General features: G+C 50.3%; 2 protein-coding genes across 3 annotated transcripts; one reads left to right on the plus strand and one right to left on the minus strand.

The window, feature by feature from the left end:
* The first annotated feature begins 9,529 nt into the window (after nt 1-9,529).
* GPX3 (glutathione peroxidase 3) lies at nt 9,530-17,569 on the plus strand. The gene is made up of 5 exons (XM_080924387.1): nt 9,530-9,668; nt 14,031-14,184; nt 15,738-15,855; nt 16,205-16,304; nt 16,623-17,569. The coding sequence occupies exons 1-5, from the start codon at nt 9,582-9,584 to the stop codon at nt 16,842-16,844; spliced, it is 681 nt and encodes a 226-aa protein (XP_080780513.1). The 5' UTR covers nt 9,530-9,581; the 3' UTR covers nt 16,845-17,569.
* Nucleotides 17,570-17,958: 389 nt separating this feature from the next.
* TNIP1 (TNFAIP3 interacting protein 1) lies at nt 17,959-57,611 on the minus strand. 2 transcript variants are annotated; one of them, XM_080922209.1, is made up of 18 exons: nt 57,530-57,611; nt 45,165-45,336; nt 44,046-44,183; nt 42,787-42,884; nt 41,320-41,400; nt 38,959-39,150; nt 36,252-36,346; nt 34,477-34,579; nt 32,762-32,851; nt 30,911-30,976; nt 30,650-30,781; nt 27,415-27,543; nt 25,436-25,567; nt 24,792-24,917; nt 24,234-24,299; nt 23,749-23,940; nt 22,486-22,576; nt 17,959-18,662 (listed from the first exon to the last, which is right to left on the minus strand). In XM_080922209.1, exons 2-18 carry the CDS (start codon nt 45,298-45,300, stop codon nt 18,631-18,633), a joined length of 1,899 nt encoding a protein of 632 aa, XP_080778335.1. In that variant the 5' UTR covers nt 45,301-45,336; nt 57,530-57,611; the 3' UTR covers nt 17,959-18,630. The 2 variants fall into 2 exon arrangements, with proteins under 2 accessions (XP_080778335.1, XP_080778334.1); XM_080922208.1 differs by having other exon boundaries at nt 17,959-18,736.
* Between the last annotated feature and the right edge of the window lie 3,337 nt (nt 57,612-60,948).

The following is a 60,948-nucleotide window of genomic DNA, read 5'->3' on the forward strand; positions in this document are numbered from 1 at the left end:
CTGTAGACCAGGCTAGCCTCAAACCCAGAGGTTCACCTGCCTCTGTTTTCCAAGGCACGTGCCACTACCACCTGGTTTGGAAGTTTCTTAAGTAGACTTGCCCAGATCTGGAGTCTGAGCTGGAAAGAGAATAAGATACAGGTGAGGTGGGCCTGACCCAGCCATTTGTTGGCAGCGGCCATGCTAAGGGAAAGGCAAGAGATGGGGCAGGTGGCTCAGCCCCTTGGGTAGTTCTCTGTTTTCACTGTGTTTGCATTCAGGTGCTCTTTCGGTCTGCTTGTGAAGATAGTTGTTGAAAGTTGGGGAAACCTAACCTAGATAACATACAAGAAAGGTGGAGGGTAGCTACGTGAACCATAGGTTTCAGTGACATGAACAATCAGGAGAAGGGAGGGACATCTTGGATATTAGAAGCCTTCTCCAGCGTAGATATAGTGTTGTAAAAATTATTAAACTCCTGGCCCACAGTTTCTACCATGTCCTTGGTTATTGAGTTCCGGGATAAAACTCACACATAGCCTCTATATTTTTAATAAACCTTAAGCAGCACAATAGTTGGGCAGCTGCCTACCCTCCATGCTGTTAGAATCCACTTTCCTATCGATAACCCCGAGTTATTACTTACTATTTATTATGTCCCATCTGGGCTGCTCTGAACTCCAATTGGGCAGCCCTAAGGGGCTTGATCTCTTAACCCTTAACCCATGGGGGTGTCTCCACTCTCCTCTCCTGGATGTTTTTTCTCCTTGTGCGTGGTCCGCCTCTGACCCTAAGCTCGCCAAACCTAAACCCCAGCTACTAGCTGCTGGCATCTTTATTTACTAGTTACTATTAACTGGGGCAGGGCCACTTAGCAGACTCTATGGGCAGACTCTCTCCTTTCTGGGGCAACTACTTTTGGGGGCCCAAATTAGCATTAGAATAGAAGCAGCATCAGGCCAACCCACTACAGTACAGTCATTACAGTACAGTCCACAGATGACTGTACTTACAGTAAGAATCTGAGAAACATCACCTGTATATGAGAGGGTTGAACAGGACCGTCACCTCTCTTGTTCCTTTATTTTTTTATTATTATTGAGTGTGTTTGATGAATGTGGGGGGGTATATATCCCACAGCATGTGTGTGGAGGTCAGAGGACAATTTTTGGTAATTGGTTCTCTGCCCCCACCTTTCTGTAGGTTCCAATGGTTGTACTGTGCTGTTAGGTTTTGAGACAAATGCTTTTACCTTCTGAGCCAAATCTCCGGCCCCTCTCCTTTTTATCACCCCTCCCCCAGCCATGTGAGCTCTGGGGAGGGAGTGACCTCTCTGACTCTTACCTCAGTCTGTTGAAATCCCAACGCCCCATATGATAATAAAGAAGATGCTTTGGGAAGATGCTTCAGTCAGGAGGGTGGGGCCGCCACAGTGCACATATAAAACGGGCTTCATTCATCATCACTGAAGTTACCCTGGGAGGCCAGCCACCTCTGGGAAAGCAGGCATCCTAGACACTGTATCTTTTGTCAGCTTGATCTTTCACATCCCGACCTACAGAAGTAAAGGACAAAGGTGTCTCCAAACTTCAAGTTACTTAGCTCATGCATAGTGCTTTGTTATAAGATGTCTACATAGTCCAAGACAGATGCGTCTCAGAGAAACTCGACAAAGCCCATAGTTGCTGGGCCAGAACCCGGAAGAGCTGACACAGCAGAGCTTAGACTGCTCTCCCTCGAAAGGTCTGCCTTGTTCATCCCTTTCGGCTTTTGGAAACTTCTGTTCCAGAGAATTCTTCATTCTTGGAATGAATTAGTGTGGCTCAGTCGCACAAACAATTAAGCTTATGTGGAACAGCTGACAGTCTAAAATTTGATGCGTATAGTGGAGGATGGTGTGTTTACCGGTCATGATGAGGCCCCAGTGAAAACTCAAGGCAGGCACCAAGTCTTTAAGGAGCTTCCCTGTGAACAGCAGTTCAAACAGCCATCACACTCCCTCGATAGAGGACGGAACCTGTCCTGTGAGACTCAGCTGGGAGAGGACTTTCAGGGCTTATGTCTGGCTTCCTCTGGACCTTACCCCAGGCACCTTCTCTGTCAGCTGATCTTACAGCTTTTCAATGGGCTAAACCATGTGATATGCTAGGCTCTGTGGCTCCTCGGAGTAAATGAATGAACCAAGACAGGGCCTTGGCCTCTGTCAGGAAGGTCAGGCTAGTCTTCCCACCCAAACCCCCATGCCAGACTTTTATGAGCAAATAAACCAGTGCTGGCCAATACAACTCACAATCTTATAATATGCTATAGTCACTCTGAAATAATTTCTTTCTAAAACATGTCTTGCCATATAGCCACGAGCAATTGCTACTTACTATGGTACACTGGCTGGCCTCAAACTTGTGGCAATCCCCCTGTTTCAACTCCCCAGGATTTAGGGTTACAGGTGCGCACCACTACATTTGGCAATATCTATAGTTTCTTTAAAGTCATTTTCTTTTCAGGACTTTGTGCTTACTAGGCAAGTACTCTGCCCCTGAATTCCACCCCTGCCCCTTTATTGTTATTATCTTGAGACAGGGCCTTGATGGGTTGGCCTGGTTAACCCCAAACTTGTAATCCTTCTACCTCCAACACCTTGAGTAAAAGGGATTGATTCTACAGATGGACATAATACTCCTGGCAGGTAAAAGCAAATAATTTATTTAATTAAAAAAATTAAAATTTCTTATGTGTGTATGTTGTGTTTGTGACATGTGTGCGAGAATGTGTGCATATATGAAGTGTGTTTGTGTGTGTGTGTGAGAGAGAGAGAGAGAGAGAGAGAGAGAGAGAGGGAGAGAGAGGGAGAGAGAGGGAGAGAGAGGGAGGGAGAGAGAGGGAGAGAGAGGGAGAGAGAGGGAGAGAGAGATGGGTGAGTACTTCATGGCACCCATGAGGTGTGAAGTCAACTTCATGGAGTCTGTTTTCTCTTTTCATCTTTTAATTTTTTGGTGTTTGGAGACAGAGTTTCTCTGTGTAGCCATGGCTGTCCTAGAGCTCACTTGGTAGACCAGGCTGGCCTCAAACTCAGGGATATCTGCCTGCCTCTGCCTTTCAAGGACTAGGATTAAAGGTATGTGCTGCTGCTGCCTGGCTTTATATAGGTTCTTGGGATCAAACTGGATAAGCAAGCCCTATTATCGCTCTATTGTTATTCTAAAATTGAAAATAATATTTATTTTTATGTTGTGACTGAGTGTTATGTATGTATATTACATATGGGCCCGGTACTCATGGAGATCAGAAGAGGTGCTGGGTGCTCTGGATTCAGAGTTACACACAGATGGTTGTAAGCCTCCATGTTGGTGTTGGGAATCAAACCCAGATCCTCGGGAAGAGCAGCCAATGCTCTTAACCACTGAACTGTCTCTTTAGCACAGAGACAGCCCCGATGTCTTTCTGAGACATGGCAGCTCATACAGTAACTCTAATTACAGGGGATTTGATAGCTCTTCGGTAACCCTCTGCTGTTCTGAGACAGGGTCTCACTTTATAGCCCAGACTGGTTCCAATGTGACAATCCTCTTGCCTTAGCCTCCAAAGTTCTGTGATCGAAAGCCTCGAGTCTCCACACCAGGCAAGATTTTAAACATACACACACACACACACATATGTATGTTTTTATATATATATATATATATATATATATATATATATATATATATCCTTTAACTTGACACATTAAAATATTATTTCCTCTCTAGAGGCAGAGGCATGTGGATCTCTGAATTCAAGGTCAGTCTGGTCTACTGAGTAGTTCCAGGACAGCCAGGGCTACATGAAGAAACCCTATCTCAAAGAGCCAAAAATTAAAAAAAAAATTATTTCAACATGTATAAGGATTTTCGAGACAGAGATTTTTGTAGCCCAAACTGGCCTCAAACCAGATATACACCCAAGGATGAGCATAAACTCCTAATCTTCCTGCATCCATCTCCTGAGAGCTGGGATTGCAGGTATGAGCCACCATATCTGGCTTATATTGAATATTTTGCTTTTCCCCCCTGAACTGGGGAATTCGTACATACTCAGTAAACCACTCACTGCTGAGCTACAATAACCAGACATTTGCCTTTTAGAAAACAACAACAATTCTTCAAAAACAGTGTGTACTTTACACTCTTGGCACTTAACAATTTGGACTGGGCACATTCCAGGGTGCCCAGTAAGCCCACACGGACAGTAACCACCCCATTAGGTGGCACAGGCCCAGAGGTTATTAAGAAGGGCTCTGAAGATGGTGTCTGGTTCAGACATGGTTCTGCCTCTTTATCAGCTCCATGACATGAACAGTTCCTTAACCTCTCTGTGTCTCCAAGTCGTCTATGAAATGGCAATGATGATGCCACCTTTCTCATGAGGTCCCAAGGTCTTTTCGAAAAGTTGAGCTGGGGCCGAGAACAAAGCTCTTGGTTTGTCTAAAAGATAAAAGCCCCACATTTTGTTCCCAGTACCACAAAAGCCAAATTTGGTGATTTCCAGTACAGGGAGGTATTGCCCTTAACTATATATGAAGTTCAAGGCCAGCCTTGGCTACAAAAAAATGTAATAAATCAAAGTCAGTGCCTGTGTATAGGTTATTACTAGCTTAGACATCACCCCTAGACAGACAATTGTCATGTCCAGTTCCTCGTTCCACAGATGAGAAAGGAGAGGCTCAGATCTAGAAGGTGCTCTCTGGAAGGAGCAGGCTCTATCCTCTCTCTTTCTTCCTCTCTCTCCCCCTCTTTCCCTCCCTTTCTCTTTCTCTCCCTCTCCTCTCCCCCTCTCTCTCATTTTTTATTATTTTTAGTTATGTGTATATATTTGTGTGTATGCATGTGTGCCTGAAGACTCAGATGCCCTGGAACTGGAGTTACAGGTGTTTTGAGCTGCCCAACATAGGGAATAGGAAGTTGGGTCTTCTGCAAGGGCAGAACACACTAGCTGCTGAAAATGTCTCTCCATCCCTCACTAGACTCTTGACTGACAGCTTGTGAACAGACTCTAAGATTCCATTTTTCCAATTACTCTGGACACCAGAAGCTCCAATACCCCAACTGAGTTCTGCAAACTCTTCTTGATTGCAAAACAGATCACACAGCTTGGAGTGATGCGGGCTGGGCCTCCCTCCTGCCACCCCATGTCTAGGAACTTAAGTTGGACTGACTGACCCCATCGCTGACCTCCAAACCTGAAGCTCTTACTCAGCAATGGGGAGCTATTCAGTGTTCTGGCTTTTATGGCCCCTCTTTGTTCATTAACTCATGTTCTGTCTTCCTTGAGAACACATTGCATCAGCACTTAGGGAAAAAAAAATCTCTTGTTCTGCTATCTCTAGTCCTTGTTTACCAACCAATCAGAAAGCTAGGCCAGTGAGACGTCTCAGGGAGTAATGGGGCTTGCCGCCATACCTGACCTCATGACTTCCACCCCAGGTATCTGCATGGTAGAAGGAAAGAAGAAATAAGTGTAACTATGTTTTGTTTTATTGCTATTTTCTTCGAGACAGGGTTTTTCTATGTGGCCCTGACTGTCCTGGAACTCCCTCTGTACACCATGGTGGCCTTGAACTCTCTCAGAGAGCTACCTGCTTCTGCCTCTACCGTGCTGGGATAAAAGTGTGCAACACAATTCTTGGCAAGAAAAGAATTTTAAGTTCCCTTCTAGTTTCCTGTATTTATTTATTTTACGCGCATGGCTGTTTGGCCTGCATTTCTGTGTGCAGCTTGCATGCCTGGTATCTGCAGAAACCAGAAGAGGACAGTGGATCCCTTGGAACTGGAGTCATAGGCAGTAATGAGCTGCCATTGTGGGTGCTGAGAATTAACCCCAATTAATTAACCCTGGAAGACCACCCAGTGCTCTTAACCTCTGCAACATCTCTTCAGCCCCCTTAAAATTTGTTTTTGATGAAGAGGACAAGAGGTACTGGTTCCTCAGCTCCCTGGGATGAGACAAAGGAGATTATGTTCTCCGGTAGATGATCAAACCTACTAAGGCTTTCTAGAAAGATCTAGGATCTCTACACCCACCATTCCCACAGCATGTCACCTCTCCCAAACAGGCTTCCTCAGAACAGCCTGCAGGACTCCAGTCTCACCTAGCATCAGACTAGTCTTTTCTCTTTTTCTTTTTGTATAGTATAGAATAGAGCTTATTAAGGACATGGGGAAGGGAGTTGAGAAGGTAGTAGAGGCAGAGAGAGAGAATAGAGGCCAGTCATTAGCATGTGAAGAAAGATGGGGGAGGGGGGTGGGGGGAGGGGCAAGAGGACAACTTAGGAGCAAGAAGGCAAGAGAGCATGAAGGCCTCAGACTCGTCTCATGGGCTCAGATGGTTATTGAAGGCTGCCAGCTCGTTCTGGATGCCACAGCACGTGTCATCTGAGACTATGCAGTAGATATTTGCCAAGCTAACATGTGCCCAGCCTCGTTTGAGCTGCTGCAAACGAGGATTTTTGTAGACCTTATGATTCAGTGCGAACAATAAACAGGACATCATGATGGGAGCTGTTTCAAGATTTTTAACTTTTCCTTAATAAATCTACTACCCTATGCTCAAAAAGAAGTGCACTAGAGTTGAGGTACAGTGTTGAATATACCAGGAACTAATAAAACCAGGGGTCAGGTGTGGGGGCACAAATGTCAGCACTTAGGACACGGAAACAGGAGCATCTTGTGAGTTGGAGTCCAGCCTAGACGACATGGTGGCTTCCAGGACAGTGTCTCAAAAACAAACCCAAAGAACCCCCCCCCCAAAACTCCAAAACCAAAACAAGCCCAGTGGATCTAAACAGCGCTGAGGAAGAGACGTTAAGAGAGTCCTGACCTGGTAGAAGAAAATTAGGTAAAGAGAGGAGAGCAGTACTCAGAGGTACAGGCTGCAGGTGTGTGCTGAGGACAGAAACCGTTCTGTCCAGCTGAGCAAGACAGAATTGGAAGAGAGGCAGGCCAGAAGATGAAGTAGGCAGGCTCTGAGTCACTGAAAAAAAAATTGAACTTTAACCTGAGGGCAAATGGGAGCTGCCTGGTGGAGAACATCTCTCAGGAACAAACTTTCCAAGGTTGGTCTCGATGTCTCTGTCAGTCTCTCTATCTCTCCGCCCCTCTGTCTCTGTCCTCTGGACAGGCTCTTACTGGATACAGGACTGTCCTGGAACTCCCCTGTAGACCAGGTTGGCTTCATGCAGTAATCCCTTTGCTTCAGCCTCCCAGGTGCCATGATTATAGGTGTGAACCATCCCATCTAATCCGGCTGTGTATGCCTCCCTCCTCTTCTTTTTCAGACAGGTCTATGATCCTCCTGCCATTAATGAGGTGCTGGAGCGGGACCCAGGGCAAGCACTCTACAAACTGAGCTATAACTCCCCCCCTTATATTTTTTTCTTAAAACTTGAGACAGACATTTACTAAGTTACCCAGGCTGACCTCGAACTTGTGATCCTCCTCCCCACGGTACCCCAAGTAATGGGTCACAGTTCATGTCACCAGCCTTCAGACTCATCTGTCTGCCTGGTTGGTTTTAGTTTTACTTGGTAATTTGAGGGGGAGTTTCCCCCCATTGTTTCTGAAACAGGGTCTTACTCTTTCTTTCATTTGTTTTGAAGCAGGGTCTTTCTGTGTGGCTGTGGCTATACCAGAATTTGCTTTGTAGACCAGGCTGGCCTTGAACTCACAGAGATCCACTTATGTTTTCTCTGCCTCCCAAGGGCTGGGACTAAAGGCCTGTGCCATTACATCCAGGCAGCAGTTTGTTTTCTTATACACATGAGGACCACCCACAGTGGCCTGGGCCCTTCTGCATCAATTGTCAATCAAGAAGATGCTCCCACAGACTTGCCCAGAGGTCAGTCTGATGCAGGCAATCCTCGACTGTGCCTCCCTTTCCCTAGATGACTTAACCAGCACTGTTAAACACAGTCATTCAAAACCCAAAGCGTGAGTATTGTGGGTCACTCCCAGAGGATAAGGAACAAAGGTCAACAGAACAACATGAACCAGAGACTGGATTCTGGTACATTATCTGCCACAGATTTGCTGCAGGAATTTTCATAAAGGACTCCCATGTCGCTAGGCCTCAAGGACTTAAGGTTTTAGAACAGTGACATCAATTGAGAATTTACTGTGTCAGTCACACTGTCTCTGTGCTAAGGGCTTCCTGGCCTCCCAGTTCTTTCTACTTCAACACAATGAGTTTATTTATCTATTATTGTTGTGTTGGAGGTTTGAGGTCAACTTTCAGAAACTGGTTCCTTCCTTCCCCTCTCGGTTCTGGAGATTACATTCACATCATCAGTATGCGAGCCTTTTGATTGCACAGCCTTGTGAGGACTCTTACCTGTCGAGCTGTTTCTCCAGCTCCACCATGGAGCAAGGCTTTATGTATGCAGAAAATTCCAAATTCCACGGCCCACCTTGACTTCCTGTGAAAGCGTGGTACCTCAAGGCATTTCTGAGTCAGGAACTTTCTAGAAGGCACCTAATCCTAGGGCTCACATGACCAAGACTGGGGTCAGGGGCCTTAGAATCCCTTTGCAATGTGTCTGAAGGCAGAGGCTCAGCAGGTGCCTGAGAAAGTTCAACAGGGTGGTTCTGCTGTGCAGCCTGGGACTGTCCTAACGGTTTCCCAGCCCACTGTGGTAGCAAGGCGGGAAGCACCAATTCTTTATTGCAGACCGGATTAAGTCTAGAAGCCCTCAATCTAGAGATGCCTGGCCTGACCTTATATGAAAGCAGAACCTAATTTAATGATTTAATGATTGATTTGACAGATATTAAACACCTGTTGCATACCCTCAAGAGACTTCTGGACTAGACTTACCACTTAGAAGCTGTTCAGCCAGAGCCTGGAAGAAAGACCTTAGAGCTCATTAACCAATCCCAACATTATAGCTGGGGTAACTGAGTTTCAGAGAGGGAAGATGAGTGTAAGACCACAGAGACACACAGTTTTTATGTGCGAATGAAAAGGGGGGTGGGCTTGAACTGTCACTAAGAACCTAACCAAGGAGGAGGTTGCATTTAGAACCCACCACATTCACAGATTCCTCTTGTGTGCCACTGCTGGGGATAAACCTATGGCCTCATGCGTGCTGGCCAAGTGCTGTACCACTAAGCTACCTTCCCCAGTTGACAGAGGGTCTCGGTCTGTAGCTAAGGCTACAAATCGCACTGAGCCTACGCGATCTTCCTGCTTCGGCATTTTGGATTCTGGAATAACAGGCGTGAGTCTCTACACCTGGGGTTCTATGTTCTTTTAAGTCCTCGGGGACCTAGGTTTTCAGAGCTTGGGGGGCGTGGGGGGGGGGAAGCTGCTGTCCTGGGTGTTGTCTAAAACCCTGGCCGCGCCCATCTGCTCTTCCCAGGCAGCAGACTCCCTTCTCTCCCTCCTAGGCGTGGGTCAAGAGGGAGGGAAAGGGGCGGGAATGCCTTGCCCTTTAAATCCTAACTGCGTTGTCATTGGCTAGGAAGCCCCCGGCCTGGCTGCGGATTGGCCACAGTGGAGGGCTTGAAATGTGGCTGAGCGCTTCGGACACCTCAGACGGACGGTGGCCACCCCAAGACGCGCCCCAGCCCGCCATGGCTCGGATCCTCCGGGCATCCTGCCTTCTGTCCCTGCTCCTGGCCGGGTTTGTTCCGCCGGGCAGGGGACAAGAGAAGTCCAAGGTGAGTGAACCTCCAGGGCTCAAGAGGAGTCCACTACACCCAGGTGTCCACTGCGCGACTGGGAGAGCCACTGCTTTCCCAGAGGCACTGGGGACCCCACTTGTGACCCTCCGTCTCTGCGCCCTTCCAACACAGACCCTCGTGCTCCGAGGGCAGTACGAACCCAGGAGGACAGTCTTTCCTGAGTTCATACATTCTCTTCCATGTCATCTCGGGGTCCCGCTGCCACATCCAGCGGGTTTGGGAGAGGGTGTGTGGTTCCGCTACAATCAGGAGAGTGCAACTGGTTGCGATACTCCTGAAAAATTGCTGGGGGAAGGAGGGGGGCGGGCGGATAGCCTCTTCACTCATCCCAGGGCGTTGGAGGCAGAGATCTGTGACAGGAAAAATTTTGACTTGGAGGTGCATCGCTTTCTGGGACTGTTTCTCCATCAGCGGGGCGTAGCTGGAGAGAATGGGGGAAGCCTATGGAACCCTCCAGTTACCCTCTCGATTCACAGCTTACTGGCCTACCACGCATGGAGCAGACACTGTAGCCAGAGAAGCCAACCCAGGCCAGGAAGTCTTCTAGGGGCTTTGCCTATCCTAGTCTAGCTGGGGCGCCCTGAGCTGGAATAGAAATGGGGAGGCTGAGAGCAGAAGCCCTGCCATGCTTCTCTCCTTGGTCAGGCCTCTGCTGGGGGCTCTGAAGGCCTCTCCTCCTCCGTAGGGTGAGGATGCAGAAAGCAGTAGAGATGGACCGACCCAAAGAAAGATATAGTGGTCTCCAGCTTCACACACACCATGCACCCTTGCATGCACATGCATGAAACTGGGTAGGCTCTAGGTTTGAGTTTCTAAAGTCCTCTGGGTCTTCCTTCTAAGATCCTTCTAGATTCTGCCTACCTCTTAGGGAGCCCCAAGGGTGCCCCCCTTTTAAAGATTTATTTATTGCATGTATGTGGGTACACTGTCACTGTCTTCAGACACACCAGAAGACACCCATTACAGATGGTTGTGAGCCACCATGTGGTTGCTGGGAACTGAACTCAGGACTTCTGGAAGAGCATTCAGTGTTCTTAACCACTGAGCCATCTCTCCAGCCACTGGTACTGTTTTTTTTTAAGCCCCTTTCTCTCCTCAGCTTCTTAGTTTAAACAGAAGGGTACCTGTAAAGCCCTGGTTTTCTCTCCAGCCTGTTCCTAATCACCAGCTCGGTAGGCATCTTCTAGGACAGGGACAGGACAGAGTTCAAGGTTAGGCTGTGGAGTTGGGGTGGGGTCCACGTGGACTGAGGCACTAGCCCTGTGCCTTTAGTATGGGAACTGCCTGGGGTAGGGGTTGAATCCTGTCCTAAGGAGGCTGTGGGAAAGCACACTGACCATGAAATTCATCATACGGCCTTATGCTGTCCACGGAGTGAGGGAGAGATGGGTGAGTTCAGAGGGAAGAGAGCAGTCTAGAAAAGTCTTAGGATGAGGTGTGATCTTGTCTTACAACGGGCTGCGGCTTGTGTCTCTTCACAGTCCAGGCATGCCCTTCTGACTCCCAGGTCCTTGGGTTAACGTGCTGCAGCTCTAGCTTCTGGGACCCAATGGCTTATCTTGATCCAACTTCAGGACAAGGGAACAGGGAGGCGACATGTGCAAACCCAATGTGATACAGCCACTGAAAGATGTCCTCTCGGCTCAAAGGGAGGGGCAACAAGAGGGAAAGCCTCTCTCTGGTCCGTTTACAGCTGCAAAAGGCTTTGCAGAGCTTCGGACTACCAGCTGCTGACGTGTCATCCTAGTAACCGCTGGTTTCTAGGTGACTGCACTAGGCAGAGAGCATCATGGGACCACAGGCTGACGTCAAGGCTGAAAAGCCTTAAGTGGCCCTGAATCCCACTCCATCTTACAGTTGACAGGCTGGAATCCTGAGAAGGGGGAGGAATGGTTACACCCTGCCAGAGGCCTAGCTGGGTCCGTCTGCAGTCTACCTACCTCTCAGACCTGTCATGTTCCCAACATCTCACCGGTGGGTGTAGGAAGATGGAATAAGGGGAAGACATGGGCCAGTAGCCCTAGGTATCCAGGAAGCTCAGTGTATCTCTGCCCCCCTTTGTTCCTCATTCTTTCTCGGTACTCTTCTCTGGAGGAGGGACAGGGCTTTGGGATTCTATGGTGCCAGATGAAGGAAGCAGAGGTTTTGTGGGGACTGAGCTGGTGAGTCTAATCTATGGCTCATTCATCACAGACCACCTTCCAACCCATGCTAGCCTGGGCTCCCGCATGAGCCCCGTCCTTCCCTTCATAGAAAACATGGCAGCTGTCCCTATGAATTTCCTAAGGCAGTTAGCAAACAATTAAGACCTCTCCTTACTATGACCCTTACGGGCCTTTGGCCTTTGCTGCAGGTAATCTCCCTGTCCTCCTGGCCCAAGCCTGTTTTAATTTGTCAGTAGCTTCTCAAACTCATTTTGAGTGTTGCGAAGACAACTCGGTGAGTAAAATCGTTGTGATGGAAGCCAGAGGACCTGAGTTCAAATCCCCAGCATCCATGTAAAAGCCAGGTATGACCACATGTGCCAGCAATGGTGGGGTGGTGGGGCAGAGACAGACGGAGTCAGGAGCTCACTGCCAGCCTAGTCAAACACTGAGCACAACATGGCTCGGGGGTGAGGATGCTTGTAACCAAGATTGATGACCTGAGTTCGATTCCTGGTACCCACATGCAGGAATGCACTGACTCTTCCAAGTCATCCTTTGATGTCCACATGCTATGACATCCTCTCCCAAAAAAGTGAATAAATGTAATGAAATAATAGAGAAGTTCTCACGATTCTCTTCTTTGGCTTCCACGTGTAGCTGCACAGGCCCACAGCCAAACAAAACAACAAAAACGCACATTGAAAGGCAAATGGGATTAACCTCTCAGACCAAAGCCCAAAGAATTAAAATGGTTCACTCAGGGCCACACAGCCAGTAAAGATAACCAAGTCAACCTCTAGGTGCTCATTTCCCCTTCTCTCTGGAGGAGCTGGACCTATTCAAATTCCCGTTATTCAGTCAATCCTGGGATCTCCTCCCCACATCTGAGATTCAGCTTGGTATGAAGGCGAGACAACATGCTGGGAGGCAGCAGGGGTTGTATCCTGCTCTGTTTGTACTGTGTTGTTCTTATTGGGGCAGGCTATCCTTATGTAGTCCAGGCTAGCCCTAAATTCTCCACTTCCTGCTTCAACCTCTGATGCTGGCATTACTGATGTATGTCCCCAAGCCTGATGCTGTTTGACTTTTAGGGTGGAAGTGATCCTGGCTGGAGCTTCGGACGCCTCAGGCAGGGCCGTCCAGCTGAGCCTTCCATCCAACACTCGAAATATTTAGACTCCTGGAAAGCAGGGACTTTGTTTGCACCAGTCAGGAGAGTTGTTAGCCGTTAGGGATGACGCAGCAAAGGCAGCCGGACTCATCAGGTTAGTCAGGCCTGAAGTGACAGAGGCATTCCACTGTGCCCCTCTGGGGCAGCTGCCTGGATGGCTCCTTCACCCAGTTGGGCTGAAGATCTTGCTTTGGCAGTAAGTCTTCTAGAACCAGAGGAAAGAGGGGTGATTTTCCCTTCCCTTGAGGCTCTTCAACTTTCAAGAGTAGCCCAGGAGTTTTGTTGTCCCTGTTGGGGGCAAGGTGGGGCGGGGGTGAGGTGGGAGCTGGCCTCTTCCTCCCCCCTTCTTGTTAAAAATAGCTGGTCCTGGGCGATGGGGCAGCTGGGGAGGAGAAATGACCAAGACAGCACTGAGCTGGTGACAGGTTGGAGTGGGAACCTGGGTGCTCTGACACATCCCACTGTGCCCTATGCGCCTTCCCTCGTTCTCCCAGAGGTAGCCCAGGGTGTGGTGGCTGGACAGACGGGAGGGTGTACGGGTTAATACCCACCTCTGGGTGTCACAGGGAGGCCTTGTGACAAACCGTTCTATACTCTGGGATCCTGTTCCCACAGCCCTGCTTCCTCATGCCTCATCTTTCCAGTCTTCCAGACTGGGAGGCTCTGACTCATCCTTTCTGTCCAGCGCCTCCTTCCCAGTCCCCTAGCCCAGGCTTCCTCATGTTTGTCTTGACTTCTGTAACTGCCACCCGTGATTCCCAGACCCACCCAACCCAACCGCCTATGAAATACGAAAGTGATTATTGATTATTGCTAACTTCAGAGTTCCACTGCACTCAGTGATTAGTGCAAACACAGAGTGCTAACTAGGTCTCTTGACTACGGGAGATGAGGAATTAGGAGACCTCAGTTTTGGTCCGGTTCCAGTTTTTGCTGCCCTGGGTTAGGCACTCCCTGTTGGGAATCATCCATGTCCGGAGGGTGGAGAAATGTCCTAAATGTGTCCACCTTCTCTTTCAGACAGACTGTCATGGCGGCATGAGTGGTACCATCTACGAGTATGGAGCCCTCACCATCGATGGGGAGGAGTACATTCCCTTTAAGCACTATGCAGGCAAATACATCCTCTTTGTCAACGTAGCCAGCTACTGAGGTCTGACAGACCAATACCTGGGTAAGAGCTCCCTCCTGCCTTGCTGCTGAATCTGGAGCCAGTTCCGTCTTTTGGGCATAATTTAATCCCATGAAGTGCAGCGGGGAAAGGGTGGTGCTGACCAAGGTTGTATCCCAACCCCACTGGATTTCATTACTTTTCTGGAGATAATTATGTAAGCCTGAGATCTGATGGTCTTTGGATGAATTCTAGGAAGTTCCCAGCTACCCTTCTTCACCCCAGGGACCTCTGATACCTTGGCTGTGTGCCGACTTGCTTCCCTTGACTGGTAGCTCACTCTGGCTGAGAATGCCTCCTCTCTCCCTAGCCCCCATCTGTTTGGCTCCACTCTGGAGCATGAGTCCTGCTGGCTTGATGCTCTGGAGGGGAAGAGGGATGAGGTCCTGGAGTGGTTCATTCTTTTTTCACGGCAGGGTCTCTGTGTAGCCCTGGCTGTCCTCGATCTTGCTCTATAGAGCAAGCTGACCCCAAACTCAGATCCGCTCAGATCAAAGGCATGTGCCACCTCGGCCCAGCTCAACAGTTCATTCCTAAGCAAACTTTAAAATTCCTCTTAAGTATTCATCCAGGAAAGGGCACCAAGGCTCAGCACTTATGAACAACTGGGACCACAATGCTGGCAATGGCTGAACCCGGTATCTGACTGTAGCCCATATCTCCTTTTCTTTTCTTTCTTTCTTTCTTTTCTTTTCTTTTTCTTTTTCTTTTTTTTTTAGATTTATTTATTATATATCAGTAAACTGTAGCTGTCTTCAGACACACCAGAAGAGGGCATCAGATCCCATTACAGATGGTTGTGAGCCACCATGTGGTTGCTGGGATTTGAATTCAGGACCTCTGGAAAAGCAGCCAGTGCTCTTAACCACTGAGTCATCTCTCCAGCCCAGCTCATGGCTCCTGTCCTCTGTCTTTTCTTCTCAGTGAGGACAGTCAGAAGCCTAAGGGAACAATCAGGCCAAAGCCTCATGGCTCCAGCGGCAAAACACTTTGGGGCCAAGCAGATCCTGGCCACCTGGCTGTCACCTGCAGGAGAGTTCCTGGATTTGCAGACAGGGGGAGTGGCTCCACAGCTCTGTGCCCAGTGCTTTTGTCCAGTCCTCGGGCAGTATAGTATAGTATAGTATAGTATAGTATAGTATAGTATAGGTCTGAAGAAACAGGCTGGGTGACAGTACTGTCCCTAATTTCAGGGGTACCCAGGGGACTGGCAAGCTGGCTAAGGCCTCTCCTGGGTTGCCTAATTCCCAGTAGAAAAATGTAAATATCGCCCTTCAACTGCCCTAAGAAACTCCTCAAGCATCTGCCCAGGGACCCAGGCAGTGGGCGTGTGACTACTGATGTGTGGAAGCATATTTCTGACTTTTCTCCCAAACTTCCACTGCCCCCAGATGGGAGTCAGGAAAGAACCTAAGTCAAGCCTTGCCACTGATTCTCAGGGTCACCCTGGGAAAATCCTCCCTCCTTGGGCCTCACAGGTTCCAGCGATCTGGAGGGTGGATGGGGAACAGGGTGTTGAGTTGTTCACCGTCTGCTTTCTTCTCTCCCTGGACAAGAACTGAATGCACTACAAGAAGAACTTGGCCCATTCGGCTTGGTCATTCTGGGCTTCCCTTGCAACCAATTTGGCAAACAAGAGCCAGGCGAGAACTCAGAGATCCTACCCAGTCTCAAGTGAGTTCTCGTGGTTGGAGATGGGGGCCTCTTTGGGGCAGAGGCTCAGGGGCTGCAGACACTGGTTGGCCACTCTGTTACTGCTCTCCTATCCCACCCCAGTTTGGGGTTTAATGGAATGAGGGGGAGGGAAGGGGATAGGAAACAGGAGGCTATGGCTGGGCAGCGCATGAAGGGGTAGAGAGACGTGTAGGGTGGATGCAGAGAAGGGGCCACACTGGACCTATGTATGTCCATGCAAGTCATGAGCTTGTTAAGAGATTCCCAGCTCCCCCCCCCCCCAGTCCCTTTATCTTAGTTCTGAGCGATGTGCGGCTCCTCAGGACTCACCCAAGTACATTCCTCCCAGGTATGTTCGGCCAGGTGGGGGCTTTGTGCCTAATTTCCAGCTCTTTGAGAAAGGAGACGTGAACGGGGCGAAAGAGCAGAAGTTCTACACTTTCCTGAAGGTGAGAGGGGGTGATCTGGAGGAAGCTCCCCCTGGCCGCCTGGCCCAGCCCATGGGAATGTCCTGGCATTGGTCTAGTAGTCCCATGAGAGGGCTTGGTGACCCATGGACCCATCACCCTACTGGAGAGATAAGATAGGGCCCAAAGGGGTATCTGAGGGACCTACAACCTTCTAGTCACCATAGAGATGGACAGTCAAGTGTTCCTGTTCCCAAACTGGGCCCTTTTCCTCAGTGCCAGACAGTTTTCTCCCTGGAAGGGAGGGGAGGTCAGGAGGAGCCTCAAGTCAGACTGACACCCTTCTCACTCCTGCTCCAGAACTCCTGCCCCCCCACTGCGGAACTCCTGGGCTCACCTGGCCGCCTGTTTTGGGAACCCATGAAGATCCATGACATCCGCTGGAACTTTGAGAAGTTCCTGGTGGGGCCAGATGGCATACCGGTTATGCGCTGGTACCACCGGACCACAGTCAGCAACGTCAAGATGGACATCCTGTCCTACATGAGGCGGCAGGCAGCCCTGGGGGCCAGAGGGAAGTAACTGATGCCTCACCCCTACCTCCACCCCCTGCCCATCATTCAAGGACTGGGGAGGGGCTCTTCAGGAAGGAAGCCACATTCCCAGTCATTCTACACCCACCCCAGATTCCCTTCCTAATTACATAAAAGACAAGCCTGGCACAAGTATGTGTCTGTACCACTGTGCACACGTGACAATTGTCCCAGTATGTGCATGACTATACAGCCATGTATCTGCCTGCTTGAAACCATCTGTGCTCACGGCTCGGTACAACACCCTCATATTTTTTTCAGCTTTCTGTTCCAAATGAGCTCAAAGGAAACACAAGTTCCAAGTCCAATGGTCCTCTTCAAACCTGAACATCATTCTCGGGGCCAGCGTTTTCCACATGCCCGCACTACACATCTGGGTTCACTACATCGCCAGCCTCCTTCATCCTTCCTGAAGGACCCCTCCTCAGTCCCCAATCCCAGCCCGCAGTGCTCCTGAGGACAGCCAAGGCAACTGTGAGCATGATGGTTGTGTACCCCAAGTCAGGGGTGTGTCTCCATGAAGGAGGGGCCCGAAGCCCTTGTGGGCGGGCCTCCCCTGAGCCCGTCTGTGGTGCCAGCCCTTAGTGCATTCAGGCTTAGGCTCCCAGGCAGGGACACTACTCCTGCTCCGTTGGTGGACATGCTATCCTCTCACTCTGTCCATTGGCATCTCTCACACCCCCATGTGTCCAGTAAAGGTCTTTCTGCAGTTCAGCCTACTTGACATTTTTTCAACGGTGGGAAGTGGGGACTGGGAATGGAGACAAGGGAGGGTGTGGGAAGAAGAAATGTACACAGGGTGTACTCTGGGGCCCACACCGCAGCCCTTGCCCAGCTATTGGAGTCTGTGACCCAGTTCCCATCAGTTCGTTCTCACCCACCTTCCCCAGGGCCTCAAGGGCTGAGAGAGGGTATCGCTTCTCAAGGACAGGAACTAAGGCTCAGCCCAGGTCCTTTGCCTAGGACCTTCCATGTTTGGGAGGCCCTAAGGTACCAGCAGCATTCTCAGGGCTGTGCAGAGGAGGAATGCTGAAGGAGGACCAGAACCAGAGAAACGATACTCCACAGCCACGACGGCATAAAAAATGACCAGTCACAAAATGTTGATCCTCAAGTTGGATTTATGTCCAAGATTTGTGCAAACAGCTGCCTAGCAAGACAGCTACCTTAATACAGACCTCTGGCACCAAAAACATCTGTCATTACAGTTAGGTGTCTAACCGAAGTCATCTTCAGTCTGGGCCTTCAGCAGACAAGGCTGGTGTGGCCTTCATCCCAGATCACGGTGTCTCTCAGGGGCCACAGGTACAGTGGAGATCACGACAGCATCAGGCCATCCCACACTGTTCTCTTCTGCTCTAGAGACGAAGCCCTCTTCCCATAACTCCCCACGGAGGGATAAAGAGCAGGGCACGGGGCAGGTGCTGCTACTGAGCTTGAAGCAAAACCGCACATGCATATGAACTGGGTGTAGTCTCTGGAGAGCATGGAACCAAGTCTTTAAGGTTCTGAGAGGAAAGGGTCTTGTTGCACCCCACTCTTCGGATGGAAGCCAGTAGCCTCTGCAACAGATGGCAGGTCAAAGCCAGGTGCACCCTCCTTATCTTGGCAAGAGGCAGGGTGTTGAGTTTCTCCTGGTTGCATCCAGAGGCCTTGTGGGTAGATTCTCCCTAGTCTTATAAACAGTTCAAGGTTTGCCTGGGGATGTGGGCCATCTGTCCATCCCAGCCTCTGCTCTGCCAAGGCTTGGGTCACACAGAACATGCACATGGCCTTTACGTTTTTGGCAATCTGAGGTCAGCTGGCTCTGAAAGATGAAGGTGGAACCAAATGACCCACTGCGGTCTCACTGGGGCCCATCACAGTCATTGTCTGCAGACTCTAAGTAAACAAAAGTTTTGAAGCTTCAAGATCATGTGGTCAGTCTCACAGCCAATTCAGGCCTCCCCACCAGTGTAAGCACCATCTAGTTATTGTATGCTACTGAGTACCAGGCTGTGTGTCTAGGACATCCATTATGCAATCTGTATCCAGCCCCGAGGAGGAGGCCATTTGTTACCCCTGTAACAGAGGAGGGAGCTGGGACAAAGAGGTACAAAAACCCATCCCAAGTCCCAGGTTTATAATGTTTTAGAGCTGGGATTTGAACTCAATCCGTCAGTCTCCAAATCCCAAAATTAAGTCCTGGGAAAGGGGTCAGGGCCGTCTAGCATGCCACCCTCTGCCACTCACTAAGACAGCCCCAAAGGACTTCAAAGACCCTCTGGGGAGACGTCCTCTGTTGTACCTACCCATCCACTACTCAAGCTAGCATTTCCAGAGTCACACGGGCTCATGCTTCCTGCAGGGAGTGAGATGCAAGCCTCCTGACAAGCTTGCAGCTCCAGACTCTGTGACCAGACAAAGCTTCCTGGAGTTCCAATCTGGTCATGTTACTGTGTTTTAAAACATCTAAGGACTCCACACTACTTGGATCTTAAATTTTTTTTTTTTTTTTTTTCTGAGACAGGGTTTCTCTGTGTAGTCCTGACTGTGCTGGAACTCACTTTGTAGACCAGGCTGGCCTCAAACTTAGAAATCCACCTGTCTCTGCCTCCTGAGTGCTGGGATTAAAAACATGCACCACCACCAACTGCTGGGCTTTAAATGTTTTCCAAGAGAGACATTTAAGAGCCTAGTCACCAGCTAGCCCAAGTGCTCTTACGCTAAAACAGTAGTTGGCCAGGCCCTGTGGGGTAAATCAAAGTCACCAGGCGAGTAAAGTACCCTTGAAGGGGATGATGCTGGAATTCGAGACCTTTCTCTCTTCCTTGTTTCCTGGGGAACAGACCTACTTTACTATATAGCCTACTATGAGAGGCAGTACCACCAGAGGGCTAAGTGACCATGGGCTGAAACCTTGAAAGTTCTGAGTCTAAAATACATCTTTCTTTTGTGTAAGTAGATGATCTTGGGTCTTGGGCCTAGGGATGGAAAGCTAAGTCATTCTGAAAAATTCCAACCAAAGAAATTGCTGACCAGAGAGGACTCAATCATCATGGAGTCTGTGATGTAGTTCAAAGCCCCAGAAACTGCCTAGACAGCAGTAAGCAAAAGTAAACAGTGATTGTAGTGAGGTTTCAGAAGAGCTAGATACTAACTGGTGTGTCTGCAGCGAGGCCAGGCTCGTGAGGTCTTGGGTAGATGTGAAGACCCTACTGGAAACTGGGCCTCTTGTGTTACACTCTAGCAAGAACCTGTCAGTTTAGTCCATGGCCTGAGACCTGTGTGAGGTGAAGCGTAAAAGTGGGTGGAGTGGATGTCAAGGTCACAGTGTTCTGGCGCTGTCACAGCTACTCCTGATGGTGGTGGCCTTCAGCCAGATTTACTCTAAGCTTGGGAGCAATGGCAGGGCAGATTTTAAAACTACTGTAGCTTGGCTGGGAAAGAAGCATCAAGCATATGACAGGGTGGACCCTTAAAAACAATGCTAGCCAGGTGATGGCGGCACGGTGCCTTTAATCCCAGCTTGCCTTTATAAGAATTGCCTCGGGTCTGGGGGGTGACTCACGCCTTTAATCTCAGCATTCAGGAGGCAGAGGCAGGTGGATCTCTGAATTTGAGGGCAGCCTGGTTTAGAATGAGTTCATTCCAGGACAACCAGAGCTACACAGAGAAACCCTGTCTTGGAAAAACCAATAAACAAACAGAGAGACACACAGAGAGAGAAGCAACTTGGGGTGGAGAGATGGTTAAGAGTGCATTCTGAGAACACGTGTCAGGTGGCTCAGTAACCTGTAACCCTAGCTCAAAGGGGATGATACCTGACTTCCATAGGCACCGGCACTCATGTACATACACACACACACACACACACACAACTAAAATTAATTTTAAAAAAGCATCAAAGAGCTTTGCCAAGGGATAGTAAGACCCGAAGTAAAGTGGACTGACTTTAATCCATCCATAATTCCAGTACTAGAGAGGCAGAGGCAGGAGGATCTCAAGTTTATTACAGAGTCCCAGGTCAAAAAAAAGACCCAGAAAGATAAAGCCCTCTGCCTGACGAGGGCATCAGTGTGCCTTCAGGTGGGATTGCCTGGAGAACCGCTTCCAAGAGATTTCCTGGCCACAGTCGGGTCAAAGGTACTCTGAGGCCCTGGCCCACTGCATTAGAGCTAGAGTTCTGACTGGCAGCAGATGCTGGCCTTGTCCACATGACGGTGGTTTGGCAGGTACGCATAATGCCAAGTGTTATGGGGTCACGGCTTCTACCCAGATTTCAAAAGAAGGCCCGGGGACCGGAGGTAGGCAATGCGTATGGCATGATCCAAGTCCCGTCGAGCAACCCCAGAGAGGGCAGTAAGCGAAACTGTGAGGATGAAGTCTAAGCTATACCAGGCACTCCAGGAAGTCAAAGATGCCAAGAGTGTAGAATGAGGGTCACGGAGAGCCATGGGAAGCAAGTGTAGCTTGCCAAGGTGGCAGACCAGAGCTGTTTTTTTTTTCTGGGTTTTAATGTTACTCTGGTCTGGTCCTTCTTAACTATGACATTCTCTCCTTTCTGAAACAGGGATATTTACTCTGTGTCTGGTCCAATACTGTATACTGAAGTGTGAAACCTTCTCTTTGAATCTTTTATTTTGAGATGGGTCATAGCCCAGGATAGCTTTGAAGTTGCTATGTACTCAAGGATGACCTGGGATTCCTGATCCTCTTGCCTCCGCCTCCCAAGTGATGGAAATATAGTGTGTGCCATCATGCCTGACTCCTTTTGGTTTCTGTAAGGGCCCACAGACAAGTCCCTGCCTTGAGCCTTAGAGTCTGGGCCCTAAGATCATGAGAAATCTGGGGAGATAGCCTACATGCACTTTGTACTGTGAGATGAAATGAGCCTAGAGCCAGAGGTAGAATCTCCAGAAATGCCTTTATCTTTAGCCTGTGGACCTCTTGGGAGTGGAAGGCCCCAGGAGGTGGGACAGAATGAAAGGAAGTTGTGTCATTACAAGTATGCCTCTGCAGAGAATACAGATTTTCACAGCTCCTCCTCCTCTTTGTTTTGCTTCCTGGCCATCATAGGTGGTCATCTCTGCCGTGCCCTCCTGGGGTGAGGCATGGACAGCCTTAGGCTCAAAGTGATGGGGCCCAAGTAACCAGTGACTGGAATCTGCGAAACCTTGGGCCACATCTCTCATCCTGGAAGCCCACTGCCTCAGGCATTTTGTCCCAGACATAAAAAGCTGCTAATACATGAGGTCTTTGTGGCCCTCATTTTTCTCTGCAAGAGGATCCATCCCTACCCTTTTGGCTTCTCAACTTGGATGTCACCAACTCCCCAAAACTCTCCTGGCCCTGCTCTGGGTCAGGCTCCTTGGCCTCTCTCACAGAAACTTGCTCCTTTTCTGGCATGTGCAACCCATCTGTCTATTTGATCCTGAAATTCACTTCTGCTCACTCTTAGGATAGGGCCATGTCTCCTTCCACTGGTGAGCAGCGCTGGTTCCTTCCCCTAATCCCACCCTTCAGTCAGCATCCTTCCTCTCCCAGCACTACCAGGAGTTCCGTGTCACCAAGCTCACAAAGACAGCTTCTGCAAGCTGGGCCAATGCTGCCATGTAAAAGTCCTCTCTCCCAGGGGAACCCACACTCACCTGGCTCTGTAGGCCTGTCTGGGGGCGGGTCCATCACCTGAGAGCTCTGATTCCGAATCCCTGCACAGGGGGGACGCCATGTGTACTCCGGCTGCAACAAGATGGGTAATTAAGAATCCACAACTGAGTGGCTGGAGAGATGGCTCAGTGGTTAGAGCACTGACTGCTGTTCCAGAGGTTCCGAGTTCAAATCCCAGCAACCACATAGTGGCTCACAACTGTCTGTAATGGGATCCGATGCCCTGTTCTGGTGTGTCTGAAGACAGCGACAGTGCACTCACATACATGAAACAAGTATTTAAAAAAAAAAATCCACAACTGAACCAGACATGGTGTTGCATACCTTTGGTCCCAGAACTCTGGAAGCAGAGGCAGGCAGATTTAAAAATTTTGGTCAGGCTGATCTACTAAGTGAGTTTTGGGTCAGCCAGAGCTATCTCAGAAAACAAACAAACAAGGGGGAAAAAAGGAAAAGGAGAAAGAATCCATAGTCATATTTTGGAGCCACAGCCACAACAGTCCTAAATGCACAGGAACAAAGCACCAAATCCCAAGGGTTATACCTCAGTCAGCTAAGAAAAGTGGCCAAGTGTAGCCTTTGAATCTGTGCCTACCTATCTCTCTTGTTTTCTGAGAGTCTCCATCTATAGCCCAGGCTAGGCTATCTCACTATGTTGCTCAGGCTGGCCCCAAACTGCGGGCAATTATCTTCTCTCAGCTGTGCTGGGACAACAGGCACGAGCCACCACATCTAGCTTAAACTAATCTTCCAAGCATGGTATCTATACCCGTGCTTGAAAGAGCGTGTAAGGGAGAAGGTAGAAGAGACAGGAGGTGCCTGTACCTGGAGTGGGGCTGTCATAGAGACTGCAGAAGGGGCAGGTGACAATAACTCGACAATAACTCTCCAGAGTGAGAGAAAGACATGGGGAAAGGAGAGGAAAGCGGAGAGAGAAGAAAGAAAAGAGGCAGAGGAAGGGAGAGGAGGAGAGCATGGTGGAGGTCAGAGCTGACACAGCACACGGTGGTCCCAGACGGAGACCTGGTGGCAGCTCTTCCTACTCTGCATTCCTACCAGGCCTTCTCCTTTGACACCAGTGGTACTGGGCAGCTAGGGACTGCAAAGTCTTGACCCCAAGGAAAACATCCCAGGGCCAGGACTAGATCCCTGCCCACAACCACCCTGGCTCAGAAACCACCAGCCAGCAGTTACTTACCCACTCACTAGACAGATTCTGCAGGAAGGAGGGACACAAGACTCACCAGATGGAAGAGGCGAGAGTTGGGGTGTGGGGGTGGGTGCTCCATGGGCACGGGGGGTGGAGGGTATCGGATCTGGGACCAGTCCTTGTAGGCATGGTGAGGTACCATGGCTGGCATGGGCGGGTAGGCATAGGGATAGGCGCCGCAGAGGTGCTCAGGGTGGGGTTCCACGTGGTAGCGCTCTCCCGAGGCCTGAAAGAAAGACTCCTATTTGCCTCTGGTCTGCAGCCTCCAGTGGCACCCACCTCCTTACCCTGTAGCCAGAACCTTAGCTCTCAGAAGGCAAGGTGGGCTGGGACACAGGCAGAGAGGCCTGGGGGCTGGGACACAGGCAGAGAGGCCTGGGGACCTGGTCATAGATGACTGATAATAACAGTTAACAAGGACTGCACACATGCACAAACATGCACACGCGCAAACATGCACACACACACACACACAGAAAGTGGTCAGGGCACATGCCATGTACCCCTCCAGCTGCTCACCTTCGCCTTCCTCTTCTGCTGTTTGAGGGCTTCCTTGGCCTTCTCCTCCTCTTTAAGTGTTTTGAGCTGGAAGAGGCAGGAAAGAGGTCTCATGATACCAGTGGTTCAGGGCCAGGTGTAGCCCTAAGACCTCACCATTGATGAAACACCAAAGCAAACTCTGGACAGATGACTGAGGCCCAGCATACCACTCAAGCTTGGGAAGTCCCAGGAAGGGGACTGAGGGGCACAGCAGAAGCTGTGCTGTTAGCTGTGGGGTCCCTGCTCGTGCTGGGTGGCCTGAATACAGGTCAGAAGGGCCGTTAAGTGGCTTCTTGTTAGTACCTTTTCATTCTACTTTTATTAATTTTATTCCCTAGGTTCATCTACTATATTGATAATGTTGCACCAGCACTGATGGCGAGTCAGAGCTAGAACACCTTAGTTAGACTTCAACATTAGACAGAGTTCAGAGGGCAAGGGACTGGCAGAGGTCCGTATGGCTGTAGCGGCAGAGCTGGATCAAGTCCAGCAAACTCCTGGAACCCTCTAACCCTAAGGCCAGGGTGATGCTCTTACCTGGGCATTAGTCAGGGTGACCTGGGCCTGCAGCTTCTCTACTTGCTTCTTCAGCTCCTCTTTCTCTTCGTTCATTCGTTCACGATCACTCCGTTCCCTCTGGAAGTCCTCTTCAAAGATCTTTACCTGGAGGAGATGGGGAGGTGAGGGGTGTGGTAGCCTGCTAGAGGCTACACGCTCAGGTCCCGAATCCATGTTTCACACTGGGTTGTGGGGGAAGAGCTGGGGGCACTGGAGATTGGAATAGGGCACCTCAAGCCCCAAATACAACTTTACAAGAATAAAGTAAATTAAATAACTTAACCAGTTCTCTTATTTTATACTCTAGACTTTGAGAAAGGACTTCATTTGAACAAAAGGATTATTAGCTTAAAAATAAAAGTTAAAACATGGGCTGGAGAGATGACTCAATGGTTAAGAGCACTGACTGTTCTTCCAGAGGTCCTGAGTTCAATTACCAGCAATCAATGGTGGCTCACAGCCATCTGTAATGGAGTCTGATGCCCTCTTCTGGCCTGCTGGCATACATGCAGGCAGAACACTGTTTACATAATATATAATATTTTAAAAGTCCATAGAGAAGGAGAACCAGCACATGGAAGGGCTGCTGGCTCCTGGGGATGCACCAGCTCTCGGGGCCTCACCTGCTGTTTCAGTAGCTCATTCTGCGTCACCAGTTCCTGCTTCCTCAGATGGCCCCCAACCCCTTCTGGGCTCCCAAAAGCTGCAGGTGGAGAGGATGGAGAGGCCTGGATGCTGAGGGCCTCCTCTAGGGCCTGGAGTCAGGAAAGAAGAGACAGGGTCATCAGCAGGCATCCCTGGAAGTCAGACCTGTATGAAGACCACGCATAGAGCCTCTTTGTATCAATACTGTAACCCCAGCAGCAGCGGTCCATACCCAGCCTTACTCATTACCACCGCATTGGATGGGCCACTTCATCATCCTAAGGATAAAGGCTAGGACCTCATGCCCATTTTACCTGAATTTTACTTGAAAATTGAGGACCAGAGACCCACTGTGACTGAGTGTCCTGGTTTGTCTGGTTTTGTTTTGTCAAGTTGACACAAGTCAGAATCATTTGAGAAGAGGAACCTCAATTGAGAAAATGCCCTAACCAAACTGGCCAACAGGCAAGCCTTTGAGGCATTTTCTTGCTTAGTGACTGGTATGGGAAGGTTCATCTCACTGTGGGTGATGTCACCCCCCCTTAGCTGCTAGTTAGTCCTTGAGTATACAAGAAAGCAGGCTGGGTCATCTGTGAGAAGCAAGTCTGTAAACAGTATCCTTCCATGGCTCCTTTGCAGATTCTTACCCTGACTTCCCTCAGTAATGCACTGGGACCTGAAACAAACCCTCTCCTCCCCAGGTTACTTTTGGTCATGGTGATTTACTGCAGAACAGAAACACTAAAGGAGATGGGTGAGGTCACACAGCTAGAGAGTGAACGCAAGGATTCCAACCCAGCTGTGTTCTAAACCTGCAGGCTAACCTGAGATCTTTGTGAACAGGCCTGCCTCAACCCCTCATACCCAAGACCTAGAAAGAAGCCTAGCTTTTTGAGAGAAGCTGCATTCTGACAGCTTCTGCAGGATACTTAGCCTCAGCAAGTATCTTGTCTCTAGTCACATGAACCTGAACTGCAATTTCTATTTAGTTTATTTTTCCAACCAACCCTGCACACCAGCCACAGCCAACGCTGTGGGGGTGGGGAGGCTCTGGGTAGTAGTGGTGGCCACCTTTAATCCCAACACTCAGGAGACAGAAGCAGCCTGGTCTACAAGAAGGAGTTCCAGGCCAGCCAGGAATACACAGAAAAACCATGTCTCAAAAACAAAGCAAAACAAAAAAAACAAACAAAACAAAACCACCACCACCAACAAAAAGAAACCCAAAACCCAACTAAACAAACAAAAAAGAACGGCCAAGTGTCCTCTCCTTACTTCCCTTCTTGTCTATAGAATGCTCCCACCTTCTGAGATTCCCTTTACTGATTTCCACCAACCTTGGTCACATGAAACTTTACAACTGTGACCAGGGATACCCATTCATTACCACCTGGACTTTAGCCCCCAGACATCAGGAATCTCGGTGATAGGTCTTTTGCACTGTCTTCAAGAAGAGAGAGAGGGAGAGAGAGAGAGAGAGAGAGAGAGTGGGGGGGAGAGTGTGTGTGTATGCGAGTGCATGCACACACTATGCCTAAAAAGGACAGATAAACTGTTAGCAAGAATGAAAAAAAAAAAAAAACAAAAAACAAAAAAAAACTATTGCTACCCTAGGACCACAGAATGGGGTCATCAAAAAGAGATCCAGGGATGGCTTTGCTGAGCAAGTGACATTCAAGCTTGGGTAGACTAGGCCCTGCCAAGTCTAGTGGGCCTTGGGGAAGGTGGGGGGCACACATTCAAAGGCCACATGGGAAGCAGGAGTGAGTCCAAACTCCTTGGGGGGGGGGGGGCTGGGTCATTCAGAGTCTGGAGGCAGGGAAGACAAGAATAGTGTCTCCAGTTCCCTCACCAGGTGTCACATCTCTCGAACTGGGGATGACAACAGAGGGACGGGTCCTGCAGCTGAGCTCACAGTAGCCTTCCCCTATCTGGGAAGAGGGGTCCTAGTGCCCACCTTATTGAGCCGCTGGATCTCCTTTTCCTGGTATTCTCGTTGCCTCGTGAGTGGGCTCAGCTGATCCTGCAGGTGCTTGACCTTCTGGCGAAGTTCTTTGGCCTCTGCAATCAGCTGCTCCTTGTCAGTCTGCAGAGAGTGCAGAGTAGGTAAACAGGGACACTCCTGGAGGCCTGGACTGCCTGACCCATGCCCTGCCTTTCCCTCCTCAGCAACCATCTCACAGTGCTTGTCTGCAAACGACCAGGGAAGACACTGGTGTCTCTCAGAGTCTGTATGTCCGTCTCTTCCACTCCTGGTAGTAAGGAAGGTCCTCAACTCTGACTGGCAGAGACCCTGGGCCCCACACAGGCCCTCTTAAGCAAGCTTCCTTAATATTGGGGTTAATTAGAACTTACCGAAAGTCACAGAGGGACATCATAAGAGCCGAGTCCAAAATTGAGTGTAAATGTTGTCTGTGTGAAATTCTCTCAGAAGAATGAGGAAGACCATAGTCTCTTAAGGACCTCAGATATCTGAGCGTAGAAGAGACCATGCTCAAAGGGTAGGTGGGACAGAAGTCTCTCCAGGACACCACAGGGGAGGGTGGAAGCTTCCAGGCTTCTGCACCACACAGCCGCAGCTGAACTGGTGAAGGAGCACCAAGTGAGCCTTGGCTAAGTGAGATCCGCTGCGTGTGTGGTGACTTCCTGGAGACCACACAGGGAGCAGAATTTACGGTCTTCATTTCCAGTCCACTCACTTCAAAGAAAGAGTTTCTCTGCTTTTTACAAGCTTTTATTTATTTATTGTCTGTGTGGGCCAGATGACAATTTGTGAGAGTCGGTTCCCTCCTCTACCATGTGGGTCTCAGAATCACACATTAGACTTGGCAGCGAGTACTTTTATCCATGTCTCTGGCTCAAACATACTTTCCCTGCCTGGAAATCAAGCTGGGCAGTAGTGGTAAAAGCACCAGATGCTATTCACCAGGCCAGGAAATGGATTATTTACTTTTCCAGGGCCTCAGTCTCATACATGCTAGGCCACCCTCTTACCACCGAGCAGTGTCCTCAACCCCTCAGCCCCCATTTTTTTACTAAATCACCTTAGCAAGCTTTAACTCATCCTGTAGCCCAGGGAGGCCCTGAGCCTTGGTGACCCTCCTGCCTCAGCCTCCCAAGGAACCGAGGTTGTAGGCCAGCACCACGATTCTCAGCCAGGTGGAGATTAAAACAGTGGTTGGGCCAAGTGGTGGCAAACACCTTTAATCCTCACAGTCTGGAGGCAGAGTCAGGTGGACCTCTGAGTTACAGCCCAGCCTGGTCTACATAGTGAGTTCCAGGCCAGTCTAGGCGCCTGACTCAAAAATAAATAAAAATTAAAACAGTGGATGGCAGTGTAGCATTTTGAGCAGGTACATCTTTAAAAAAACAAAACAAAACTGTACTGTCAGAAGATATGTTTTTAAAAGGTCTGGGAGCTGGAGATGGCTCGATAGTTAAAAAGCAACTGTTGCTCATGCAGAGGACCTGAGTTCAATTCTCAGTACGAACATGGTAGGTCACAAACATCCAAAACTCCAGTTCCCCAGGATCTGATGCCCTCTTCTGGTCTCTATGGGACCAGGCACTCAGGGGTAATACATGAAAGCACAATACTCATACACATAAAATAAATAACTCTTAAAGGTTCACCTACAGTTACCTTTCAGAGGACCAGGGTCTGGGGAGAGGGTGGGGAAGTATTCCAGGACAGTGTTAGCTCCTCTGTATTGTGCCATGTGGATCAGGGACTGACCGAGGCGGGTCAGTGCTCATCCCTTCCTGTGTGACCTTTAGTCACTATTCTGTACACCAGTGGGTGAGGGGTTTCTAGTCAGAGGCGGCTCAGGTGGAGGACAAGGAATGCTCTTGATCACAGAGTTCCCATCTGCAAGGGCAGGCTTAACCAGTGGAGAGGCCACAACTGTGAGGGTCCAAGGGTTGTCTCCCTGTAGACAGGAGTGGGGAAGAGAGACCGCAGAGCCAGGACTCTGGCTGTGAGTGCCATGCTGGGTACTCAGAAGAAAGTGCAGTGTCTCTGCTGCCCATCCTCAAGGGGAGGGGGACACAGACAGAGGATGTGCTTGGGTCAGGCCTGGGTGTCACATGCAGATGGAAGGGTCTCTGAGATGCAATCCGTGTTGAAAAGCAAAAGTAGGCAAAGCAGCTGCATGAAGCTCCCATGATCACTGTCACTAAACCCCAAGGGTCTGGGAAACCCCAGGGTCTGGGAGTCAGGTGGTAGTGGGTCAGCTGCTTCAGGACACTGGAGGGCAGTGGCTGGCACCAGTCACACATGACAAAGCAGAGGCTTTTTTTTTTTTTTTTAAAGAGCATTGCTCCACAGCACAATCAGAATAAGGTCCCTTCTGCTTAGTCTCTGATCTCTGCCTCTTCTTTATTGAGGAACACACTTTTCCTTATGAGCCTCTGCCTGGTTGCTCACTATCTCCTCTCCTCCAGCCAGGGCAGGCTGACTGGTTTCCCCTGATTCTATCTAGTACAGTGCCTGGAACAGGCTAAGATGACTGGATAAACCAGTTCCCTCTGTCTTAGGCCCTGTACTACTCTGAACTCTGATCAGCACCTCACCCCAGTGAGGCCTGCTTTTATCCTTCTGTTTTGGGACATAGTGTATTTTTATTTTATTTTGACAATCACATACAGCCCAGGCTGGCTTCAAACTCACGATGCAGCAAAGGATAGCCTTGATCTTCACTTCCCTCTACAAACTCCTGTGCCTGCTTTATGAAGCACAAGGGGCTGAATCCAGGGCCTCAAGCCTACTAGACATGCACGTTACCAACTGAGTGCCAGCTCCAGCAAGGTCTTGCTATATCTATAGCTCAGGCTGGCCTGTAAGTCTCCTGCCTCAGTACTGAGTGCTGGGATTACAGCTGTGAGCCTACTATGCCCCTTTTGTAAGTTTGTGTATTATGTGCTTCTTTGTGTAGTTCTTAGGGTTTAAGATTTTAACTGCTCGGGGCTGGAGCGATAGCTCGGTGGCTAAGGGCATTGGCTGCTCTTCAGAGGACTTGGGTTTGATTCCTTGGACTGGCACGGTGAGCTCACAACCATCTATAACCCCAGATCCAGGAGATGTGATGCCCACCAGAGGTCACGGAGTGCTCAACCCTGACCCTGGCTCACTGATCCAGGGGACTCTGGGAGGAGCCTGGAACCTCAAAGACTGCATGGCTGACCACACTTACCTCTTCCATCTCGATCTTAGACTTGGCCAGGAGGAGTTTCCGGTCAAAGTCACGCTGCTTCTGCTCACGCTCGGCCTCCAGCTCAGTCACCTGTTTCTGCAGGTCCACCAGCTTCTGGCGAAGCTCTGTGATCTGGGGGAGGGGCAGAGCAGGAGTGTGAGGGCAGGAGAGGAGCGTGGACCAGCTGCCTACACCTCCCCCAGCTCAGCCTGGTCATCCCGCCTCCAGCCATCCTCAGCTCAGCTCCCAGAGCTCCATTACCTTCTGCTCATACTGCTGCTTCATGGACCGGAAATGCTGGTCCCATTGCTTGTTCACTTCCAGCAGCTGTGGGCAGAGGTACTGGGGTCAGAAACACGAGGAAGGATGCCCACCGGGTGCCCCAGCTTCCCAAAGCACATGCAGGATAAAGGTGTAATGGAGGCTGCCTCAATTCCCCACTGATCAGGTGCTCTGTGCTGCGTCTTTAACACAAACTATTCCACTCTGAAAATTTAATCAATAGAAATGCTGAACCAAGGACCAAAGTAGGAGAGTGTCTCTGTGGGAGAATCTTTGCCAAGCATGTACAAGGTCCTGGGTTCAATTTCTAGTATAGGAATAAACAAAAAAAAAAAAAAAACCCAAACAAATAAACAACCCCAAAACAAAAAAAATCAAAAACCAAACCCCCTGGTATAGAAAGAAAAAAAAAAAAAAAAAAAAAAGCACTCAAGAAGCAGAGGCAGAAGGATGTCTGTGAGTTTGAGGCTAGCCTACTTTACATAATTCCTGAACAGCCAAGGCTACATAGAAAGACCCTGTTTCAAAACAAAACCAAAAGTAAAAATTAAACCCTCCTTCTATGTTTGTCCAAAGGTCAGCTTAGTGTAGGACATGGCTTAAAGTACGTCATAAACCGATAAGGCCCAGCCATTAAGGAAACAGGACACTTACTGCATCCTTTGAACTTTAAGCTAATGCTAACTATAAGTCATACTCTTGACAGAGCAGTTACTCAGGAAAGAAAAACAGCTCTACATCACCAAGAAAATAAAATGACAGGTGACAGGGGAAGATACTGACTTCAGATTACAAAGGCACGAAAGCACGAAAGAAATGGAAGGAATTGGCTTATGCTGTGGATCTAAGCAGATCTCCAGAGACAACTTTAGAAGAAAAACTTATCTGAAAAGCAGCGGGTGTCATTTTATTTTTCTGCATTAAAAAAAAACCCTGAATACGGGGTCTGCACGTCTGTAACCTCAGCTACTTAGGAGGCGGTTAGGAAGAGAGCTGAGTTCAAGGGTTGCAGAGGCAGCTCAGTGAGGCCCCAGGTTCAGTTCCTAGTACCACAAAAAATGAAAACAAAACAACCCCAAGAGGGCGGTGAGCTGGTGGCAGCTCAGCTATCCTGAGGGAGACTCTTGGTTCATTATGTACAGACATTCTTCTAGTTCGGAGAGACGAGCAAATCTAGAATACGCATGTAAGCAAGACTTCAGATGTGTGTGTAGGAAGAGGGGTGGGAAAGAAGAGTTTGGGGAAGGCCCCAGCTGTGTGAAGGACAGGCTAGTGGCCTAGGCTGGAGGTGGGGAGGGGCTTGGGAGACAGAGAATGCTGCTGCCAAGGGCGTGGGTGCTTCCTTCGCTGCTACCCACTCCCCTCGCTGCAGCTTGTCTCCAATGCTGACTGGCCCGACTGACCACGACACTCCCCGCTGCCCAGTTTACCGTAGCCTTCCTAAGCTCACCCTTTAAGTTATGTATACATGTGTCTGCATCCGTATGTGGGTTGGTGAGTGTGGGCGCCAGAAAAGGGAGTTAGACTCTCTGGACACTGAACCTGGGTCCTCTGCCAGAGCAGCAGGCACTGAGCCACCTCTCCCGCTCCCTAAGGTCCACAAACAATTTTAGCCTGTGCCACAAATACAGTATCCTCAGTGATCCCTGTGGTTGGTCCAGAGAGGACAGACACCTATCCCAGGGGCAGACAGCTCAATGGTTTCCACAATAACTCTCCCTGATGATCCCAGGAACAACAGGAACCAGACAGCCAGGTGGGCGGGGCCTTCATCCCTCTGGTCCCAGGAGGGGAGAAGGTAGTCAGGGAATACCCTGTTCAGTCACCTACCTCCATGCGTTGCTGTTCTAGCAACTTCACCTTCTTCTCAGCTGCACCGAAGGTCCCTACCTCAGGGACTTTACTTGCCATCACTGTGGCCTAGGGAGAGACAGAGCCTTCACCAAAGTGTCAGCTAAAACTCTGCTTCCCAGCCCACTGCTCCTGCAGGGCCCAGACCCTGGTCTCCAGTCTCTCTCCTCCCACCCAGCAGTTACCACACGTGTCAGAGCCATGACCTCCTCCTTCTGGAAGCCCTTAAGGAACATTCCCCTTTGCTGGTGTACCTACGGGTACACCCATGGCTGCCACCCCTCACCATCCTGTCCCCACCTCTTCCCACAGCCATCTTCCCCACTTTAACTCTGAGGCACTGCTGGTCAGTCCCCTAACCGAAAAGGTGTGGCTTATCTATTTTTAGAAGTTATTAGGAGCCAGTGAGATGGCTCAGTGAGTGAGCATGATCGTCTCAAAGCCCAATGAGCTGGGCTCAACCACCAGAACCTTCGGTGGAGGAGAGACCCGGCCGCTAACCTACACACACACACACACACACACACACACACACACACGCACACGCACACGCACACACACACACACACACACACACCCACACGCCACACACACACACACACACACACACGCCACACACACACACACACACACACACACACGCACGCGCACACACACACACGGGCACACACACACACACACACACACACGCGAACACGCGTGCGCACACACACACACGCCACACACACACATACACACACACACACACACACGCACACACACACACACACACACACACGCACGCGCACACACACACGCAACCCCCAATATAAAATGAACAGCATCAAAATGTCATGGGGGTTGGCAAACATCACGAGCCCAGAAACGTGTGCTAAGAACCTGGCCCTGGGCAGATGTACGCACGCAGGATGCCACTTCTGAGATTCTCCCCAAATTCTGCAACCACAATCTAATCTAAACCCACACCCGTTCTGCAAAACAACTGGCCAGCATAACTCAAAAGCACCAAGGTCATGGAAAAACAGACAGCTGAGCCACGTGGCAGACACGAGGAGACTGAGGAGTTATGACACTGGGGTCTTGGATTCCATTCTGGAACACAGGAAGGACAGGAGTGGAAGCTGGGTGCATCTGAACAGTGCTGCAGGCCACACTCATGCCTACTCTGGTTACCACAGTTACGGAAGGTGCTTGGTGAGGTAGGTCCTTCCTCTCCATGCAGAGGCTCCAAGTTCAATCTCACGGGCTTACAATCCCCATAGGATCCCTGACACTTTAGTTCCGCCGAGGAATGCTTAACTACTAGACTGACTTTTGGGAGTCACCCTCGAGGAGACTTTAACAAAATGCATTAAGGTGTTAGCACCCAGAATGAGAGAAACACTGAACCCCAATTCCCACGAGCAGCCGCTGGACAAGCCAAGTCAGCAAGGAGGAGAGGCAAGCAGCCAGTGGGGCCACAGAACCATGTAACTGCCAATAGCTCTGAGCATGGGTCTCAGAGAATGGGACACTCCACGTGGGTGAAGTGAAGGTAGAACAAAAGGCCAAGGAGAAGTCACACCACAGGGACAGATGCTGCACCGGGAAACAGAGACTACCAGCTAGAACCTCCTGCCACTAACACCGTGTGTAGGAGGAGGTATGCTCACTCTCAGTGGGATAATGAGAAGAACTAACTTCCTGCTACACACCTGCTGCTGTCCGGCCTCTGCCTTTGGGGAGCTCGGCTGTCCACAGAGTCCCTCTTTGCAGCTGCTGTTCATCAACAGTTTTTTGAGCTCCGTGTTTTCTTCCCTGGATAAGAGACAAGTGGAGATGTCACAATGTCAACCCTGGGTTAAGAAGCCTGCAAAGCCAAGGACCTACTGCACTGCAGCAGTTTTCGGGAGTGCAACCAGACTAAAAGGGCATCTGTAAGTCACCCAGAAGGTGTGCAGGCTTCGTGAGAATCCCTAACAGCAGAGTTTCCCTCTGTAGGTTGTCTACACACATGGCACCTTTAGGTCCTATGATCTTCTTCTTGTAAGAAAGCTCCGCCCCCGTTTATAGGCTCCGCCCCCGGTTATAGTCACAAGTCCTGGTTCAGCGGGAAGCAGGGGGAGTCTGCATGGTGCAGTAAGTCCTGAGCGCTCAGTGGCACCTGACACCCCCTCTCTTTAGCACAGAAGGAGCAGGCTCCTGGCTCAGAGCCGGGGCTGATGGAGCCATCCTCACACCTGTCAGGGACTCAATCCCACTGTCTCTGCTTTCAAGGTTACCCCGTGTTGAATACGGGCGATGCTCTAGGTGAGACCTCCTTTATCATTCACAGCAGGAACGGTTGCCAAGCAAAGCTGAGTGTGGGTAACACCTATAACTCCAACACCCATTTGGGAGGCAGAAGCTGGACTATAGAGTCTGAGTGAGCCTGGGCTATAGTATGAGACTGTTCCAAACAAAACAAGCAGAACCATGGCTAAGTAAGAGTGAAATACTAAGTTCATGAGGTATGCAGTGCCTAGTACTCAGGATGTTTGCAACGTGGACACATTCCCTCAGCTTCCATTTAATTACCGAAACACCACAGAGCCAAATGGCTTTTCCCAGGCCACTCAGCAAAGGCTCAAATTCCTGCCTCCTCACCCATAAGTCTTTCCTTCAGTCTGGCATCCTTGTCCTTGACATTATCCATGTCCTCCATGAATAATGAAGTATGGCTCTAAGGCCCTAACCACTAGGCTATCCAAAGTAAATTAAGACACGATGATGCAAAATGGCCCTGTGGCTACAGTGACCAAGAGGGAATATACATACAGGGGCATGACCTGGCTCTAACACAGACTCTCGTCTAACAGGCAAAACCAGCACCCTGCTACCCAGGACCAGTGAGCAGGAACTGTTGCTACTCTAGTTAACGCCTACATCTGTGTCCATCTTACGAAGTCCCTGCCTCCCTCTGAGACCGCCTCCCTCACACAACGGGAGTTAGTCTGCATGATTTGATGGCAAAGGCCCTTTGAGATCCAGCCATCACAAATTCCTGTTTCCCTAGAAACAAGAGGCACACTGATCCTTGGTGGTCAGAAATCCTTAGAGACAAATAGACCCTACAGCTCATCTAAGACACCCAAACTCAGTCCTGCCAAGGACAGAGAGGCTGGGGTAAACCTGATTGCCTTCCCTCAGGTCTGAATCCAGAGAGGGACTTCCAAAGATTGCAGGAAAGCAAGCAGAGAATGATGGTGACCACCAGGGGGCAGGAGAGTCCTGAGCCAGTTCCTACACAAATGTCAGTCCCAGGGGAAGGGCAGCTTTCAGTATGTCTATACCTCCCACCCCAAAATAAGCACAGTGCAAGGGAGAAAATACCAGAAGCCAAGGAGAAGGGCCATGAGGTCTGTTGTCAGAACAGCTCTCAGTATGGCCTCACCCCAGGAACCAGTGTGTAACATTCCTCCTGCCCAGTCTCAGGGTGGCCAGAGCTTACCTCAGCCTCTCAGCAGCCTGATCCCGCTGTTCCAGGCCCTTGTCCAGCTTGGCCTTCAGGGCTTCATTCTCCTGACGCAGCTGCTCACATAAGGTCTGTGGGGTAGATGGGCAGACAGGGGCGAGGGTTAGAAGGGGCATGCTGACACAAGGGGGCTTAGGCTACAGCCACTATGCCCATCCAGCCAGGTTTCCTTCCATGGGAGTCAGTAGTGAGGACGCCCTGTGGAGACTCAGAGCTGGGGTCCTGGTCCTCTCAGTGAGAACTCCCTCTTCTTCCCTTAACAGCTATCCCTGCCTAGACTCTTCCTCCTTGCCGGCCCTGTAGCTCAGGTCCGTGATCTCTTTCCCCAACCAGGGTGGAGATCCTATAGTCACTGCTACACAGAATATAAGGGGAACTGTGTCATGGCACCCAGGGAGACTCTAGAACTGCTGGCTTCCCCTTCGACTAGCTTGGGTGGATGGGAAGGACAGCCTTACGTTGGGGTTGTTGAACCCTAGGTTGAAGGTTGAAAGAACAGAAAACTTGTTATTGTTCTTTGCAATGCCCAGCAGAGGGCCCTGTGCCATATTTGATGTCAAAAAATAGTTAATTTTTTTTTTTTTTAAGTGCAGTTTTACCTTGCAACCCAGTTGGGCCTAAAACTTACTTTATTGAACGCCCAGCAACCTTCCTGTCTCGGCCTCCTAAGTATCGGGTCTACAGGGATGAGTCTGCAATGTATGTGGAGTGAACCAAGAAACATATCAGATAGGACGAGGAGGAACTGGATCCAGCTTCCTCTATCCAGAGGCTGAGAAACAGCTGCTGTGGCCCTGGGCGGGGCCACCAGGGAACGGACAGTGCTGCTCCTGCCCTCAGGGAAGGCCACAACAGCAGTTCACTTGGGGCCTCCAGGTAAACGCCCTGGGTACAAACCAGAGGCTGGACAGGATCAGCAGCAGCCAAAGGTCTCCACCCTCGACCAGAGAGTGAAAGAACATGCCTGTGAGCTCACTTCAAAGACTGATTCGTTTTTTATTTTACGCATAATGTTTTGCTTTGTTTTCAAGACAGGGTTTCTCTGCGTATCTCTGGTTGCCCTGGAACTCACTCTGAAGACCAGGCTGGGCTGGAGATCCACCTACCTAAGTGCTGGGATTACAGGTATGAGCCCACTGCCTGACTCTGTCTTGGCTTTTGAGATGGAGTTTAGCTACACAGTCCAGGATGGCCTTGAATCTGGGATCCCCCTGCCTACCCCTAGAGCAGGCACTGCGGTAGAGCCTCCACTCCTGGCCAACTCACTAATTCACCAGCTGTGTATGAAGGGCCGGGCACCGGGCTAAAATGGTGGGTATTGTCTCTCTGTGAAGACAGCACTTAGTAGGGAGGCACACTAAGGAAATAAACTACCCGACAAAGCAGAATTATTGTGAACTGTCAGAGCCAAGGACGGAATAAACAGGAGACTGATGTAAGAGACTGACGGACATCAGGGAACCAAGATATATCTGTATCTGAGTGCCAAAAGGTTGATGCTCAGGGTGATCTCAGCCCTGGTACCATGCCAGGTTTTCGTTCTCAGGGCTCATTTTGGAAACTGTAACGCCTTGGTGGTCTCTCGGAACCTGAGCCTGGCTCTGTAGGTTCCCCACCACACACTGCTTTTCCAGTCTCCAGTGAGAGGATGTCCTGAGGAGAGCTCACCTGCAAGGTCACACAGGGTGGACCTGCTCCTTTCATCAACGTCTACTGGCACAACTGCGACATGGACTGGCTGGCGCAGGAGAAGGGTCTCCCCAGAAGCAGGGAGCCTTAAAGTGAGAGCTCCAGCCAGAGGGAAGGGGTGCCCAGACCCCGAGCAGGCCTCAAGCAGCCTCATGTTCATCATTTTTGACATGGTTACCAATCAACTGTAAACAGACCGTTTAACTGTACAGCCTGTGAAGTTGGGATGGCCTGCCCAGAGTAGATGAGCACCATCAAACAAAGCTGGCAGTGAGCCATCTCCCAGCACTGGGTTTGAGATTGCGCAAAGGCCTCCTCCGATACAGTGTCCAAGGAGGGGGGAGGCACTGCTAGACCATACAGCAATGAGGACCAACCATTCTCCCAGCACAGGATCTGAGAAAGGAGCAGGGTGACAAAGGGTATGACATCTTAAATATGACAAACTAAAGCTGGGTGAGGTGGCTCGTGTCTAGAATCCCTGCACTCACGAGGCTGAGGCAGGAGAATGCTGTGAGTCCGGGGCCAACTTGGGCTAAGAGCCTCATAAAAACCTTCCTGCAGGGGACAGATCATAAAAGAACCATAGTGACAGCAGAGCAGGCAACAAGGTGTCCTCAGGAGGCAGAGGCAGGCAGATCTGAGTCATGGCCAGTCTAGTCTACACAGCAAATTCCAGGCTAACTGGGGATACACAGTGAGACCCTGTCTTTAAGAAAAAGTAAAAAGAAAGAGAAACAGACAAGAACAAAGCAGGCTTCACCCAGTCAGGCCACACTCCCCAGGACACTCACTCTGAATCTCCAAGGCCCACCTCCCATTTCCTCATTCCCTTCTTTCTCTACACACCTTCCCAACAAGTTCCTTACTGCAGTCACCACTGTGAACAAAAAGCTCCAAATAGGCCTAAAATCCAGCCCTCAGAAGTCCCCATAGTTGACCCCTATACCCTACAGCAGGGCGGGAGGTTCGAGGAGACACTTGCTGGCCTCACCTGCAGGATGGAGGTACGCTGCTCATTTTTATGCACTTTGGAGGCCAACCTGTTGAACTCGAGGGCCATGCGGCCCAGGTGAGTGAAGAGCTGGCTGTGGTCTGGTTCCTCTGCACACACGCTCAGGGTGGTCTCCAGGCGCTGCAGGTGAAGCATCAGATTGCCATCCTCTGGGGGTGGGGGCCCCAGATCCTGTGGGAGCAAAGGAGATGATCTTCACCAAGCCTAAGCAGGCAATGCCAGCCAATTCTTCTATTGCTTCCCCATTCTTCATGACTCAGTTTCCCCTGTGGCCTCTGTTCAGCCCAGGGAAAATTTCCAGTTACACTGGTTCCCTATCTAGAGCTGACTCACTGGGCAGGACCTAGGACTTCCAGGCCACTGGCTGGCCTACCACCACCGAGGCCATCTTCCTCCTACGCTTTGAGTCTTCCTGAGTGCCCAAGGGTAGTCAGTTCACCCTCCCCCACGCTGGGCATCCTTTCAGCAGCATGTGTGTGTGTGTGTGTCACTTCCCTCCTTCACTGCACAGCAAAACTGACAGGAGGGAAGGCAGAGAGTATCTCTAGCTGTAACCCGCTGCTTCCTGAGCTCAGGGAGGCTCCACAGGGGCTGTGCCTGGGAGTGGACTGAACCCCATGTTTCTAAGACTCACACCTCTAATACTGCAGAGAACCCCAACCTAGTAACTTAGAGAGAGAGCAACCTGGGCAGAACAGTGCGGTACCGCTCTCTCTATTCTCTCTAGAACATGGCTCCTGAAGCCACTGCCCTGGTCATACCTACATCAGGCCTAAGGATCTCAGTGGGACCTTTGATTCCTGGCTCACAGACAGGCGTTAGTTAGGCTTTCTCCTGCCCAAGGTCCTGTGCTAGACCACAGGGTTCACACACTTCAGCTCTTCCAGATCCCCTCCTCTACAACAGTTCAGAGAATCAGCCAGCAGGTTCCTCCGAAACGCCAATACTTGAGGGAATCAGAGAGCAGAGCCACAGGGAGCTACAGTTCAGGCTGGTACAGTGAAGTATGCGGAGAGAAAACTGGCCCACAGCAGCCTAGTCAGTACACGGCCGAGTGGCAGAGCCAGCCCCACAACCGGGGCTTTCTCACTGTAATCCAGGGCTCTGTGGCAACTGAATGCTCAGCCTGCTTCCGATCAGCACCATATTCTAATTAAAAAAAAAAAAAAAAAAAAAAAAAAAAAAAAAAAGCAGAATCAGTCTCCAATCCTGCATCCCTTCCCCACCATAAAGGACCGGGAGTGGCCAGGGCTGTTCTCGGGAGGCTCATAAAATGCTTCGAACCCCTCAAGTTTCTCCAACTAGCCTAGCAGCTCCCAGCAGGCGTTGGTGTGCTCCTGAGTTGGCACAGACTGACTCTGAACAGAACAGAAAAGGTAAGTCACCAGCCCACAGTCCCATGCTGACACCTTTCTGAGCAAGGGGGGTTCGCCAGCTCTCAGTCATGTCTCAGGGACAGAGCACAGAGGTCCTGCCTCATACTCAGCATCCCAACAGGACGATCCCCTCGGCACTCAAGGCTAAATGCTCCTGTGAGGTGGGCCAGTGTTTGCAGGTGAACAAAAGAGCACCAGCCATCCAAACCTTCATGACTTGTGGTCGCAGCACCAGTGAAGGAAGGTGAGGCCAAATAGTACCGGTCTACAGTGAGGTGTGCCTCAGTTTGGGGACTTAGGAGAAGAGGCAAGAGGCTCACCTCACATGAAAACAAAACAGAACAAGAATAAAGCAAACATTAAATGGGAGGAGAGGAGGGACGAGGAAAGGACAGAACTTTAAGGTCTCTGACAAATCTTGAAAACCTTTCACAACAGCTAAGTCTGGCATTTTAAGGAAGAACAGAAGGACCGCAAGGTTAAACACTGCAAGGTAGGAATGTGGATTTGAGTAGCCCTTGTGAAGCTAGAGAAAGGTGTGCACCCTCCAGCCCATCTACTCCTGGGAGGAGCCAAGGACCTGCACAAAAGGGTAAATTACTCTCACCCCTCCCATCAGCACTAGGCCAACCCTTTCCACACCCCCAGGCCTGGAGCCTAGAGACCCAAGAGGCTGAGTCACTGTAACTGATAGAAAGGTGATTGGTTCAGAGGCTAGTGGGGCTGGCAAGTGGCCAGGCTTTCACAACAGTGGGGTGCCTGTGTGCCCCAAGCTGGGGAAGTCACCAGCGGGGGATTTGCATATGAGAGTGAGAAGAACCCCATGCTATAGCCCCTCTGTGTCCCCCATGTAATTGCAGGGGACCCAAGGGATCTGAGTGGCCCCTGTGATAGGCAAAGAGGCAGGTGACAGACAAGAGAGGAAAGCAGAGGATGTGCTGGGGGGAGGGTGGTGTCTGCTCACCATCATGTTCCTAGGGTGGCTGCCAGTTTCGGGTGAATTCTGCTCCTCCGTGGGGACCACTTCAAAGTCAGAGGAGGCGCCCTAGGTAGAAGGGAGTTAGTAGCTGCCCAAGAGAAATGCACCCTGCCCCCAAGGAAGACAGAAGAACAAACAGTGCAGAGTTCTCAGAGGCAACAGTCACACATCATTCACATGAGATCACCCAGGAACCACACGACTGCCATCACCTTCCTTGTGATCTGAAGTCATATCCCTCCATGGCCATTATTTATCTGTGAAACAGGGGTGTGGGGGACGAGCTGACCTTGAACTAGTGCTCAGTGTGTGTGTGTGTGTGTGTGTGTGTGTGTGTGTGTGTGTGTGTGTGGAAACCAAGTTCACAGAGTCAACATGTAAGCCAAGAGTGCACTAGCTCGCAGATCCTGCAAAAGCAACCAAACTATCTCCTGGGCTCAGGCGTTTCCGGCTCATCCCGGGTGGCAGAAGCTATGACAGCCACCACCAAGGAAGGTCTTACACCAGCCTCACCAACTCAGACCCCGAGGTCCCAGGAAAGGACTGACCTGAGAACACCAAGGATGGTCAATAATTCGTCTCAAACTAAGGTGGTGGCCAGCCGATTCTGTATTTTCCAAGCAGACTTGGATGTTCAATCAGCTGAGGGGCCCACAGTATATCTGAACCTGGCTCTAAGATTCCCTTAAACCTGACCAGGGCTGGGGAGATGGCTCAGTGGGTAGAGCATTTACTACACTAGCAGGAAGACCTATGTTTGGATTTCCTAGCAACCATGTGAAAAGCACAGCTGGGCATCCATAACTCACAACCCCAGCGTTCGAATGAACAGAGACAAGAGGATCGCTGGGGCTTGCTGGCTTATCTGGCAAGCTCTGGGTTCAGTGAAGAGACGTAAGGGATAAAGCAAAAAGCAATAAATAAAAGAGGACACATCCTCTCCTCCTCTGTCCTCATAAGCACACACTCCATATATATTCCTCTGCCCCCATCTCCTGCCAACCCCCCCAAAACAAAAACACCCTCTTGACCTGCTTTCCCTGTCCTGGAATGGGGTAGAACAGATTCACCGTGACCCCATCTGTGGTCTCAGCCCTACTAGAGAAGCTCTGCCCAAACCTACACTCTTGAGTTCCATACATGACCTTGGAAAAGGCCCAATTTCTCACCATCTGAAGGAAGCCTTGAGGGGTTGGCCCTATGACACCAAGCTACACTTCTCCACTGAGCCTGCAGGGTATGGTTTCTGAGCCTCTGTGCCCAGTTAGTGAGCATGGTCACATTAGACAGTTCAGTACACGAGAGAAAACTTCTTGTTTGATCAGGACCTTCCTGGTCACGAGAACCATGACTTCCACCTGAAAACAGCAAACTGCTCCATCCCAGCACTCCAGGCTGATGTGTGCTGGGAAGATCGTCAGGTAACCAGTCACAACTGCAAGTGCAACTTACATTGGATGGAGGCTTGGAGGCTGGCGCTGGATTCTCCATGGAGTTTTTGGTGGCGGTGGCACTGGTAGTAGGATGTACCTGGACCTTTGTATTCTGTCCTGGAAAATCAAGACTGTGGCTAAAGAAACCTAGAAGGGAAGAAGCTGAACCCAGCCCACAGGAAGAACACTCAATGGAAGCCCTGACTGAGTTCTCTCCCGTTTCAGAGAAAAGGGAGGCTGTCCCTTTAAGGCAAGAGGTCAGGTGAAATGACTGGCTTAGTAATGGGGCCAGAGCCTAGGCAGAGACCCCCTTCCCATGCCTTACTAGGAAAACTCCAAGGTGGCGGCAGTTCTCTGCCTCGGGGATCTGAAGAGAATTTTCAATTAACCAAGTGCTTTCTTATGGGTTTTGAGAGAGGCTCATGTTGCCTATGTTGACCTCAAGCTTAGCTGAGGATGACCCTGGACTTATCTTCTCGCCACCGACTCCCAACTCCGGTGTTACAGGCATGAGCCACTACGCAGTTTATTCCGGGCGGCTGGATTCATACAAGCCAGGTGAGCATTCTACCCACTGAACTACAGCCCACTGTAGAATCTGAACTCAAATGCAGCTTATTTCCTTAGCCCGAGAATATCTCCCCACGGCACTGGGCTGGTGAGGACAAGAATGCCACGCTGACAACAGTGCCATGGGCTCTGACACCTCCACCTTTCTCATCTGGCCAGCAAGTAGCATCACTCTTAGAAAGGAAGCTCTTGCAGGAAGTGCTCAAGCCTGGTGTGGGAGAGCCTCTCTTGGTCCCAGACCTCCTCGGCCTGGACTGGAGACCAACCCTATCACCCCCTCCTTTAGCAGACCTCGTAGGCACTGATTAAGGCCAATAGGCAAGGACAAATTCTTCTCTGGGCCTCAGTCTTCCCGATTATAAAATAGAAGGGAGGAAGGAGACAGAGGACTTTCGACTCCCATGCCTAGTGGGGCTGGGCCTGCCACACAGCAGTTGTAAATTCAAAAACCATGCTGATAAAGCCCTAAGGTTTGTCTTAGGTGCCACAGGTCACTGTGACGGATCACTAATGCCTGCTAGGGCATCAGGACTGCTGAGTCACTACAGTCTTCTGAGGTCTCTTAAAGATCTGACCTTTTATGGGTACTATAGCCAAAAGATGTGTACACAGGAAAAAGGTCTGTGTGAGAAGGGGTAGGCCCTGTGGCATTCAGGGCCTGGGCAGGCTATGTTCAGAGAAGGCAGGGGTTCTGGATTTTTCTGGTACCTGTGAGCTTAGCCAGGGGATCAAAGGAGACCAAGGAGGGAGCAGGTGGCGGTGGGGGCTGCTCACTCTCCTTGACCAGCTCCTCCGCCTTCTGCCGGAGTCTGGACGCTTCCATCTGAGACTCCTCCAGAAGCTCCCCTAGAGACAAGGAGGAGAAGCACAGGATTTACCCAGCCCGATTCATGGCTCTCCCCATCTCTGCCTTAAACCTGGTCATGGACTGGCTACATTCCCACAGTGGCTGGCTGTGTGGGGTCCAAGCATGTGCCAAAGTGCCAAGCAGGCCAGTATAACAAGAGTCTGGCAGTGGGGCCTAGGAAACCTTCCACCTCTGACCTCCTCCTATCCCTGCCCACCTCTCCGTCCACGTCTGGTCACCCCCCCCCCCTTATGGCCCATGCAGAAAGCAAGGGATCCTCAAGGTCTGTTTCCCTTCTGCAGCTAGAGAAAGGAAAACTCTCATTCTCCACCCACTACCAACACAAGTGGGTTCTGCCAAGCAAGGAAAATACTTGGAAAGTCAGGGTGCTGGGCCTTCCACACCAAGGCTGAACACAAAGAAAGTGACCTCCAGACACAGTGTGAGGAGAGTGAGGAAGTCAGTGAAGGCCCTTCACCAAGGAGAAGCATGCAGTGCAGCGGTCAGGGGTGGGCAAGGAGTGGGGAGGGCTGGGCTGGACAACGGGGATAGCTGAGCAGAAGCTGGAGGAACAGGGCCAAGGGCCCTGCTGCACTGAGCTCTGGACCAGCTCTGTTCCTGGCCTGGCATCCGAGCCCTGGGTTCGGGGGCTGCCCTGTACATTAGTTTTCCTCATCTTGCACACTTCATTTCTCCAACAGGAGACCATTCTGGTTCCAGGCTTACAAACTGGGCCTTCCACTCCTCTTCCCTTTCAGGTTTCCCTCTTGGTCCCTCAAGGATACCCTTTGGGGTGGGAGAAGTCAGGGCTGGGGATGCCATCACCAGGCTACAGAACTGCACACAAATGCCAGGACCCGACGCTGGGTCACAGGGACAGCAGCGTGATGGGCAGAGGTACCTGCCCGCCTTTGTGAGGGGGCTGGCATTGCAGGCTGCGGGAAGAGGGCCAACACAGAGAGGGTCACGGTCTGCTTTACCTAACATCTTTATCCCTTGTATTTTTCCCTTCAGTCGAGTATTCTCCTCCACTAGACGGTCAAAAGCTGCGGACACATCTCCCAGAGGCGTGCTGCCCCCTGGGTCGTAGATCCGGTAAGGTCCTCTCCCTTCCATGAGGGTGGCTCAACCCCTGCCGTGACGGCCACCTAGCTGTAGGGACAATGGCAGACATCAGAGGGCTGGCCAGGCCCTTAGGTCATAGTTTCTGGGGATGATTCTCTAGTCTGCCATGGCTCTAAAACGTAGTCCTGCTGACCCAGAGCAGAATACCTCACATCAGGCTGGTCTGACCACAGTTCTGCATAGTGGAGCAGACACCTCTGATGTTCTCTTCTATTAGTGGGACCGGAGCAGCATTCACTTCTTTTAGGAGGTGCACTGCACTGTGGCTCATTTGCAATGGCAGTAAAATGAAGTGATGGGTGTGAGCGAGAATCTGAGAGTCTTGAGCTCCTGCCTGTCTGGCCCTTCATAATGCGATCGTGATACTAGTAACGAAATGAACACCCAAAACTGACAGCATTTGAGTAAATGGTTTGGTCACACATGGGGCTAGGGCAGCCCCTCTTCTTCCCCGCAGGAAGCCTTAAACTCAAACAATGATGTCTAAGGTAAGGAGGAAGCCCCAGCTAGGGTCTAACATGCCGCCAACCTCCTCCTCAGGTCTCAGGTCATGACTACTCTATTCTGTCTGGTTCTAAGCAGAAGAATTTCCTACCAAACCACTGTGTAGCACATTTTCTGCCATCAGCTGTTATTTATCTGCTTCATTCCATTTGAAACCATCCTGCAAGTACTGCAGTCTTCTGGTCCTGTGCCTAGCAGAGCAGCCTTCATTCATTCATTCGTTCATTCATTCAACAACGACTTCTGCGGTTAGATTAGGCTGGGTCTAACCTCGGTGCTAAGTGGTAGTCTGGGTATAGGGTATCGGTCTGGGAGCTGGGTACCAGTCTGGGGTGCTGAGCATTAACTCCAAAGGTTTCCATGGAGAAACCAGAGATTTGGGATACTGAGATCCCAGCATCATCAGCCCTCAGTAAAAAGTGCTTCAGTCAGGAGCCTCAACGGCCATTCATGACAGGCATGTGGCACGGTTAGTGACAGTGATGTACCACTACTTGTTTACCGTGTGTTTGTTTCTGATGCATTCTACTGGGTGCCAGCAATGCTCATTTTATAAAGCAACAACAGAGGCCACTGAGCTCAAGTTAAGTACCCAGCCAAAGGACAAGGCTCAGACATCCGGCCAGCATGACCTCTGCTCACCTATGCTGTCACCACGTGACTGCACCTGGCTGGAGCCAGCATCTGTCCATTAGCCTAGCACGTTCCTGGGCAGAAATAGGATTTACATCTCTCTCTTTCCCAGGCACCAGCACCAGTGAGCAGGCATAGATGCAGAGCCCCGCTTGACAGGGTCACAGCTCCTACCCTTGAAGGGAACCCATAGCTCCCACAATACAGGCCAGAACAGCAGAGTTCAAACTCATGTAGGGTAGGCCCAGGCCACCAACCACTCTTGCTCAGTGGTTCTCAACCTTCCTAATGCTGCGACCCTTTAATACTAGTCTTCATGTTGTGGTGACCCCAACCATAAAATTATTTTTGTTGCTACTTCTTAACTGTAATTTTGCTACAGTTATGAATCACGATGTAAATATCTGATACACGGGCTATCTGATCTGTAACCCTGTGAAAGGTCATCTACACCCCCACCCCCAAAGGGATTGAACTCTGTATGTTTAAGAACTGCTGCTCTAGCTGTTTCCTACAGAGTTAAGAACCTTCTAATGCTGGGGGTGGAACCAAAGGCTTGTACACCACTACCAACACAGCCACACCCACAGCCCCAAAGCCTACAGACCCCCTTTAACAAGATTGTTGGTGGAACACACCTGGCCAGAAGGAAAAACAAAGCTGTAACAAGCACCCCACCCTTACCCCAAGGCTGACAAACACTGGCTGAACACCCACTGCAAGTGGTACCCACACCCTGCTGGGCCCTGTGAGGCAAAGGACAGCTGCCCACACACCCACATACCACTGGCTAGGACACAGACTTTTTTTTTTTAAACTAGAAAGGTCAGCGTGCACTGCAGAGTAGCAAACCCTGATGTACCCTTAGTGAAAGGAGACAGTGTAGGTGAAGTACCAGGCAGGACAAGTAGACAGCTGGGCACAGACCTCCATGTGTCCATTAGCCTAACACGTTCCTGAGCAGAAACAGGCTTCACATCTCTCTTTCCCAGTCACCAGCATAGGATGCAGGGTCATCCCACAGGGAGGGACAGAGTTTACAAATGGAGGAATTGAGGCTGGAGACACCCTGAGTGGCTAGTAGCTGCATGCAGGCGGCCTGGTTACCAGCCCCACAACTTGGGTCCACAGCAGACTCAGCCAAAGTTATAGACAGTTTGGTCACTTTCTGTGTGACTTTATCAGTAGGTGGGGGCTACAGGGAAGCAGAGACCAAGCCGACCTTTGTGTCAGGATTCTTCAGAAAGCAGCGAGCGCCTGAAGGGACTTACCCTACCTCCCCAGAGGCCACGTAGAAAGCACCCGGCCAGACCAGCTATCACTGCTGCACATGGTGGCAGGGTGCTAACCCCACACTTCTAGAATCTCGCTACTGTCTCCCAGAGACTCCCAGACACGGCCAGGTGGCACACTGACAAGCAAGGAGATCATGAGAAACGTGATCAGAGTAGACAGGGCAATGACCCCACCATGGCCTTGGGGGAAGACAAGAGGTGGGGCAGGGGCCAGGCTCCCTTGGAGCTCTGGGCCTTGAAATGGATGTGTATCAGACCTCAGCACTTGCTGTTTTCTGAAGAAGCCCTGGCACAAAGGTGGGCTTGGTCTCTGCTCCCCTGCCTTGCCACAGCTGTGTTTTAATGCCTGAGACGGTGGGAACAGGCACCATGAAGAATGGGATACCACAGGGAAGGGCTCCCTGACACCCCTCCCCCGCCAAGTCATGCTCATTTGCATATCCACTAGCATTTATAAAGTAGTAAGTCTCGGGTATTGTTTTTTCACTCGACTTTCCCAAAAGCCCCAGGAAGAAGGCATGGGTGAGAGACAAGACTGCCAAGCCCAGTTTGGGGGCTTAAGCCTCACTAATGCCTCTGGTTTCTGGCTGTATCAGGGGAACAGATGTGCCATGCAGGCCTGGGAACAGCAAAGGTCTCCTGGTACTAAGGGAATGGCCCCAGCAGGCTCATTATGGTTGTAAAGGTCTATGTCCCCAGCAGAGGCAGTTATGAGATATGCCAGTGGGTGTGGTCAGAACATGGAGAAAGTTCAGAACAGAAGCTGCCTGCTCCCTCCTCTTGGACTCCTGTCCTCTTATACAAGGGGAGGAAGCCTGAATGAGACTTAATAGAAGCTGGCTGACTAAATGTGGATGTTGTCCTAATAAGGGTCAAAGGATGAGAGTGACCCAAGCCTCAAGACTTAGAGCAGGCCAAGGGACAGAAGAGATGTACAGATGTAGAATCAGGAAGGTTCCACCCAGACCAGGAAAGGTGAGATGAACAGGCCACACACTGGCACTGTCTTGTACATTACAGTGCACCCTAGGGCCTCACCTGTACCAGGCCCAGCTCTGTCCACCCTGCAGCTATGGGATGCTAGGCCAGTCCATTCTGAGCCTCAGCTGCTCATCTGGAAAAGAGGATTATGAAAACCTACCCAGGCTAAGGTGAAGACATTAAATGGCGCCTCTGTGCGTTGTGGTGAGGAGTTCTCATTTCAGACTTTATTTCCCAAACAGGATTTACTCAACAAGAAACACACTTCACAATGAAACATCCAATTCAGCGAGCAGGTGGGACCCAGCACAGTTTGTGGCACACTGCAGGTTTTCAGTAAAAGGGCAAAGGGGCTTCCACTATGCACAGTTGACCTAAGACCCGCACCCCTCCTCCATCCTTGGTTTGCTTTTATTTTTATTTTGCCTGTGTGTGCACACACACCAAGGTCAACCTTCTGTGTCATTGCTCGGGAGCTATCTACCATCTTTCTGAGACAGGGTCTCTCGCTGGGACCCACAGGTTCAATGATCTATCTGGCTAGGCTGGGCGGGCCAAGAAGTGCCCAGGGATCTGCTGTCACCTGCGCAGCAGTAAGAGGACAGGTATGAGCCATCACATGCACCTGGTTTGTTGCATGGGTTCTAGGAATCAAACTCAGTCCCTTTCGTGTTTATGGACCACGTGCTTTACTCTGCTTCTCCCCCAGGCTCTGCTATTTATTTACGTGCCGTGGTGCTGCAGACGGAACCCACACACTAGGTGAGCACTCTGTGGCTCAGTTATATCCCCAGCTGTTCTTAGTTTTTTGAGATGTGACCTCGCTATATCGAAAGCCTCAAGCTCAGACCTCCCTGTACCTTCTGTGTCCTGGGATACAGTCATGCCCAGCCAAGGACAACTCTGGACTTGATTCGCCTGCCTCCATTTCTCTAGTGCTGGGTCCCAGGCATATTCCACTTGACTGGACATTTTTAAGGTCCTTTCTAGTTCTAAGAGTTCAGGATTACTGCTGCCACAGCCCGCCTTTCTGACCTTAACAGGGCTGTCATCGATCCCCAGCCCTATCCTCTACAGCCTCAGAGATTCTAGACCCATCACTGTCCATGAGGCAAAGGCGGCAAAGACCTTGAATGATGCGTGTTTACAGGCCCAGCTTCTACAAGACATGCAGGGTTCCAGCCAAAGCTGGGGACTGTGTCCCTCTAGCACAGCATACATCCCTCCCTAGGCCTCTTCCCGCTCCTGTGCTATACTACAGAGCCCCTACTGTCCCCATGACACCTGCACCCCAGCACCTACCTGACACCCAAGCTGGGGTTCAATTGGGTAAAAATGGCACACGAGGAATGCTGAGCGGGTGAATTAAAGAAACGAAATGACTGGTTCATCGCCACGTGGTGGTCCTGGCTGGATCGTGACACATTACCACTCACCCAGAGCTTACTGAGCTTATCCCTGCTTTCCAGCGAGGACGCCAATCCACCACCTAAAAACCTGCAGGAGCAGACCCAGGAGCTCCCCAGTCATCTTGGGCTGGAAGGCAGCGGAGGAAACGGGGGTTCTACAAGAGTCAATTGGGTACATGGCACAACGGTGCCTGCACTGCTCCTGATTCTATTTCCAATGGTCCAGGTCCCAAGGATGAGGAGCAAGATGTCACTCTTCTCATGCTAGCCAGTAAGGTCTCTAACCCCAAGGCTTCCCTGTGGCCAACCAGGTCTTCCTGGCATTGGCCCACTACCTGCCAATCCGCTGACTGGACACAACACTGGGGTGATGCCTCGTGAGCCCAGGGACTTTTGCATCCACACTTTCAGGGAAGCATATGTCAATTTGTTGACAGAACCCCAGCATTCCCATGTTTCTTATGGTTGGGTCTCCCATAGAAAAAAGGAGCAGCTAGAGTCGGATAGTGATTTCTCCCAAAGCCCCACATGTTCCAAAGCTCGGTCCCAGGGTGCCTCATTCTCCCCTTTTTGCTTCATGGCTGAGTAGGGGGTGACTCTGCTCCCTACCTCTCTGCACGAGCTCCTGCTGTGCTATGCTGTCTTACCACAGGACCAAGGCAATCACAGGTGACCGTGGAGCAGTGCCAAGACCTCCGAAACTGTGCGGCAAAGCAGGCCTGTGCTCCTTCCAATGATCTCGGGATGACAGTGGCCTTTATCAATGCTGTCACCAGCCTGTGTCCGCGGGCCAAGCTGAGAATCAGGAATCAAGCCCTCCCATACAGAAGCAAGCCGGAGACTATTTCCCTTCTCTAGTGTGCAGAGCTTAACCTACTCCATGAACTTCTATCAAGGTTTCTAGAGATGTCTGCGCAGCCCACACAGGGGCTGGATGGAAAGCAGACTGTTACATGCTTCACAATAGCAAAAATATCCTGAGTGGCCATCAAAAGGGTATTGGCAAATAAACTAAAGTGCCGTCAATCTGTGGAACACTATACAGCAATCAAACCCATGGTATTCACTGCTTTGTGAAGACACAGAAAAATGCACATAAAATAAAAAGCCAAGTTCGTGTTGTGTGTGACAGGACACATACCCTATATACACACAACAAATAGGGTGGAAGAATATATGCCTTACTGGTTAACAACCTAAGTAAGCCCCAGCTGAGGACTGCCGTCTTCTCAAGTCTTAACTCTGTAGGGGAGAACCGAGGCTCCATTCAACAGATGAGGCTCGGACGGCACAGCTTTCACCTTAGACAGGGCTCATCCATCTTTCCTTTTTCTGTCTTTGGGACAGTCTCCTGCCGCCCAGTCTGGCCTCTCATTTGCCATGTAACCAAGGATGGCCTTAAACCCCTGTCCCTCCGGTCTCCATCTCACAAGTGCAGGTACCCACTTGCCCAAAAAGGGGAAGAGAAAATCCAGACTGCCAGCATGTACCCAGGCCAGAACAAGCACAAGCCTTGGGTGCCCACACCCAACAGGATCCCACTCTGCTCCCAGGGAGCCAAGTCCAGAGGGCAAAGCCTAACCCAAGACTAGGCCTCCAGGATCAAAGTGGGGCCTAAATTACAGTGTCACTTCAGCCCCAATGCTCCTGTCACCAGCATGCCTCATCTGGTTGAGTGGCAGCTTATCTACCACACCCACTGTCCTTCATACCCACATTCCTCCCCTCAGCTACAGCCCAGAACTAACAAGAGGCATCTCTGAGCCAGAGTGGCCTCGACCATCAGCCGAGAGGCCAACATCAGGACAAGAGGGAGCGCACCCAGAGCAGCCTGTCTCTTAGTGCCCAAATGCCACAGCGATCTTATGCAACCCTGTAACTCCCCTCTCTCAGAGGAAAACGCCAGTTTTTGAGAATTCTCCTTATACAAAATATGGTGGGAAGAGAATTGTACAGAGTCAAGCCTGGCTCTGTGAACCAAACAGGAGCCACAGAGTTGCCTGCAAACCTTACTGTGAAACCCAAAAACGGGGTCACAGTGGCTATGAAAGGGCTAGAAAGAGAAAGGCTAAATCAGGAAGATTCTCAGACACTCATCTCAAAGGGCGGGACATGAGTCGATACACTGTGGAGATGCCTCCAGGAACACAACACAGCAGTGAAAACCTGTGTGGCAGCAGATACAGATGTGGCAGCAGATACAGATGTGGATGGCTCTTTCATACGCAAGCTGTGATAGAATCAGACAGCGAGGCGCTCGGAACACACCGGCAGCATCCATAACAAAATTACACGCTGGTCAGGGACGCACACATTCATATTAAAGTTGGAAGAAACACAAGAGAGCACTAGAGAGATGGCTCAGTCAGTAAAGTGCTTACCACATGAATGCAAGAACCTATGTTTGAGCCCCAGAGGAGGTGAAGGTACTTGTTCCCTAAACTGGTAACTGGGGTTTGATATCAGGAACCCATGATAGGAGAGAGCCCATTGCTTTGCAAGTTGACCCCTGACCTTCACATATACACAATAAATGTAATAATAAATCTAAAAAGCCAGAAGCCAAACATAGTGGCTCATTTCAGCATGAAAGCAAGGTCAGTCTGGGGACACTGTCTGTGATCCAAGAGCTGAGGAGGTAAATCCCAGAACTGACTGGCCAGCCAACGTAGCCTAATCGGTGAGTCTTAGGCCAGAAGGAGAGTGACTGGCAGTGAGTCGAGGCTAGCCAGGTGAAGGTCAGGGCCAAAGGACCTAGAGGCCCCTGAATCAGGGGCTCTTCCATCCTACAAGAGTAATCTCAGGGTCCAGTGACTGGGCCCCAGGGCCACCACTTCCTCATCTCATTCCCCACTCACAAGCCAAGGCTGAGGTCTTGGTGTGTCCACCCTTGTGCTTAGCAGACAAAGTGCCCCAGGGCTCAGGGAACAGCCTGGAGACAAGGTTCATGAGGGAAGGTAGCCCTGCAGGGACAGCCATCAGAAAAGAGACAGCCAGTCCTTAAGCAGTCACCCTTTCCAGTCTCTGAGGGTAATCATCCTGTGGAGGTCACAGGAAGAGCACAGGGAACTGATTTCCTCCAACAGTAGCTGCCTAGGTCTGCTTAGGAGAGAGGGGCAAGCCAGAAACATCCACAGGGAAGCACAGAAAGGACTAGCCCAGCTGGATCCAACGAGGACCACCCAATGAATGGCTAGGTTTTTACCATTTGAAGAATTCATTTCATTTGGCTTTTTGAGACACAGGCTGGCCCTGAACTCAAAATGTTAGCAAAAAATGACCTTGAACGTCTGGCTCTCTAGTCAGTACCTTCTCAGTGCTGGGATTATAGGTGTTCACTAGCACACCTGATTTATGCAATACTGGGACTAGACCCCAAGTTCACTCATGGTAGGTAAGCACTCCACTAACTGAGCCATATCCTGGGCCCAGAATCTGGGACAGAGCAAAGGACAAGTCATTCAGAGAGGACTCGACACAGAACACAGGCCAGGAGAGGGTTGGAGGTGAGTTATCCAGAGGCCTGGGAAGTGGGACCACCTGCCGCCTATGGCTGAGATTCTAACAGCCTCAGAAATAACTTCAGCCAGTATGCAGACAGATCTCCCACTATGCTGTAGGGTGACACCGCCATCCCTTGGACCTGGGTGAGGGAGCGAGGGGTGCAGCACCCACCTGGTCAGTCACAGGGGTAGAGACTGGTCTAGCCTCAGAGTTCGCACTGAGACCCACCAGCTTCACGGCTGCAGCTCAGACATCTGAGTGTCCAAAGGGACACTCCCATACCTGGGATCTTTGGGGGTCTTGCTCAGCCCAGTTGATTACCCAACAACCTCACCCCCTATCTGCTATGTCCATTCAGCCCCCTAAAAGGTCCAGGCCCTACTCTGAACCTTCCATCTTTCCAGGGTCCACCATGACTATCATTTACTTCTGGAAGCCCCACTTAATAGATCAGGTGCCCCTGAATGACTTCACACCCTAGCCATATTCACAGTGGCTAGCCTTAATGCACTGCCCCCAGGCTTCTGGTGATGTCAGGCATGGATCCCAGCCAGGAGGAGCCCTGGAAGGCAAAACCAGACTCACACACAGATGCAGCCTGCGCACCACCCAGCTGAATGCTCAGAGGGACATTAGGAAACACCCACTCCTGTGACCCATCCTAGAAGTCCCTAGTAGATCAGGCTGGCCTTGAACTCAGAGAGATCTGCCTTCCTCTGTCTCCTGAGTGCAGGGAGGAGTAAATGCCTGCACCACCCCACTTGGCTCACAAATTTACTTTAGATCACAATAAATGAATGAACAAAGTAGTAACATGACAGAAAGTGAGAGGGTTGTGTGTTTTGCATAGGAAGAGCAGGGAAGGCCCCCTCTGAGAAGGTGACATTTGAGCTGAGACTTGACAGATAAGGAAAAAGCAGCCAAGGGAAGGGCTAGAAACTGGTCCGGGCACTGGGATGGCAGCTGTGAGGGCTTAGCATGAGAACAAGCGGAGCACACTGGAAGCTGGAAAAAAGCAGGTAGCAGGGCCTGCCCAGTCACAGTGGGCACAGAAGGGAGCCAGTTCCACCATACTCAAACCAGGTTGGTCTGACCCAGCTGGGACATCCGGGCCAGAGACACAGCGCTGGAGGTGAAGGAATGAGTCAGACCCATGGCTTCCTGGGGCCTAAAGGGAGCTGCTATGGGCATCCAGGGACAGGCACACACACCCAGCTATACTGTACCCACACTCACAGGACACCCATGTGGAAGGGACAACATGACCAGATATATAAATACACTGTTGCTCTCAGAGAGTCAAGACTGAATGCGTCCAAAGAGGACTAACACTTAAATACTTTCCTAGGACACAGTCATGACAATTTAAGCCAGTAGAAAAAGAATAGGACCCTTGGGACACGGGGTACACCTTAGCTGGGAGAGTGCTCGACTAGCATGAGATCAACCCCAGTACCATACAAACCAGGCACAGTGGCACATGCCTCTAACCCCAGCACTCAAACCAAGGCAGGAGGATCTGCTACAAAACGAATTCAAGGCCAGCCTGGGCTAGGAAGACCCTATTACAAAATAAAACGACAGAGTTTGGAACTGGTGAGACAGCTCAGAGAGTGGAGTTGTTTGCCACAAAGCCCGACAACCTGAGTTCAAGCCCAGAAACCCATATGATGGAGGGGAAGAGCCAACTCCTGGACACTGTTCTCTGACTTCCACATGGGCATGGACACCCTGGCAAACACTCACCCGAGAGTACAAATGAATAAACACAAAACTGCAAACTGACAGAGGGCCCAGCTAAAGTCTGAGACTACTATCAGCTCAGAAAGAACAGAGTCAGGCATGGTGGAACACCCCTGTAGTCCCAATAGATACAGACAGGTGGACCAGAAATCTAAAATCATCTTCAGCTGCAGGGTTAAGGTCAGCCTGGACGAAGAGGCATTGTTTCAAAAAAAAAAAAGTAAATGATTTCTGAATGTAAAAACCACAGGTTTAAAAAAACATTTCAGTGTCAAGTTACTAGAATTATCGTTATGGGTTCGTGTCACACACCACTTGCTAGGTACAAAGGGACACGGAGCCTCCTAACACAATGTCCTCCCTCAAGGACCAAAAACCGATTCTGCGAGTTCCCTGACTGTCCACTCACGAGTCTGAATTCCCCTCCACCACACCCCTCATTGTTGGAAGCATGAGTAAGAGCTGGTCAAATCCCACTCTGACTGACTGTGAAATCTACATGATGCATCAGGAATCCACACCGTTTCCCACACTGTCATTCGGCAAGGGGGTGGGGATGGCTGCTGCTGAGACTTTTGCTTCATCCACAAAAGTCCCTCCCTCCCCTTTACCAAAACAGTTCCTCACCAAATTCCCGCCCACTGCCGGGTACAAGATGAATACATATGCACAGTGCAACCCACTTCCACACACATCACTTCACACAGAGGCACAGAAACTTCCCACAGTGCACGGCTGTTAAACACAGCCCAAAGCAGAAAAAAAAAGGGCACCCCTAAATTATTCCCAGAAACACACTGTAGCTACTACCCAGCACCTGTGCACAAACTCAAGAGAAACAGAGCAGGGGGCTTTGCAAATGCCTGGCCACCCCTAAATTATTCCCAGAAACACACTGTAGCTACTACCCAGCACCTGTGTGCAAACTCAAGAGAAACGGAGCAGGGGGCTTTGCAGCCAAATGCCTGGTTGGAATCCTGACTTTGCAATTCACTGGCTGTGAGTTGCAAGTAGCCTGGTGTCACCTTAAATGTTATCAAATACTCTATTCTTAATTTGACCCAGCCGGCCTCTAATAATTAAGGCCGGAGCCTATTAGATTTATTCAATCAGCTTCAGCACAATTACTGGCCGAATTACCCCTAATCTATTTTTCTAACACCAGACAGGCTAATTCTTAGCTGCACTCCCCAAGTACGGGTGCTCCTGGTCAATCATGATGAAAGAAGATCTGATCTTTCCATCTTCCTTCTCTCCTTCCTCCGTTTTCTCTTCGTCCCTACCTGCGACCCTGACTCTATCCACCCCAGTAACTATTTGTAGCCACTTTTATTTAACCAATAGCTTTAAATTGGGGAGCAAGGTTAACACAAGGGTCGGTATACATGAGAATTCCCTCGTCTGGGCAATAACCAGATCTTGGGGTTCAGATTTCAGCATATGTATACACAGCACCAGACCAACCCACGACACCTGGGTTCCTCCCTTGGGAGGTGACGATATAAAGTAACATTTATAGAGAAAGGCTGGCTAGATGGCCAATAAAGACACTGGCTACCAAACCGGACCCCGAGTTCAATTCCGGAAACCCACAGGTGGAAGGAATCTGGCAAGTTGTCCGAAACCTTAACAGCAAACAATAAATAAACGTAATTTTAAAAAAAGTAACAATCATGCTTAAAATGAATGTCACAGCTGGATGAGTTTCATACTAAAAGCCTAGATCAGCATTTTGCTGTACGCTTTTTATCCTCACACTCGGGAGACAAACAGTAGGTCTCTGAGTTCGAGGCCAACCTCCTCTGTATAGCGAGTTTCTGACCAGTGTTATACAGTGAGACCTTGTCTCAAAACAAACAAGAAAAGACTATCTGGAAATCGACCAATAAGCGTAGGTACGGTAATGATTTTCGTCATTACGACGTCTGCACTCTGCTACCCAAAACTTTGCTCGGTGGAGTCCGCAAGCCGGTTCCAAGCGCTCTCCGCCGGCGGTGCGCATGCGCGCCTGGCTGGCTCCTCCGGCCGGGAGTCCCCCAATCCTGGCGATGGCGACAACTCAGTGTGCCTGGACTCCCGCCACTAGGCCACGCGCCCCGCGCAGGCCCGGGTCTCCTCCCGTCCGCCCATCCCTCCAGCGGCCCCGCTCACCCTAAGACGAGAGCTTCGAGGCCCCGGGCCAGACTCCTCGAATCTAAGCTCCGGTCCGTACCAGGAAATGCCAGAACCACGCCACGCCCCTGGGAAAGTCCCCGGAGACCGACGGGCCGTCTGTCCAATGGCGCTGCGCGCTGGGCGCCGGGGCGGGGTCTGCGATGTAAACAGCCGCAGAGGCTTCTCTGGGTGGAGCAGCTGAGGGCTCAAACCTAGGGGGCCTCAGGTCAAGGGGAGGACTGCCCAGCGGGTGGGCACTAAGTCTCTGCTGCGAGGCAAGAGCTGGGTCTTTTCTATTTCCCAGATGCAGAACCTGCTGTCTCTGTCCTTCAGAGGCTGAGGCAGAAGGATTCTGAGTTCGAAGCCAGCCTCAGATATAGGAGCCCCCCTTCTTTTCCCACTCCACCCCACCCTGTCCACCCACAACCATCAGAAAGAATCACACATACACACACATACACACACACATTACAAACGCACACACTGCATGTGTGTATGACATATGTGCATGCGTGCATACACTGTGTGTGTGTGTCTGTGTTTGTGTGATTGACCCTGGCTCACGAAGTATAGGAGAAATCAACCTGGCATTGACCTCTGGTCTCCACAGATGTGAATACACGGTTTTGAAAGTTGGAAAGTCTTGACCTTGGAATATAAAGGACAAGCTCTTTAAACAGGGAGGGCAATGTGTGTTGAGGAGGAAAATGGAAACATTTCTTGTCAGTGGAATTGTTGAAAACACTGACAGGTCTTCATCTTCAGGACTGGCAATGAGGATCTAGGGGACTATTTCATACATGCCCTCATTTTACATAGACTATCAACCGGGATGTGAGCAGGCACCTACTTAAATATATGTCTTCCCCAGGGACCCTCCGTTCAGTGCCACCTGTGTCCCAGTGACCTCAAAGGAGCTGTCAGATTTTCAAAACAACATTCTAGGTCACATTATGGAAAGACGCATGCATAGACCTTAACCTTGATTGGAGAAAGACCAGGTATGGAAAGGCTGCACAGTCACCCTCAGAGGCTGCAGGGGGAAGTAGGTCTGCATCTCTCTACCTCTTTCCCCATGCCTCCCAGTTCACCTCTTCCTGGGGTGTTCACTTCCTAATCTCCCAGCCCTTTGCTCTAATACACTACCCAGCACTGAGATTTCCTTAAAAAAAAGAAGTCTCTAATGATTTCTATTCTGATTATATACCGTTTCCACTGGTTTTGTAAGACATTTGACCTCAGGAAGTTGGGCATTTCGTACTCCTAAATGCCCATGATTTCTCTGTAGCCTTTAATCCTGGAACTTAGGAGGCAGAGGCAAGAGGACTATGAATTTGAGGCTAGCCTGGTCTACATAGTAAGTTCAAAGCCAGCCACAGCTACAGTAAGACCATGTCTCAAAAAAACTACCATCACCACCGCTACCATTAAAACATTACCCAGGGCCTAGGGAGATGAGGCAGAGTTAGGTAAAAGGGCTTGCTGATTAGCCTAAGAACCTGAGTTCAATCCCCGGCACCCACAAGAAAGAAGGAGAAAACTTATTCCTGCAAGTGGATGATTCTCTTGATGTGGGTAGGTAGGTGGGGGTCTCACCATGAAGCCCAAGCCAGTCTAGACCTTCATCCTCCTACCTGAGCCTCAAGTGAGATGATAAATTTTCATCATCACACCCAGAACTTTCTTATCAGTCCCAGTCATTCATTCAAGGTCAGTGCCCCTCTATCCCTGTAAGACTTGGTTTCACTCCAGAGCACTGTGCCAGCATTGCTCAAGGCCACACACATTGACACAGCCAAAACCAGAACTCCAGGGGCCCTTGGTTCCCAGTCCTGTCTGCTGTATTGTCTCTACAGTGTCAGGGTGGGTCTCTCTCTCTCCTTTCCTGGCCTCAAACTTGCTATGTAGGTTGACTTTGAACTCCTGATTCTCCCATCCCTACCTCCCACTCGCTGGAATTACAGACATGCACCACCACTGCCCTGGTTCTGTAGTACAGGAGATTGAACTCAAGGCTTCCAGTCCTCTACCAAGCTTTGCCCCCCAACCTTTCTCAGTTATTGAAGCTCTGGAAAAAAAAATGAGGATACTTGTACCTCCCCCTCAAGTGTTTGTGAAGATAAATATCATACAGAACCTCAGCACACAGTAGGCACCAGAGTACACAGTAGGCATCTGAAAAAAAAATGGCAGTGATGCCAGATGTGGGTTACATGAACTGATAGATTCCACTGCTAAATCCAACAGCGTTGTGTTGTCTTCTCTGGTTCCATCTTCTAGACTTGGAACATGGGTCTGGTGAGAGGCAGGTGGCCCCAGCCTGCCATCCTCTGTCACCCCATAGCCTAGAAGGGAGTTTCCAAGTTGGGAGCTGAGTGACTCAAGTAGGTGGCAACCACTCTTCTAGAGTGTCAACAAGCACCCTCAAAAAAAAAAAAAAAAAAAAAAAAAAAAAAAAAAAAAAAGCCCCACCTGGGAGGAGAGCCACACTGCCTGTGTTTTGTTGTGCTTTGGGTCGAAGCAGACAGCCTCCCATTCTTTCTGACACTCCTTCCTCTCCCACCTTTACCAGGGAGGCTTCAGAAGAGCCAAGTGCACACTTCTGAAAACATACCTTGAAAAGGCTGCGTGAAATCGTGTGGCAGAAGGAGAAAGTGGGGGCTGTGCTATTAAAACAGTAAAAGATAACATGAAGGGGGCTGGAGAGCAGGAGCCCTGAGGACCTGGTGTGAACAGGCAGAACTCATGTAAAAAGCCAGGCGGGGCTGTGTGTATGTTGTTGGGGTGGAAGAGGGCAGGGGGCAGGAAGATGGCTGCCACATAACTGACCTAGCTCCAGGGTCAGTAAGAGACCCTGTTTCAAAGGAAGAAGGGAGATTGTGATAATCAGGATACATGGTGTCCTCTTTTGGACTCTAGGCATGTGTGTGCCCTCCCACACATATGAGCATACAAGCAGAACAACATACACACACAAACACCTCCCCTACACACACACAAATAACCTGGAGTGTGTGCTAGGCCTGCACTTTTACCCGATTCATCTCCCTTCCAATCTGTGAAGACCAGGTAGATGGATGCTCTCAGAAGTTCCTACAGGGCCAGGCCAGGTTCTTATGCATGGTATATAACATCTCACCAGCTAACAGGACACAGAACTCAGAATGCCAGCCTCAGAATGGTCTTTAGAAAGTATCAACCCCCCCCCACCGTCTTATTCAAAATAAATAATGAAACTTGCTATTGAAACATGAACAAGAGGGAAGAAAGATGCCTGCCGTTTGTAAATGGAGCTACACTTAGGGCCAGTGCAAGACTAGTATTTTCTGGCAGGCATGACCCTGAATTTTAGATTAACAGTGCCTAGGCTCATTTCGTTTTTGGTACACCCCCCAACTGATGGGGAGCACATTTGT

Source organism: Micromys minutus, assembly GCF_963924665.1.
Source record: "Micromys minutus genome assembly, chromosome: 10".
Lineage (NCBI taxonomy): Eukaryota > Metazoa > Chordata > Mammalia > Rodentia > Muridae > Micromys > Micromys minutus.

Coding starts and splice junctions, on each gene's coding strand:
- TNIP1 (XM_080922208.1), bottom strand. CDS start 45,300: ATGGAAGGGAGAGGACCTTACCGGATCTACGACCCAGGGGGCAGCACG. Junction 32,852..34,476: donor CAGAGGCCGGACAGCAGCAG/GTGTGTAGCAGG, acceptor GTCTCTCCCTAG/GCCACAGTGATGGCAAGTAA. Junction 24,918..25,435: donor ATGAGCTACTGAAACAGCAG/GTGAGGCCCCGA, acceptor CATCTCCTCCAG/GTAAAGATCTTTGAAGAGGA.